The 70,406-nt window shown below is 45.2% G+C and overlaps 5 protein-coding genes and 1 long non-coding RNA gene across 6 annotated transcripts; 2 read left to right on the top strand and 4 right to left on the bottom strand.

The window, feature by feature from the left end:
* Nucleotides 1-10,489: 10,489 nt before the first annotated feature.
* On the bottom strand, nucleotides 10,490-10,804 carry LOC124660057. Its single transcript, XM_047197853.1, has one exon. It carries the CDS (start codon nucleotides 10,745-10,747, stop codon nucleotides 10,490-10,492), a length of 258 nt encoding a protein of 85 aa, XP_047053809.1. The 5' UTR covers nucleotides 10,748-10,804.
* Nucleotides 10,805-23,368: 12,564 nt separating this feature from the next.
* Nucleotides 23,369-26,636, top strand: LOC124661074 (FBD-associated F-box protein At5g56370-like). Its single transcript, XM_047198936.1, has 3 exons — nucleotides 23,369-24,403; nucleotides 25,914-26,057; nucleotides 26,191-26,636. Exons 1-3 carry the CDS (start codon nucleotides 23,369-23,371, stop codon nucleotides 26,581-26,583), a joined length of 1,572 nt encoding a protein of 523 aa, XP_047054892.1. The 3' UTR covers nucleotides 26,584-26,636.
* Nucleotides 26,637-29,585: 2,949 nt separating this feature from the next.
* LOC124661073 (DEAD-box ATP-dependent RNA helicase 30-like) lies at nucleotides 29,586-33,734 on the bottom strand. Its single transcript, XM_047198935.1, has 10 exons — nucleotides 33,555-33,734; nucleotides 33,046-33,467; nucleotides 32,760-32,939; nucleotides 32,514-32,675; nucleotides 32,276-32,430; nucleotides 32,091-32,183; nucleotides 31,895-31,980; nucleotides 31,562-31,788; nucleotides 29,998-30,231; nucleotides 29,586-29,897 (listed from the first exon to the last, which is right to left on the bottom strand). The coding sequence occupies exons 1-10, from the start codon at nucleotides 33,611-33,613 to the stop codon at nucleotides 29,812-29,814; spliced, it is 1,704 nt and encodes a 567-aa protein (XP_047054891.1). The 5' UTR covers nucleotides 33,614-33,734; the 3' UTR covers nucleotides 29,586-29,811.
* A 15,726-nt stretch (nucleotides 33,735-49,460) lies between these two features.
* On the bottom strand, nucleotides 49,461-51,651 carry LOC124667738. Its single transcript, XR_006991388.1, has 3 exons — nucleotides 51,398-51,651; nucleotides 50,465-50,600; nucleotides 49,461-49,648 (listed from the first exon to the last, which is right to left on the bottom strand). It is a non-coding gene; the product is annotated as an uncharacterized LOC124667738 (long non-coding RNA).
* Nucleotides 51,652-54,042: 2,391 nt separating this feature from the next.
* On the top strand, nucleotides 54,043-61,221 carry LOC124665671 (dolichyl-diphosphooligosaccharide--protein glycosyltransferase subunit 2). The gene is made up of 19 exons (XM_047203063.1): nucleotides 54,043-54,283; nucleotides 54,469-54,664; nucleotides 54,748-54,837; nucleotides 54,950-55,006; nucleotides 55,111-55,180; nucleotides 55,480-55,544; nucleotides 55,973-56,027; nucleotides 56,409-56,536; nucleotides 56,621-56,736; nucleotides 56,820-56,889; nucleotides 57,320-57,418; nucleotides 57,537-57,626; nucleotides 57,715-57,863; nucleotides 58,536-58,647; nucleotides 58,729-58,812; nucleotides 60,181-60,261; nucleotides 60,334-60,558; nucleotides 60,672-60,794; nucleotides 60,870-61,221. Exons 1-19 carry the CDS (start codon nucleotides 54,135-54,137, stop codon nucleotides 60,984-60,986), a joined length of 2,076 nt encoding a protein of 691 aa, XP_047059019.1. The 5' UTR covers nucleotides 54,043-54,134; the 3' UTR covers nucleotides 60,987-61,221.
* A 282-nt stretch (nucleotides 61,222-61,503) lies between these two features.
* On the bottom strand, nucleotides 61,504-66,471 carry LOC124665670 (ABC transporter B family member 26, chloroplastic-like). The gene is made up of 18 exons (XM_047203062.1): nucleotides 66,093-66,471; nucleotides 65,854-65,978; nucleotides 65,288-65,330; nucleotides 65,137-65,181; nucleotides 64,886-65,008; nucleotides 64,699-64,802; nucleotides 64,302-64,356; nucleotides 64,138-64,208; nucleotides 63,949-64,051; nucleotides 63,573-63,783; nucleotides 63,390-63,463; nucleotides 63,181-63,237; nucleotides 62,999-63,073; nucleotides 62,807-62,881; nucleotides 62,439-62,720; nucleotides 62,277-62,341; nucleotides 62,145-62,205; nucleotides 61,504-61,954 (listed from the first exon to the last, which is right to left on the bottom strand). Exons 1-18 carry the CDS (start codon nucleotides 66,465-66,467, stop codon nucleotides 61,874-61,876), a joined length of 2,025 nt encoding a protein of 674 aa, XP_047059018.1. The 5' UTR covers nucleotides 66,468-66,471; the 3' UTR covers nucleotides 61,504-61,873.
* Between the last annotated feature and the right edge of the window lie 3,935 nt (nucleotides 66,472-70,406).

The following is a 70,406-nucleotide window of genomic DNA, read 5'->3' as shown; positions in this document are numbered from 1 at the left end:
ACTCGCCTTGCTTCAACTGGATCGTCGGGTATTGTTTTCCTTAGGATGTATGATATGTACGCCTGCATCCATGGAACTTGCACCATCAGTAGATCCTGTTCCTCTTCTTCTTCCAATGTTGCTTTCGCAGCCCCCGAGGGTTTCCCATCCTTCTCCTTCTTTGTTGATTTCTTCGGCTTTGTGGATCTCTCTGTTATCTCCTCCCAGAACACGCCCGGAGGAATCGCGAGACATTGCGACCCGATATTTGCAAGAACATCGGCTTCGTCATTGCTTAGCCTGCTGATGTGATTTACCTCGCATCCGTCAAACAGTTTCTCCAGCTCGTTGTACATTTCCTTATATGCCACCATGCTGTCATTGACTGCATCACATTGGTTCATGACTTGTTGGGCCACCAATTGTGAGTCGCCAAATATTTTTAGTCGAGTTGCACCGCAAGCCTTTGCCATCTTCATCCCGTGTATAAGAGCTTCGTATTCTGCCTCATTGTTAGATGCGTTTGGGTACGTCATCCGTAAGACATACTTTAATTTGTCGCCTTCAGGTGATATGAGTATCACGCCTGCTCTGGCTCCCTCTAACCTCTTGGATCCGTCGAAGTTCATAGTCCAGGTTCTCGATAGATCCGGGGGTCCTGTGTTTTGCAGCTCCATCCACTCTGCGATGAAGTCTGGCAGAATTTGCGACTTTATTGCTTTTCTTTTTTCATACGTGATGTCCCGAGGAGAAAGTTCTATTCCCCAAAGGGAGATATGGCCTGTAGCTTCTGGATTGTTTAGTATATTGGATAAAGGCGCCTCGTTGACCACTATTATCGGATGCGCCGAAAAATAGTGCCGCAATTTTTCTTGCGGTAGTGAATACTCCGTATGTTAGCTTCTGGTAGTGTGGGTACCTCTGTTTTGAAGGCGATAGTACTTCACTAATGAAATATACTGGCCTCTGCACTCCATGGAGTTTTCCTTCTTCTTCTCTTTCGACAACTAGCGCCGTGTTGACCACCTGGGGTGTAGCTGCAATGTATAGCAGGAGGTGTTCCTTCTCTTTTGGCGCCACCAAGATTGGTGGTGTCGAAATTGCGCATTTGAGATCCTCGAAAGCTCTATCTGCCTCTTCGTTCCACTTGAACTTCTCTCCTTGTTTGATTAAGGCGTAGAACGGTAACGCCTTTTCTCCCAGTCTGGCGACGAATCTGCTCAAAGCTGCGACTCGCCCAGTTAACTGCTGTATTTCTTTCAACTTTGTTGGCTTCCTCATTGTTACGATAGCTTGTATTTTTTCAGGATTAGCCTCAATCCCTCTTGCTGAGACCAGGAACCCGAGAAGTTCTCCTGTAGGGACGCCGAAAGAACACTTCGTCGGATTCAACTTGAGACAAACTTGTCGAGGTTGTCGAATGTTTCCTTCAAGTCCTCGATTAACGTTGCCCCCTTTTTTTATGTTATGACGACGTCGTCGATGTACACTTGTACGTTTTTCCCGATCTGTGTTGCTAAGCACTTCTGCATCATCCGCTGATATGTTGCTCCCGCATTTTTCAAACCAAAGGGCATTGTTCTATAACAAAACACGCCATAAGGTGTAATGAACGCTGTTTTGACCTTGTCCTCTTCTTTCAATCTGATCTGGTTATAACCAGAGTAAGCATCCAGGAAAGAAAGACGTTCACATCCTGCCGTGGAGTCGATAATTTGATCGATCCTCGGGAGGGGAAAGTGATCCTTTGGACAATGTTTGTTGAGACACGTAAAGTCGACGCACATGCGAAGGACTTTAGTGTTTTTCTTCGGGACCAATACTGGGTTTGCGACCCACGTGGCCTCTGTATGCAGCTCCTTGATGAAACCAGCTTCTCTCAGTCGATCAATCTCCGACAGCATAGCTTTGCGGTTTGGCTCCGAAAAACGCCGCAAAGGTTGTTTTATTGGTCTCGCTAGTGGATCCAAGTTTAGGTGGTGCTCGGCAAGTTCCCTGGGTACTCCTGGCATGTCAGCTGGACACCATGCGAAGATTTTCCAGTGCTCACGGAGGAACTCGACGAGCGCGCTTTCCTATGCGAGGTCCATGTTTGTTGCGATGGACGTCGTTTTCTTCGGATCTGTCGGGTGAATCTGTACTTCCTTGGAATCTTTTGCGGTGTTGAAGGTTGATTCCTTGTTAGGCCTTCCTACATCTGGAAACACATCATAATCAGTTGTAAGCCTTGACGCCATGTACTCTGCCTGCATCCCGAAAGTTTCTGATAGTCGATGAAAATCCTTGTCGCATTTATCGGCTAGCGCGAAACTGCCTTTGACTGTGATTGGTCCCTTAGGTCCAGGTAACCTCCAAAGCAGATATGTGTAATGCGGTACCGCCATAAACCTGGCATACGCTGGTCGTCCCAACAAAGCGTGATACTGCGACGGGAAATCCACAACTTCGAATTCCAACCTTTCTATTCTGTAGTTTTCTCGGGTCCCAAACTGAACGTCGAGATTGATCCTCCCCAGTGGGTAACTTGGCTTCTCTGGTGTGATGCCATGGAAACGTGTGTCGGTTGGTTTCAAATTTGCTAGGGAGATGTTCATCTTCCTTAGCGTATCTGTGTACATAAGGTTTAAGCTGTTGCCGCCATCTATAAACGCTCGAGATACGTCGAATCCTGCAATTACTGCTGGTAAGATAAGTGCTGATTGCCCTGGTCGAGGAACTTGCTTCGGATGATCCGCTATTGTGAAGCCAATGTCTTGCCCTGACCAATTTAAGTACTCAACCGTTGGTGGAGGCATCTTCTCTGCCATAAACATTTGCCACGAGATTACCTTCTGAGCCCTATTGGACGGCCTAGCTTTCTGAATCATCGAGACCGCGCCATTGGAGTTAGGATCAACATATGGAGGTGGTTGTGGTGCTGCCGCTATTCTGAGCTGATGTCGATTTTCGTCCGTGATCGCGGGAGGAGGTGGTAAGTGGATCTCACTCCACGGGCCCCTGGGGGTTTCTATTTGTTACTTGAGCATTGGCTATCCCTGCAACCCGCAACATTGCTTGAAAATTGCGGCAGTCTTTCTGCAGATGTCCTGACTGCCTTTTCCCATTGCTATCGAGATAAAAATGCATCTGGCACGACCCGTTCATCATATCTTCGGGAGTTACAAAAGGTCTTTGAAACCTTGACCCGCTATTTTGCCTGTTATTTCGAGAGTCATCTCTATTGTCGCCTTGATGTGCATTACTCCTTTGATAATCATCTCTATTGTTTCCTCCATTGTTTCCCCGAAACCCAGTCGATATTTGGCCAGGGGCATCGTAACTCGAGAATTGTCGAGGAAATCGGCGCCTATTTTGAAAATTTCGACTGCGGTCCTCCTCACGGTGACCTGTGTCGTTTATTATGTACTGCATCTTCGCCATCTGCCCATCTGTTTGCTATTTCCATTAATGCTGATATTGTCCTTGGGTTTGTTCTTCCCAAGTCCTCCACAAAATCTCCTCGTCGAACTCCTGCTACAAACGCATCTATCGCTCTCTCGTCAGATATATTTTCTGCCGAGTTTTTGATGATGTTCCACCTCTGAATGTACTTCCTCATTGATTCATCATGCTTTTCTCTACATGACCTCAACTCCTCTAGTGTCGCAGGTTTTTTGCAGGTTCATCGGAAGTTCTTGACAAACACATCCTCAAAACTGTCCCAGCTGTCGATGGAGCCTGGGGGAAGCTTCTTTATCCACGATCTTGCGGCTCCGCTCAGGTGTATTTGAATGCTCTGCATGGCTGTTGCTCTGGTTCCACCTATCAATTTTACCGTCTCGAGGTAATCAACTAGCCAATCCTCGGGATCTTGCAGGCCATCAAATTTCATGAAACTATCGGGTAGCTTGAATCCTGATGGGACTCGAGTTTTTCGGACCCGTCGCGTGAAACACGGGAGTCCACACATATCCTCTTCAGCAAGGTCTAATGAATGCCGATGTTCTCTTCTATCTTGTCGCGCTCTATCTACCCTGGCCTGAGTCGCCGTATCTCTGACTCCACTTGCTCTTGGTGGATCTTGCACTGTGCTGCGATGGGTCTCGGACTATTTTGTCTTGCAGTTCCTTCAGGAGGTGTGGCTGCGAACGCTGCTCCCATGGCTCCACACCCTGCCATGGCCATGTTATACAACGCTTCTCTTGGATCCCCGGGAGGTGGCCTGGACGCTAAGATGAAAGCTTGTGTTGCCATGTATCCTTCTTCTGGTGTTTTCGGAATGATATTCCCCCTTGTGTCGATTGACATAAAAGACATATCGAGGTTTTGAATTAAAGTCTCTCTTTCAGCCTCAGGTATATTTTGCAGCCGAGATCTTGCTCTCCTTCGAGCTTCTCTGTGGCTATCTCCCGAAGTTCCTGATTGTCGACTTAACTCCGCTCTTCGCCTGCTTGATGCGGAAGCTGCCTCCTTTCTTCTATTCAGAGCAGCTGTCTGTTTTTCCAATTCTCTTCCAGCTCGAGCGAGCCTATATTGGTAAGCCTGCAATTCTTCAGTCGTAGCAGTTGTTGCCATTGGTTCTGAACCATCCATAGCTCTTGCGGCTCTATCCCATGCTTCTTGTGGGAGTTGAACCCTAATACGTGGTGTAGGCCCGACATATTTATTGCCCAAACCTCGCCTTAGGTCAGAGGCGTCGACATATGGATTTCCCAATTCGTCGAAAGCCTCTATGTCTCCTCCTGATCGCGACTTGCTTCTCCAATGGCGTAAATCTGATGATATTTTGGATTCTGAACCTTGCTGGGTTTGGTGACACCATCATAGAGATTGGTGAAGACCTTTCCAATAGTGATGGATTTGTCGATGAAGTTGAAGCTGTCGGTGTCACTCGAGTCATCACTTATATAGGAGTCCGCGGATGACTCGAAGGATATGTCGCTGAAGATCTTGGCGAGTTTTTCGCTTCCCTTGGTGCTGATGAAGCGTGGCGACGAAATCTCCTCGTCGCCTGACTCGATGGATGATGTTGAGCTTGAAAAATCAGGATCAACCGTCGATAATCCCGACGAGATTGGAACTTCGAGACGATATGCTCCTTCTTTCTCGACGCGGAAGTGAAATTTTCCGAACGTCATCTCCATGGGCTCCTCCAGATACGCATATGCATCCAAACGGGAGGGCGGGTGAGGAACAAAATCAACGAGACCAGTTTCGATCTGTTTACCTCTGTCCATGATGTTGCTTGCTACCGACGAAGTCGACGATCTTGAACGTGCCATCGAGATCAGCTCCTTGTCGCCTCTAAATCCCACAGACGGCGCCAATTGACAAGGGATTAACTTGTCAATGCCTACGAGTTGTAGACTAGGGTTTCGTTGGATGTAGAGGGCAAGTAGATCTCGAAGGTTTCAGCCGAAAAGTACTCGACGATGTAAAAACTAGGGTTTGTGAGACAATGATTCGATGCTTTCTTTGTCCCTCGACTCCCCCTTATATAGGAGGTGGAGCCGAGGGATTCGTGATACACAAGTTTACAGAGTCCGGGAGGGTTTCTAACCGATCCCCGTAAGATTACAAACAATGACTCATATTACAACTCTAGCTTTTCTTAATAGTATCTTGGGCTTCCGAATCTTCTTATCCTTCGGGTCGTGGGCCTTCAGTAAACCCCGGGTACCATCTTCGGCAGGCCCATTGGGGATGCCTATGTCAACTGTCTATTATCTAAGTCACCAGTCCAGTCCAGTCTGCATCTGAACAAATACTCAAAGTGTAGATGAGAATTTCTGAAATGTCAAGCCAACCTTGTGTGTGCCATGAATACCGTAATATCCGTTTAACTGTTGTCCAGTGAGTAGTAGCAGGATCATTGAGAAACTGACATGTCTTATTAACTGAAAATATAAATCATGTCTAGTCAATGTCAAGTACTGAATAGCACCTACAATATTTCTGTAGCGAGTACTATCCTCAGAACCAAGAGATGAACATCATGCAGCGAAATATTATCATTAACAGAAAGTGGTGTAGGACACGATGTGCAGTCACTCATACCAACTCGAGATAACAAATATGTGGCATAATTCTCTTGATTCGAGTGTCTGTGAACCTCAATACCTAAGAAAAAAATGAAGGTCTCCAAGATCTTTGAGAGCAAACTCATTGCTCAGGTTGTGAAGTGGGGCTGAGACAGCTCTATCTGAAGAACTCGTCACAATAATGTCATCAACATAAATAAGAATGAACATAGTGCTACATGACTGATTATAAAGGAACAAAGATGTGTCTGCCTTGGAAGGAACAAAACCAAGAGTGTGCAGTTTTGAGTTGAGATGAGAGTACCATGCTTGAGGAACCAGTTTCAGTCCATACAAAGCTTTATCAAGTTTGCAAATATAATTTAGATCAGCGGAAGACTAAAAAACCAGGAGTTTGTTTCATATAGCACCATCCACGAGGGACATCTAGCTTTTGTAAACTCTATCCTTTAGATACTGAGATGGACAAAACAAGTTGGATAGTGTCAGAATTTTGAAGTCAAGCTCTTGGAGCCTTTATTTTTAAAAATGTTACAAACTCATGACATGCCCTTGTGTGTATATAGTATATATCCTTCTAATGCTCAAAAATGTAACCTTTGTAATCTACTCGATAGCCAAAGATTGTATTGGTCTTTTTTTTTGTCCAACTTGTATTCTTCTATGTGACATGATTTTGTGTCTTGATCTTCCCAACACCGAACGTGAATAATTTCTAGCCAATCTATCAAGACATTGATCAAGCACGTATGATCTGTCTAGGTGGATATTCAAGGGAGACATTCACTAATGATGTTAGAATGGATTCTATAAGTAATAAGTAGTTGAAAATAAACCATTGTGTTATTTTGCAGGTGTTATGTATAAAATATTTATTGGTATTTTTTTATTAGTACACTTGAACAATCCACGGCCTAAAGTACTTCCATTGTGTGGGATTAATACGCCGGAGAGCGATTTCAGATGTTTCAGATATATTAGGCACGTATTTACTTCAACTGGTTTAATTCAATAGTTTATGCATACACGGCATGAACCACTGTGATCCTAAAATCAAGGTACTATGTGCAGCCAAAAACCGTAATTTACAGCATGCAATCACCTTTAGCCACGCACATAAGCTGAGTTGTTTTGAGCATTAATAGGGTGTATTGAGTGAGACATTTTTGTCAAACTAAAGGAGTAACATGGTGCATATTGGTGTTGCTGAATAGGCCATATGGACGAACATACTCCAATGGAGAGAGTGACATCCACTTAACATTTACTATAGTTTGATTGTCAATGATGACCAATCTCACTTTAATATAGGTACAAAACAAGTCAACACAATGGATTTTAAAAACAATATATTCCACTAATTTTACTTTTACACAGATGATTCGTTGAGGCTTGATCATTCAAATTATTTGTCATTAATTGTATGGTAGATTTTTTTAGAGTACCACACTCATGGACACGCTTTGTGAGTTGTGAAACCATTTATTTAGATGACTTAGTCATCCTAATGAGGATCTATTGACTTGAGATTTCAGAAAAAAAACAATAACTTAAAGGAATTCATATACACACTCACTTAGCCATAAGAGAACAGAATGTTAATTATATGCTAACGGAAACATTTAGTAAATGAGAATAAATCGGTGGATATTGTATATATGTTATTTCATTGAACTTTATACCTCTACCTAACCAATCTAAATCCTTTCATCCATATGTAAAAATTACATGTGATTTGTCTATAGAGAAGAATGAATACATATATGAATGCATGTGGACTTAGCACCCATAAATATCTCATAAGAAGAGTGAGTGATCAAGGTGAAAGTTGGCCGCATTTTTGTTTACATTATAGTTCCTTATATTGGGTTGACAAGATATTTTGGGAAGGAAGGAGTATAAGAATCTTCGTGCCCGCCGTTTTGATCATAGTTTGAAACGGGCATAAGAAATTCAAAAACAATCAAAACAATGAAGAACCTGCACGTGGTGTCATATTATGTGACATAGTTGCAAGGCATAATATCGAAATTATAATATTGCAAATATCTCAAATAAACTTTCTCAGAAATGAGCTATCATGTTCAAGGTTTCGTGGCTTTCAGGCCGAACAACCAATGTCATGGCTAGAATCATGGCATAGTTTGTGATAATGTGCCTATATTATGCACACATGTGCATCCTGTGATGGAGAACAATGTTGCAGGAGGAAGCATTCCTTTTCATCGCACCAAAAAGCTATTTTCCATTTTCCGAGTCCCAAAAATTGGGTGTTTTGTGAAGCAACCACCAAATGAAAGTTTTACAATGGTACCACCCCATTTTTAGAAAATACTAGACCACCCCACATGCACAAATTTCCCAACCGGTTTATCTTAAACATTTTCGTCCACCCCTCGTGAAAAAGACAAATTCCTACCAAATCGGTAGGAAGTTCGTCAGATTTGAAGTACATGTACATGATCGAATGCTCATGATTTTTTGGAAAAATCATTTTTAGTTTCAAAATATGATATGGATGTCATATTTGGATTCCTCTCATTTTTCCGATCGATTTAGACATATTATTTGTCAAACTCGATTTACAGATTTAAAGATATTAATTATTCCATGTTAAATAGACAAGGACAAAAAATAAAATCATTTTATTATTATTTGAATTCAATATTAATATTATTTATTAATTATTGTTTCCATAAGTATTTGTTTGGAATTCAAAAAAAAGAGGTGCGACATCAAGACATAGGGGTTAATAAGATTGATACGGTAGTATTATCAACAAGGTGTCATTATTTTCATGGAAGCTCGCCCGGAAAGAATAGAGAAGTTAATCGTGTTGGGGCTAGAGTAGTGTGAGGATGGGTGACTGACCAGAAAGTTTACGAGTGCAATGTGACCTACGATTAAGTGTACTTAGAGTTAAAAATGTTCCATGTGAGAGACAAAAAAAATTAACCAGAATGGTCAAAGGGTAGTTAGTTATATGCCGACGGCACGCTTTGCCATTGGCACAAGTTGTTGCGCCAACGGTAAATAGGTCTGTGCCGACACCATATTATGCTGACGACGAGGTGCCAACGGTAGCCATTGGCACAGGTCTGTGCCGATAGCACCCCCAGCTATGCTAACGGCTGGCGGCATCTTGTCTATTTCCCATAGTGATGTGTTGCCATCCCCGATAGGTTCAAAGTCCGTATGGAACGAAGCCTTATCATCACTGATAAAGGTGCACAAATGGTTTTTTTTAAAGGGGGGTAAAAGATTTGCCTCCATGCATTAAATAAGTAGGAGAGTCTTGACAAGACAAAATAAAAATAAAAACATAAGTTCCTAAGAGATTACTCTCTTGATATTACAAAACGCAAATGCTTCGCACCCGCGACGCTCCAAAGTTTAGCCTCATCTTTAATGATTTGAAGTAAGATGGTTGGGGGCGTGGTTGTTGAAAACTCTTGCATTACGCTCCTTCCATGTTGTCCAAGTGACAAGCATGGTTATGGAAGATATGGCTTTCCGGTTCTCCGTTGCGTTGCACAACATTATCTTCCACCACTTCCGAAGGGACGCATCACCCGCCCACTCATGAGTGTGAACGGAGGGGATCCCAAGCCAACTCTTAACCATATCCCAAAGCCTCTTGGTATAGCGGCATTGAGAGAAGAGATGTGCCGCCGTCTCTTGAGTTTGCATGCAAAGCGGGCAAAGCCCACAATTGTCCCAACCCCTTCTCTCAAGACGATCCGCCGTCCAAATTCTATTGCGGATGGCCAACCAAGCGAAGAATTTGACCTTTGGAGGGACCCAAACCTTCCACACCATCTTATTTATATTTGTTAATGTGGCTTCCAAGAATTGCGCCTTGTAAGCGGAGGTCATCGTGTACTCCCCATTCGAAGTGAGATTCCAAGTGATGGAGTCTTGTGCGTCCTCAATAAGTTGAAAGGCATTTAATTGTACCCAAAGCCGGATGTACTCATGAATGTGATGGACGGTCAAGTCGGTGTCCATTTTTATTTTAGCAATCCAAGCGTTATTGGTGAGTGCATGCTTGACTTTTCATTTCTTTCTCGTGGAGGCCTCATATATGAGCGGGGTAATATATTTGGGCTTGTTTCCGTTGAGCCACGGGAAATCCCAAAAAGGAGCAATCTCCCCATTACCAATGGAGGTTGTGGTGGATGAGTGTTTTCAACTGTAAGATATAAGTGCATATATAAGTGCATATATGTACAAATTGTATTCCGGTCCGAGTGTACTACACGCGTGCAGTCGTCTCGTTTGCATACCATCGATCCGATTAATAGTAGGAAGAAAGCTTTATTCCAGTTCCAGGTAACCATCAGCTTATTTAAGCGCTGCATATGCATGCACGCTAGGCTACTAGCGCCAAGCATGCACCCATATACGCAACGCTATACATGTATAGTACATGCTGACATGCATAGATGCGCACAGGCATCGTCTGCTCCGTGTAACGTAACATATATAGCTTAGTCGGCCCTGACGACGAAGTTCTCCTTACGCTCGTGGAACTCGCCGGTGCGGGTGTTGAGGTCTTCCTCGAGCTTGCTCTCGCGCACGTTCAAGTGGCCGGAGCCGCGGCCGTGGTGCCCGTGCCGGCCGGCCTTGTCAACCTCCTGCACCAAAGTCTTCTTCTCGATGTGCTGCTGCATGCCGCCGCCGCGGCCCGGGTTGGCCACCGACCTCATCTCCTCCGAGCAGTAGTCCACCTCCTGGAAGTGCGCCATTGCGATCGAAGATGTGATAGTCTTTGCGTATGTGTTTGTGTGTCGTATGATGGTAGTGTGTTGTTGTGGCTTGAGTTGCAGGATGGGATGATGCGTGTGTGTGCTTTTTATAGCATGGCTCCGTGCATGAGTGGGGTAGGGAATGTCCTCGTGAAAGACACGTCTACACACTGCTTTCTGCCTTCTTCACTCGCCTTTTTTGGCATTCGTCTGAAAATTTCTTGGACAGGATCGATTCCATTTCGCCGGGTTGATGCCATTTAAAAGTTTCAGAGAAATGGAAAAGACCGGCTCACAGTCATACGTATGGTGCTAACTTGTTCAGCTTGCAATGAGGATGTGTTTCAGGAAGAAGAGCCAATTTGAGAGTACCTTACCCCCTGCCTGGCTACCTGACCTAATGTTGGTTTCTGATCATTGATCAAATACAAAGCTTACCATCAATGGCAAGCATCGATCCATCATAACCCACTTAACATTTGTCATCTCTCACATAGCTATGATTGCTCTGACTCATATACAGTTTTGTAAATCCAAATCAAGTTTGTTAGCAACCTGATGATAAACAAGCAGAAGCAGAGTTGCCACGAGAGGGGATATTCCGCAACTAGTTGCCACATGCAATCGTCTCAATGCTGAAGTTGTCCTGTAGGTCACCTTCGAGAGAGATCACCAGTCAGGTAAGAATAAACTTGTCTTTTGCTAGTGGGGAATATATACCTGCATTGTCACTAACTCTTAGGATGGAGACAGCAAGAGGTTTCTACGACGTACAGCCAACTGCTAACGGGGGAAATCTATGGTTTTGTACAGTATAGAAACACAAACAGAGGGATCTGGCAATTAAACGATCACATGTCCGCCAGCTTCCAGGTCGTTGGAGCCGGTGCCTCACCTGGTTCTTCACCGGAACGGGCACAGCAGACGGTCTGCTGTCTGTGTTCTCCGCCGAGCTCGCCGACAGGAACTACTTCATCACCGGCTGGTTTTGTTGCGGGGTAGGCTGCTACACCACCCACGCCTCCCCCCACAGTCACGCCGTTGGCGATGCCTACGCGGTGCAGTGGCTGGCATACGGTTGCCGAGGATGGCGCGCCGTCAACTGATAAGGATTCTTTGGCATAAGCTATGCACGGTATGTCATACCACACATCTAGACGATGAGAAGGCGTATGTCAAAGTTGATGGTCAGCTCCTCTCTCATCTAGTTGGCGAGGCATCTGGATGATGAGGACGGGTTAGTTCTTTATATGAACTGAAAGCCTTGGCCCGGAAATCTAAAGCCTCCACTTCAAAAAAGAGTTAAAAGCCACGGGAAAAAAAAGCAGAAGTGTGTAAATCCTTAATTGTTTCTCAACAGATGTCATGTTTTTGAATAGTAGAGTTTTCGTGACTTGGCTAAACATTTACACATTGTTGATTGTGCTCGTAATGATAAGTTAAATTTTGTGGTTATTTTGGAAAATGGTAGACGAGATTTCTTGATGAATCTTCTTAACCGTCTTTCTGATGGTATAGACTTTACCTTGTTCTCACGTCCGCCACGTGACAGATCTGGGGCTTACTGCTTGGCGTCACTGGCGATACTACGAGAAAACTATTAACCTCATGCCTTATCGAGCATCTATACCATCTTAAAGTTGGTTTAATTGGCATCAGCGAATGCTACAGAACCGAGGTTATGGATGTATTGGTTAGTTAGAATGGAGAGTATCATATTAAACTCTATATCTGTAACAAGGCAGATAATTTCACATGAAATATTATCACCGTGTATGAAGCAGCACAATAAGAATACAAAGTTGCATTTCTACGTGAGTTGGTTAATCTGACAAAGGACAACTCATATCCTATTCTAATAGGTGGGGATTTCAATTTGCTTAGATTTCAATATGATAAAAATAAATGTAGATTTGACAATCATTGCGGAAGTGCACTTTTAATCTTCAGTGCATATGCTCCTGCCACTAGAAAAAATATTTTAAAATATCAAAAAAGAATCTGAACAAAAAATTCCACACGTATACGTCGACATTATATGGCGTATGCCAAGTTTCGAGGATAGCCGATAATTTTTGTGTCCTGTGTAAAATAGAGAAGGAAATTCGTTTGAAGAGCTTACTTTTTAGCATCAAATTTTGTCTTTTTCCACATGACTCAAAATATATCGGTTGGTGTGAAACAACTTTGCGAACACATAGAAAATCAAGATATACGCGCGATATTTTTGTTGGGATTTTTACATTTTATAATACGATTAAAGTTCATTTAGAAAAACCAGTAGCATACATACCCAGGTGCAGAAATGTCATGTCCCAATCGTTAGCCTTTCTTATTTAATGTTGTTATTAATAGTTTTGATTTAGGAGAACTTTCAATGATTGGGCAGCAGTTCACATGGGCGAACAGCCTTCCTGAAAAGTAGACCGTGTACTCATGGACACCAAATGGGAATCAAAATTTTCCTTGATAATAGTACGTGCTCTAGAACGAATTGAGGCGTTGTTGGACCCTGTCTCTACCCTTTTAACCGTAGGTACGTCTAGACCATAGTGTAAACGTCAATTCAGGTTTGAACTTGGATGGATACATCAAGGGCTTTGCCAATGTGGTTTAAAAGGTTTGGGCACGTCATATGATGGGGCAGCTCAAAAAAGAAAAGCTTTGACTCTCATCTATCATTGATGAGTTGCATGCCTTGGCATAAGGGCATCTCCAGCAGCGCGACGCATTTTAATGTCCGCGAGCGTCCGTTTCCGTCGCGCTGCGGACGCTAAAATGACCGTTTTTGTCCGCGCGTCCGTTTGCGTCTGGGGGCTGCTCCAGCGGGGCGACGCATTTTCTTTTTCTTTTTTTTCCTTTTCTCCATTTAAACATAGTTCCAAATATTACATATTGAAACATGATTTTACACAAACTAACACATAGTTTGGAACATGGTACACAAACTAACACATAGTTTGAACCATGGTGGACACAAATAAAACATTGCAAAATGAGGAAACCAGTTGTGTTGATTTTCGTATGTTCGCTGCCAAGAAAGAACATTCGAGGGCACACTCAGTCACTCAAACTGGAAAATTCAGCGGGAGATGGTGCCCTTGTTGGTTCTACCGAGGACGAACATCCAGAAACCTCCACTACTGGCTTCATGTGGCCCGTAGCCAGATTCGTTGCAAAGAAAGAACACTCTAAGTTCTAGCTATCGGTATCCGAGCCGGATTCGCCGGTGTGGTAGTGCATGCGGCACGCCGTGTCGTCGAACACCTTGACGATCATCTCGCTATCACCCACGTAGAGGAAGGTGAGCTGGCAGCCGCGCTCGAGCTCGAGGTCGCGGGCGAACTTGTCCCACCCCTTGTGCAGGTACATCATGCCCTGCCCGTCGAACAAGACCTCCACGGTCCAGCGGAAGAAGTTGCAGCTGGCCTCCCGTAGCTGCAACTACGGTGGCTCGACGCCGTCGACGAACTTGGCGAACTTCTCCGGGAGCCGCTTGATGCCGAGTGGGTCGTCGTCGATGCGGAGGAGGAACTCGAAGCAACGCTCCTCCTGCGAGGATGAGGAGGGCGCAGGCGACGGCGAGCGTGCGGCCGTAGCTGCTCCACCACGGCGGCCCCTGCCCCGGCCACGGGGGCGCCCAGGGCCGCGGCCTCGACCGCCTCGCCGGCCACCAGGACCGGCCATGGACTTCCTCGGGGGCTTGGCTGCGTCGCAGGAACACCTAGGCGGCGCTATGGTCGAGCTTTGTGGCGGCTAGGGTTTCTTTGGAGGAGTGGATGAGGAAGAAGAATGCGCGCCCCCTTTATATAGGCCGGTGGCATGCGGTGGCCGCGGGACGCGTGGCGTCGCCATTAACGTGGTTGGCGGAGGTGGGCGGCCGCTCGGCAGCCGAGGCATCGCCATTAACGTGGCGCAGACTGCTGAAGCGACGCAACGACGCCAGTCGTTGGCGCGTTTGAGAAGACGCATCGACGCAGGGTCGCTGCCAGGCAGGCCCGACGAAACGTCCGCCAGACGCGAGCGGACACTTTCCGCGTCCGCCGAGCGTCCGCAAGAGACGCATCCGAGGCACATATTTTGGCCAGGTTTGCGTCTCCGCGGACGGCCCGGTCACTTTGCGTCGCCCCGCTGGAGGTGGTGCCAGACGCATTTCCGATCACGGCGGACGAAAACGGTCGCTGAGCGACTGTTTGCGCCGCGCCGCTGGAGATGCCCTAAGTACGCATGCTGTCTAAGCAATAAATTGAACAAAAAATCAATCCAACGCTCCTGCGAGAAGAGAACTTAAATGGTATCAACGGTGAAAGGCCCAATTTATTTTGTAAGAAGATTCGAATACAAGATATTTATATAGTGTCGCAAATGACAGACATCGAAAAACTTATTCATTCTATTATACAAGATGAGGGCACGATTGAACATGAGAAACTCAAATCATACATCACTAAACATTATAAAAAAAATTGTTTGGAGAACCAAAAGAACGCAACTTCTCGATGGATGGGTCCCAAACAGATGAATCTCTCAGGTTTTCGATGAGGAAAATGTCCTTCTTACTGCGTCTTATACAGAGGTAGAAGTAAAAAAAATCAATTTTCAAAGGAAAAACGACAAGGCCCCAGGACTAGATGGCTTCCCGGCTGAGTTCTATCATAACTTCCCGGATGTCATTAAAACAAACCTTCTAGAACAATTCATCGTTCTTCATGCTGGAAAACATGAATTATTTCGCCTAAATTTTTTCAGATAATTTTATTGCCGAAAATTAATGCAACAAAAATGATCTAGCAATCCAGGCCTATCGGTATTCTTAATGTTAGCTGATATGGGGGACCCAACCTGATCCTCTCGGAGTTTGCCCGATCTTTCACAGCGAGACAACCGGTAGATATAATCTCCCAATCACGCGCGGAACGCAACCTGGAGAAGAGGAACGAATCCAGCAAGCAACGTGATGAAGATCACCACGCCTCAAACCCTAGCTTGATGATCCTTGATGAACACAAGAACCCTCGCAACAATCTTTATTATAAACTGATAATCGGCATCGCCGAACCCCGGAGGGATGCAACACGAGAACACACGCAATAGTTTTATCCTAAACTTGTCTAACCATAAAACCTAGCCACACCCACCCTTATATGAGGGGGTGGCCGGCCAGCCCCTAGTGGGCCTCTCTACCTTGCTTTGGACAGGCTCAAACAAAACTGACTCAATTCAATAAAAACTCTAATTGGCCCACATATGACCATAGATATAAAATATGATAAATAGGATAACTAGCTAGGTGAAGTCGCCTCCTTTCTTCTCCACATGAGCTTGGACTTCGGCGCCAAAACCTTCTTCTTGTGAGGTTTTGATGGACCCCTGTGTCGCTGAACATGACCCTGCACAAGATGTGTAATGCCTGGTCCACATAAATACCTCACACGTCCATCCTTGCCTCGATGCATCCGCGGTGCCGCGGAAAACTGGACTGCAGTACTCCTAGCACGGTAGTGGCGCTTCCCATTGTCTCCACTGACGCGCTCGCCTCCCATTCCTCCCACGCGCATCTGCGCCATATGCACTGAAACACTATCAGTCTGTATACTGGCATCAACACAAACTGGAACTGTAGCACATGCTGCAACATCATCATCAACAATAGGATTAGCTTCATCCGGCTTGTCACCAACAAGAACTAGCTTGTCATCTATAGGCATAGCTGAAACATCACCAACATCAATGCTCGAAACATTATGCACCTCATGTTGCACTTTAGGCGTGTGCAACTTCTCCTTACGCACCACTAACTCCACATCGGACTTGCTATGATCATCACCCATAGGGTCCAAAGTCCGCTATTTTCCACCATGCATAAAAGAATATGTATTTGCTCTCCCAGCATGTGTCACATTACGATCATACTGCCAAGGACGCCCAAGTAGCAGACCACACACCTCCAATGGCAACACATCGCACTCTATCTCATCAACATAATCATCAATTGTAAATGGAACACGCACCTTATGAGTAATCTTCAGCGTACCACAGCTATAAAACCACTCAAGACGCTTAGGTTTAGGAAGACGCCATGTAGACAACCCAATGCTGCCACCATCGCCTTGCTAATTCCATTAGTACAGCTACCACCATCAATCATCAACTCGCAAGCCTTGCCCTTTATAATGCACTGAGTCTGAAACAAACTCCACCCTTGAACATTGTCGACTGTTTTGCAAGCATCATCTTGTACCTTCTTGAGTTGCATATTCAGCTCACTCAATGGTACATCCTCCTCCATAGTCACAATAGTGCCCATGGTATCAGAGTCAGGTTCCTTCTCCTCTGAAGATATCACCTCACCCTTAGTGACTGTCGGTAGTGGACCAACCTCCTGAATATGAACTATGCACTTACCCACTTCCTCTATTGCATGCACAACTCTGGACGGCTGCTCACTTATCTTCATATACGGTAACACGAAACCATCACGAAGAAAAGTTTTGAAGTCCTCCCAAGTACAAGCAAATTCTCCTCTTTCAACTGCATCACACCAACAATTGTCTAACTCCTCGTCCACGCGTCGGTGAGCAAGAACATATGCATCATACCCACTGAACTTCTCATTGTATATGCGACATCGATTGAAACCCAGTTCCATGTTCTTCTCCCAATCTTCATACTCCTCAAATGTCGCCAAATGGTGTAGATACCAACCAAGCGTGGATGCATGACGTTGTATTCCCAGCCTAATGTCAAGATAATCATTGAAAACAACACTTGACTTCTTTCCACGCGAACACCGTATGCCAAAAACATCCCCTGGAAACGAATTCGTCGCGGAAGACTGCTGAGCTGCCGGTCTGGGAGCTGGTTGCGCCGGCCTGGGAACCGGATGGTCAGGCCGGGGAGCCGGTTGGACCGGGCCTGAGACCGACTGGTCCGACCTAGCAGCCGGTTGGACCGGGCCTGGAGCCGGGTGGTCCGGCCTAGCAGTCGGTTTGACCGGGCCTGAGACGGGCGGATGTGCGGACATATAGTACCTTGCCCCGGTTGGCACCAGTGTGCGGGCCGGTTTTGGCCGGGCCGGCCGATGGTAGGGCCGGTCTAACCGGGACTGGGACCGGGCGGGCCGGTTGTAGGGCCGGTTGACCGGGCCTGGCACCGGATGATGTTCGAAACTGCATCTTCTTCCCGATTCCAAACCTCGAAATTCACGATTTTGACAGCAAAAACAACCCGAGACGGTGGAAAAAACTGCGCCCCAACAGTACCAAACTTCCTCCACCTCAACCTTCTTCAACCTTGGGCCAATCTCCTCCGATGCAAACCGATCCGATGAGATCGATCAACAAAACCTCGTCGTGAGCAACCATAAATTTGATACCACATGATAAGGGAAATCCCAGCAGATCCTCCTAGGTATTTGCCCGATCTTTCACAGCGAGACAACCGGTAGATATAATCTCCCAATCACGCGCGGAACGCAACCTGGAGAAGAGGAACGAATCCAGCAAACAACGTGATGAAGATCACCACGCCTCAAACCCTAGCTTGATAATCCTTGATGAACACAACCCTCGCAACAATCTTTATTATAAACTGATAATCGGCATCGCCGAACCCCGGAGGGATGCAACACGTGAATACACGCAATAGTTTTATCCTAAACTTGTCTAACCCTAAAACCTAGCCACACCCACCCTTATATGAGGGGGTGGCTGGCTAGCCCCTAGTGGGCCTCTCTACCTTGGTTTGGACAGCCCCAAACCAAACTGACTCAATTCAATAAAAACCCTAATTGGCTCACATAAGACCATAGATATAAAATATGATAAATAAGATAACTAGCTAGGTGAAGTTCTGAAATTGGGCTTCACCTTGGCCTTCATGCCCGTATCATTAGCTTTAAAATATTCATAAAAACTACAACAATTAGGCTCAGTTTAGTGGCCAACCATGTTGTTCGTCCCGGACAAACTACCTTTTTGAAAGGAAGAAGCATTCTTGATGGGGTAGTAGTCCTTCATGAGACAGTCCATGAACTATATAAAAATAAGTTGAATGGGATGGTTTTACAAATCGAATGAAAAAATGGTTATGACAAAGTCAGTCGTATTTCCTTTAACATACTCTAAAAATGAGATGTATTTCTAAAAAGTGGTGCACTTTAATCCATAATTCCGTGTTCGAAGTTAGTGCAATAATCAAAGTCAATAATGACCCGTTGGCAGATACTTTCAAATGAAAAAAAAGTCTAAGACAAGGTGGCCCATTATCGACCATCATATTTAATATAGTGGTTGATATACCAAAATGATAGCCAAGGAGTAATTCCACATCTAGCTGATGGTGGATTGTCTATGCTTCAATAGGTTGATGATACAATCCTCTTTATGGAGCATGAACTTGAAAACGAAAATAATTTGAAATTAATTTTATCAGCTTTTAAACAAACTTTCAGGATTAAAAATAAGTTTCCAAAAGAGTGAATTATTTTGTTTTGGTCGGGCCTAGGATGAGGCCACCTTAGATGATAGGATATTTGGCGGTGGGTAAGGCTAATTTCCTATTATCTATTTGGTAATTTTGATACACTATCGGGGACTCGCTAACGTTGAATGAAAACAACTCGAGGAGAGACTACAAAAGAGATTATGCAGTTGGAAAGGAGAGACTACAAGTACGGTGTTGATGATGACGTCCTTCTCCCCGTTCCAGTGGGCAGCAGAAGTAGTAGATCCTCCTCGGAATCCCGGCAGCACGACGACGTAGTGGCGGTGGTGGTGGAGAAATCCTGCAGGGCTTCGTCGTAGCCGTGCAAGAGGGAGGAGGAGGAAGGGCGGCTTGGGTTTGGGGAGAGGGGGCTTGGGCTGCGACTTGTGCAACCCTGTGGGCTCCCCTTGCCCTCCTTTTATAGGTGGAAAAGGCCCTTGGATCGTTCAAGATCTGCCCCCAAAGTTTCGGAGAGTTTCGGTAGGTTTCGAACCCTTCCGATCTTTCTAGAACCTTCTAGAAGCTCCGGTCAAACCACCGAACTTTTTCCGAACCCCAGAAAATGACTTCCTATATATGAATCGTATTCTCCGAACCATTCCAAACCTCCTCGTGATATCCTGGATCCCATCCGAGACTCTGAACAACATTCAAGCTCCATAATATACATATCTACTTAAACGACATCAACCCTTAAGTGTTTCACCCTACGGTTCGCGAATGATGCAGACATGATCGAGACATCTCTTTGACCAATAACCAATAGCGGGACCTGGAGATCCATAATGGCTCGTACATATTCAACGATGACTTCGTGATCGAGAGAACCATGTGCATTCATTACCGATTCCCTTTGTCGCGCGATATTTCACTTATCGAGATTCGATCATCGGTATCACTATACCTAGTTCAATCTCGTTCCTGATAAGTGCTCTTTACTCGTACCGTGATATGATATCTCTTGTGACCCCGTCACATTCTTGCAAGGTAATTAGATATCATTTTACCGAGAGGGCCCAAAGAATATCTATTTGTCATTTGGATGGACAAATCCTACTCTTGATCCATGACCATCAACTCCCACTTTCAGAGTATCCAATGCCACCTTTATAACCACCTAGTTATGAAGTGGTGTTTGTTGTCATCAAAGTATTCCTCCGGTGTTAGTGATTAACATGATCTCATGGTCGAAGGATTTAGGTTACAATGCATTTGATAGCTACAACAAAATGAACTTCAATGACTTGATCTTATTGCTACGCTTACTATGGGTATGTGTGTCCATCATATCATTCTCCTAATGATACGATCTTTTTATTAACAACATCCAATATTCATGATCAGAAAATCTTGATCATCAATTAATCAACAAGCTAGTTAAACGATAAGCTTACTAGGGACTTCGGTTTGTTTACAAAACACACATGCATTAACGTTTCCAGTTAATGCAATTATAGCATGAGATATAAACATCTATCGTAAACATTAAGATATAATAACAACCACTTTATTATTGCCTCTCGATCATATCTCCAACAACACAATCATGTATTTGCAGAGTTTTCAAACGGATGTAACCATCGTTGAATAATCTGAGGAAACAAACTTGTAGCAAACATTTGTAGCATCCGGCGTGCTTTCCCAAAAAATAAACTCATACGAGTTTGTTCTGTTTTTAAACAGCTTATGCAACATCTAATAAAATTGGTGGAACAAAAACTTGTGGCAAACCCCCCAAGTAAACATTGCAATATATCTTGTGTGATTTTGCTACAAAACTCTCACACGCATTTAGAAATTATTGAAAATACGCAACATCGAGAAATCACCAAAAAAAAAAAACTTGGCTACACCATTATTCAGGACGCACCAGATCTAGCCAATTTGGCTTCGTTGGCCACGAATTTGGATTCCATGGAGGATAAAGGGTTGTTGGGTGAGAAGGCTCCAATCACTTTTGGGGAGGGGAGAGGACCCACAGTGGAGGAGGAGCTACGCCAGGGGAGGAGCAGGATCGAGCCAATGGAGAAGTAGGGAGGGGAGGTACATCGAGGTGGTTTGAGCCACACTTAGGTTGCACGAAAAATTCTCATTTAGTGGAACGTGTCTATGACTCACGGTTAAACAATAATGGTCTATGCATCTTCGAGACCTTGTTTATATCTAAAATGCCATCTATATTAAAATGGAGAGTGAAAGTGTAATGTGTACTCTGTGCGACCAAAGTAAATAAGAGGAAGAAATATGTGAACAAGGTAAAATGAAAATTCTCAATTGTTAGTTCTCGTACCTATAATGTTTTGTGTTCTGTATGTCATGTTCCGCATGAGAGACTATTCACCCCATATTTATTATGCTCCCTCTGTTATAAAATAACTTCCTCAACTTTTTTAAATACGAATTTACGTACAAACTAAAAATATGTCTAGATATAATCATATCTACACAAATTTATGCAACATATTTTATGATGAATGGAGTATATAAGATCAACAAAAAAGAAATTCAATGATACACACAACTAATTAATTTGAAAGAAAAATATGACAACCAATTGTCCGTTCGAAAGAGAACATGAACATGAATCAATGATTTTCAACTGAAACCCCTTCATTTGAAAACATCAAGACAACACAATGAGGCTCCAAAGTGACGTTTACTAACACGAACCACACGCAAGCTCTTTGTTGTCGCATACAACAATCGAAAGGCATATTAAGGACTCCCACACATGTGTTGCAGCTATGTAAACATATTTTTTTGCTAATATACTATAAGTATTTGTAAAGTATAAGAGCATCTCCAGTCGTGTTCCCCAAACCGTCCCCCAAAGGTATTTGGGGCGCGCCGAACAAAAAAACGTTCTCAGCCGCGCGCTCCAAAGGCTCTTTTTGTCCAGCGCGGCCTAATACGGTGTCCGGCGTCCCGAGCCCGTCCCCACTACACAGGGGACGCTCCGGGCAGGCCGGACACAACGAAATGAGAGGCGAGGAGGCGTGGGCCCGACGCGTCAGCGGCTCGGATGCTCAACCGCCGCCTACATAGAGACGGTGCAGTTGCCGGGAAGCGGAACCGTCGCATTGGCAACCGCGTCGACCGACGCGCCAACCGCCGGAATGGAGCGCGGACTCCTCGGAAGAGCAACCGCCGCTCTCTTCGACTTCTGCGCCGCCGTTCATCCGCGCTCAATAAGACCCGTACGTATGCGCTTTCGGATCTTCAACCGGCCGCCATTCATCCAAGCTTCCATCCGACACCTCCAGCGACGATGAGCTACATCTCCCAGCTTTCATCCGACACCTCCAGCGAGGGCAAGTCTGCTGGATGGCGCCATTGGTGGGACAGAACCCGAACGCCCAGCTGCAGCGACGATTCCCCGCCGCCAGTTGACAGCGAGGAGGAATGGTTGGGCATGGAGGAGGACGCGGAGGAGGAAGGGTCAGAGGAGGAGGCGGCGGCGGCCCGTGCGAAGGCGAAGGCGGACGCGAAAGCGAAGGCCAAGGCCAAGGCCATGGCCAAGACGCAGCCGGCGAGCACCAGCGACGACGAGGAGGACACTAGTTCCCCCGACGCGTTGGTCGACACCGCCTCTTCGGAAGAGGTGACGAGCAGGAAGCGCCACCGTGATGACGACGACGAGGTGGGGCCATCATCGAAGAAGAAGAAGTTTAAAATAATTTATATGTAATTTAATTATGTTTTTTCGAAGTTTTATATGTAATTTGTTTATGTTGAACCGATTTGAATATTAGTAAAGAGTTTTCTTCTATCCATTTAAATTATTTTTAATGTTTGAGAGCGGCGTTTGGGGGACGCGAGCGGGAGCGACGTCCCCCAAACGCGGCATGAACAAAACACGTCCCCAAACACTCGATTCGACGCGGTTTGGAGACAGTTTGGGGGACGCGACTGAAGATGCTCTAAACTTATTTTTAAAACATATAAAGACGATGCTTTCGTATTTGCGAGAGCTTTCTGCAATTTTTCTAGCAGGTCACTGGCCATTGGACTGTGGTCCGGTGAAGTGTGAACAGACTCAACCAAACACACACACACACACGCACCAGTTTTGCCCCCGTTCTCGCCCAAAACCCTCTCCCCTCCTCCTCCGCGTGTTGCGCGGCGGCCACGACCGCCATGTCCTGGCCCAGTTGTCCCAGCACTCACCCCGTCGGGGAGGACACGGCGGGGCCTCCGGCGACCCGGCACGGGCTGGCTCCGGAGACTCTTAGCCCCGACGACAGCGAGCTGCTCGAAATCCTGTACGCCTCCCTCCCGGAGCCGCCTGTCTCCACATTCCCCTCCCTCTGCTGCGCCGCCGGCGAAAACAGGGCCGACCGCGTCAGCCGCCTCCCCGACGACCTCCTCCGCCGTGTGGTCTACCTCCTACCCGCCAAGGACGGCGCGCGCACCACCGTGCTCTCCTCGCGCTGGCGCGGCCTCTGGCGCTCCGCGCCGCTCGTCCTCGTCGACACCCACCTCCTCCCCGCGGGCGATGCCGGGGCTCGGCCCGCCCGCGCCGGCGCCTCCTCGCGCGCCGTCACCAAGGCCGTCTCCGCCGCCCTCGAGGCACATCCTGGGCCCTTCCCCTTCGTCAGCCTCACCTGCAGTTTCATCGCCGGCTCCGACCGCCCCGTTCTCGCGCGCTGGTTCCACCTCCTTGCCACCAAGGGCGTCGAGGTGCTCGTCTTCTTCAACCGCCCCTGGCCCCTTCCCGGCCTGCGCCTCCCTCCATCGCTCTTCAGCTGCGCATCCCTCCGCCGGCTCTGGATCGGCGCCTGGGTGTTCCCGGACACTGCCACCCTCCTGCGCGGCGCCGCCTTCCCCAACCTCCGGGAGCTCGTCCTCGGCTGCTCCGTCATAGAGGACAAAGACCTCAACTTCGTGCTCGCCGTCAGCCCCTTGCTGGAGATCCTCGCCATATCCGGAATGCAGACCCTGCTGCACGCTCGTCTCGCTAACCCCAGCCTACGGTGCGCGCAGTTCTGCTTGTCCATCCTGGGGGAGGTCGCTGTGGTGGACGCCCCAAACCTGGAGCGTCTCTTCTTCTGCCATAATAATACTAAGAGCGTGAGCATGATAGTCAAGATTGGCCATGTCCCTAAGCTGCGTTTCCTGGGATACCTGGAGCCAGGAGTGCAAACTCTGCAGATCGGCGACACCATCATCAAGGTACGTGCGGTTCCATACCAACTCATTGCTCATTTCCATTTCTTCCCTTCATGATACTATGGATGGAACAAGATACAACACATAACTGGAAATTTCAAGAGGCAAACGCATAATTGCAGTTTCACACAACTGTTCGAAATTCACATTTAGGGGTGTAGTGGCTATAGGTGCCTGTTAAGAAGCTTCGGGATATTCATTAACTGATGACGCGAAAAAGATAAATACAACCAGCTGTAAGACGAATTTTGAAACAGGGGTACGCATTTAGCTATGTAGGAAAACATATGAGAAATTGCAACATCATAAACCATGAGGCAAACATATGAAATTCATGTCATTTGAATCTCTTGCTAGGAAAAATAAAACAATTTCGTTATTTAGAATGCAACACTTTCTTTTATTGGAACACATATAAGAGCAACCACTGGTTATCATTTCTTCATGATTAAAACATAATAAGTTATGCAGCTGCTATCATGCTTAATGTAGTGAAGTTCAACGGAACTACAACCTTATTTATCTAAATAGCTCATTCCTGTTTTTCATACATGACTAATGAAGAGAGAATCTGCTACACATTGCGGAGCTGAAGTACTTGAGGAGCCCAGGTCACTTAGCATCTAACATTTGAGGCTTTGGGTTCAAGTCCCCACTCTCTGTGAAAAAAAAAACCAGTTCCTACTTCATATTCTCTTGTTCCCAAAACCTACTGGCACCTTAAGCTTGGCTCCTTATGGCTAATATGATGATGCATCCAGCTGTTGTGTACAATGCATATATTTTTTAGTAGAACTATGGGGGGAAAGCCAAACCTGAAAGGTAAATTAATATGATACACACTAAATTCTGCCTCAACTACCTCCAGTGTGACCAATGGAACATTGGCGCGACCAACCTATGTTCCCTGCTCCTTTGTTCTGAAGATTGGATGAACATGTACTGTCTCTCTTCTTTACATTTGACAGAAAGTAATTATTTTTCATACCAATGAACTTTGGAAAGGCCCTTGAAATGTAATCGTGCAAATGAACTGCTATAACAATTGCAGTTGAAAATATTAATAGTTCATATCCTTATCCATTTAGGATTTCAGTGCCAAAACTGGAAAATCTTATTCTGTTAAATTGGATCTATTCCTGCTGAACTCAGCTTGCTGACACAGAAATGTATGTCGCTGACAATTTTGACAAGCTCAGGGAACCATTCCCTACATGTCATGTCCGATGCTTGAGGGCAGTCTTAAACCAAGTTTAGATAATCCAGTAGTAGATAGGGGACGGAGCAGCTCGTACCTATGAGTACCTTTACATTGTAACCAGTGGATCATCTTAAATGGATTATCTAAAATAACTCCAACACATAAAAGGTCTAGTACTCTGAGACGATCATCGTGTAATCACTGAAGTTAAGCATTTAGGGGTGGCTGCAAATACAGTTAACCGAATTTGTGAAAACTGCATTCCAGTCATGGCTGTGGGTGATTGATTTGTGCTGTTTCGGTGCATCGCAGGCTGGAACAAAGGTGAGCACAAGCACTACTGTCTCTAGCGTCCAGATGCTGGCCTTGCAACTGCAATTTGGGGTCCGCAGCGAAGTCAAGATGCTTCCCAGCTTCCTCAGATGCTTTCCTCGAGTCGAGACGTTGATTGTCGAGGTAACACTCCCCTCTCCCTGCCTTCAATCCTTCATGCGGCATTCAGATCACTACATCGCTTCAGATTGCTGCTGTGTAACCACCACAATGTGCAGCTGAAATTTTCTTTTGCTGACTTAAATTGCAGTCTGAGGAAACTCTTGAACCGACTAACAAACTCGGTGTCAAGTTCTGGAAGGACGCAGGTCCTATTGAGTGTGTCCGGTCGCACCTCAAGACTTTGTATTTCCGTGAGCTACACGGGACTCGTAACGAGTTTAAATTCCTGACGTTCATTGCGGAAAACGCACGGAAGCTGGAGGGGATGTACATTGTGGTGAAAAATTACTTAAGTCGCAGCGCCAGGGAGGCGACGGCTGCCAAACTGACGGATCTTAGGTGTGCTAATTGGGCCAGCAGGGACTACAAACTGTTATACAGGACCAGTACATTTGCTGGAGGAGGTACCCTTTGGAGCCTCGAACTGGGTACATGTCTATCGTTTGATGACCCTTTCTACTGCCACCTTGGAAGTTTCAGACTCTGACATGCCTTCATGTTTCAACACTCAAGATTCTGCTGCAAGTGTTTAGAGAGAGAGAGAGAGGGAGAGTCCTAACTCTAGCTAACATCAGTAGTTCTATTTGCTGAAGTCAGAGCATCTCCAACAGGCGCTGTAAAATCTGGCGCTGTAAACGCGCGATTCGGCGCGCTGTATACTGTTAGCGCGCGTGTTAGCGAATTTGCCCGCGGCAGAGGCGCTATTTTCCAGCGCGCGTTGCTGTGCGAAAAACGCACCTCCGGCAGAGGCGCTATTTTGCAGCGCGCGCGCGGTATAAAGTGCTAAATCCGACCGTTTTTTGAAAATTTAAATCGAACAAACTATGAAAATTTGATCGAAAATACGAATATATTATAAAAGTTCGACGATACAATGCGACATATATTAAAAGTTCTACTCGGAGGAGTCCCAGTTGAAGTCCGAGCTGCTCGGAGTCGTCTCCGACACCGGCGTTGTCGTCCACTCGAAGGAGGAGGAGGAGGAGACGACGACCGTCGACGGCCCTGCGCCGTTCTTCCTCTCCTCCGCCTTCCTCGCCGCCTTCGCGGCCCTCGCCGCCCTCCTCTTCGCGATCTCGGCGCGGCGCTTCTCGCGGGAAGCTTTTTTTGCCGCCTTCGCCGCCGCCTTCTCCTCCTCCTTCTTCTCTTTCTCCGCGTAGAAGGCCGCCGTGGCGGCGACGTCCTCCGGGAAGCGGCGCGCCCATTCGACGCGGAACGCCTCGTCGCGCTCGGCGATGACCAGGCGCTGCTCCAGCTCCCGCTGTCGGCGCTGCTCCTCCCGCGTGATCATCGGCGGCGGCGGCGCGAGCATCTCCGCCTGCTCGCGCGTGAACACGTCGTGGAAGTTCATCGCGCGGCGGCTGCGGCCCAGCCGCCACGCGACGGCGTCGTAGGCGCGCGCCGCCTCGTGCGCTGTGTCGAAGGTGCCGAGGCGGATCCGCTCGTCGCCGGAGCGGATCTCCGCGTCGAATCGGCCGCTCGGCCGCGCGCGGACGCCGCGGTAGCCGGAGGACGAGCGGCGGCGCGGCGGCATCTTCGCGTCGACGAGGAACGGCCGGAGGTGGAGCGGCGCGGGAGGGAGAGCGGCGGGGAGAGAGAGGGCGCGGGAGGAAGACGCGTGGGAGGAGTGGCAGTTGGCCGCTTCGCGCGTGTCGTCTATATAGCGCGCGCGGCAACGCACGCGGCAGATTTCCCGCGCGGGATAGCGCGAAAGCGCGCGGGCGGTAAAATTTTTAGCGCGCGCGCCGTTTTCCCGCGTCCGCTGGAGCAGCGCGGCAGCGTCCGCGCGCGCCAAAACGGCGGTTTTTTTGCCGCGCGGTACCTTTAGCGCGTCTGTTGGAGTTGCTCTCAGACACTATTTTGGTTTCGGTGATAGTACATCACAACATTCTGAAAAGCATGCGGAGTCAATTTAGTTGGTAGTAACAGGGAATCAGACATTTCCTGAGCTAGTATTTTCCTCACTCCGTTGCCAACTTTCTCCTCAATGTTCCTTGATGCGAGCAAGTTACAATGCTAGTTGCAGGAGCATATCTTACTTGGTTCTTAACCGGTGCACACCAAGTTTCTTGTAGCACGGGGCATTTAAAGAAAGTTCAAACTATTGCAGCATACTTGCAGGCTTTATGTTTATGTATGGATGAGTGTGAAGTGAGAGCTCGAAGGCGCACTTCGGCAGGTTATGCGTTCTATCGCTGTCAGTTTGGGGCGTTTTTTTTTCTTCTCCATTTCAGGTTTGTACGCTGGGCTGTTGTTAACATGATGTTTTGCTTGATTTTTTTGTTTGTTTCTTACGCCTGTCAGATTACATTAGTACACACTACCTCTGTCTATGAAAGGATGTTGGAAGTTTGTTTAAATTTCGATGTATCTAGATACTCTTTAGTGTATAGATACATTCGAATTTTGACAAATCTTCGACGTCTTTTTTGGATGGAGGGACTACTATATTTGTCTATTCAGGTAAATATAACCAGAAAGTGCCCCATCACTACAGAATATAGGCATAGTGATCGTCGGAGATCTCTGTTTATCGCCTTCTAGCCGTATGTCTAATAGATCAATGTGATGTACTCGACCTAGAACGGAAGATCTCTGTTTATCGCCTTCAGCCAATATATCCCCAGTGAAGTGCAATGGTTCAGATTGCAGACTGCTGTCCTGGAAATCGACATCCTGCATTTGCTCAGGGGTGGCGTGGTCTCAGTATGTTGGCGACGCATCAATCATAGGTACCGACTACCAACATATAACTGATATTGTTTCCTTCAGCTGTATCGAATCGAAATCCGGAATGAGCAGACCGAAGTAATGTTTTGAGTACAGCAGAAGTAGATCTACGGTTAGTGCTGCTGCGATGTGGACAATTCGAGAACTTCAGAATGGCATGATCCGGTATGCAGGTGATACGGGGAAACATCAAGTGTGGCTCTTTGCCCTGCCCTGGAAAAACATCATCTAATTCTTTCTAGTGTTTGTGCCGCAGCTATGCTGGAGACGAGGAAGAGAAAAACCAGACAGTTTGGCATGAAGATCATGTACTCGCATTTTCTTTTGGAGAAAACGTAGTGATACTTTTGTGGGAAATCAAGTAGCACAGTTTGATCTTGTCTCAAAAAAGGAAAAGAAAAACTATATTAGTTACAAGAGAGAGTCCTGTTAACATAGCTCAGTACCAACACGTTCTCAGTCCTCTGAGACTTCAAATGCGTCAAAACCATTCTCGGGAACTTACAATCTGAACTAGCTTTAAGCAAATGCTCAAAACAAAACCACACTTCTTAAGCAACATCCTACCAACATATCGAACTAGCAAGCCATGAGCTCCACTACATCAGATGCTAACGAAACATGACAGCACTAGGCAATCACTTCGCCTACTGAGATTTTTTGTTCTCTTTCAGAATTCATCATTCGTGCCAACACTATTCATCGTGCAATCAAGAAAACAAAAATACCATATAACAGTAAGGCAACCAAAACAATTCCTAAAGGTAAAATTGACTTGAATACATATGATAGTTGCTCACAGATGTCTATAATTTCTATAACAGAAGCCCGTAGCCCTGGTACAAAACAGAATAGAGTTTGTTCGATCTAGCAGCAGTGGGATTTCAAAGAAATTCCCGCAAAAAATACCTATCAGTATACAGATAAAACTTCATTGATTGTCTTCAGCAAAATCAGAATGGTAATCTTCATTCTTTCATTTGCATCAATATCTTCTCCTTACTGGGATGTTATTTGATCCAGAACGGTTACCACCAAACCCGCCACGCCCCCTTGACCGGAAATTGTTTCCTGAATACAGAACAAACACAGATTAACAATGGTGAAGCCAAAATAACAACCTAACATCCGCGATCTTCTTTTGTTAAACATGGGTGACTGGTATATATACCTCCTCCCATAGAACCGGCAGACTTGGACATAGATTCTAGAGCTGGATTTACAACCTGGCCAGCTTCACGCAAGATCTTGACAAGATTCCTCGAATATTTTGCATTTGAGTGTGTGAAGAACGTAAAAGCCATTCCAGTTGCACCAGCACGGCCAGTTCGGCCTATCCTGTGAATATAATCCTCGATAGTGGTTGGGAAATCAAAATTGATCACACACTTTATATCCTTCACGTCTGCAAAATTAACAGGACAATGATCAGTACTTAATCAAGATAAATGTGTTTTCCTGATTCCTGAATAGCACAGCAGACCACACTGGGGCATCAACATTGTCGATCTCCACAGAAGGTGTCACATGGCTTAGACAAGATCCAAAGAACACTGCACATGACTGCACTTTCAACTTCTACATCTAACACACGTCGAAGGGGCTGCAGAACTGAACTGGGTACCAATCACTGCTGGATGTGGAATTGATGGTGCTTAAACTCTCAGGCCCTTTCGGTGCTGTCAATGTGCACCTGAGCACGAATTTATCCCTTCAACTTATGAGAGTCAAAATATATCCATGTGAAGCAGAACAAAATCTGTCATTCATTCCAATCCCATCCAACACAGGCCGCAATGCTTAAGGTGCTTCATCAGAGGTCAGTATGAGGATTTCACTGGTGACACTACAAACCATCTTTGGACCAATTGGCAGTGATACCGATATATAAGGCACTTACGTAATAGCAGAATAATAAGATAGGGAAAGAGGGAAATCCGTAAAACTAAAGAATTACTAAACAAAATTGTCTAACATTAAAGCAGAAGTACAACTTAACAAGTGTGAACATATTCTATTGTTTCAACCAATAATTATAGACTAGCATTTTGTACATGATTAACATTAATTAAAAATCTAAAAAGAACATTGCATAGCAAATTAGATGCGACTATGACAGTTAAATGCAGGGGAAATTAGATGGGCATTAAGATGCACCATGCATCGTAAATTCTCAAGGATGAACCAAGGAAAACATGGCATTGTTGCACTTGTTCATGGTATGATGCAAGGATGATATTTTACCAAACTAATTACTGGTTAGCAATGCTCCCAAAATAAGAGGGCAACAAAGCAAGTGTAAGACTTAGTTGCAGGATAAATTAACAAGTTAACAACCATTAAGATGCACCTTGCACTTATTGCTCAAGGAAAAATGAAGATGCAAAACGAATCTAAAAAAACTATTGATGGGATCAAGAAAAGATACCCCCTTGCTCCCTCTTATCCAAAACTATGAATCCCCCTTAAAAGACAAAGAAAAACTGCAGGTCTCTAAATCGTTCACGACTAAGAAAGGAGATAGTGGTCCCTGGTAACACTGCCAATTGCTTACGCTCAAGGGAGGTAAACGGAGGGAAAGATGGGTCTACCTCTGACATGATAGCACCTTGCATACACCACCAACCCACAAGTTCAGTTCACTCAACCAAAAACAGCTGAACAGCCCTCCGACATATCATGCTTGAGCACTTGGAACTATAAACTAATCCTAATATTCAAGCAAGTCACCATACCAAGCCCACGTGCTGCTACATCTGTGGCAGCCATTATAGGACTCTTCCCACTCTTAAACTCGGCTAGAACATAGTCCCTTTCAGATTGAGCTTTATCACCATGTATAGATAACGCTGGCCATCCATCCATTCTAAGTTGTCGAGTAACCTTATCACATTCCTTTTTCGTTTGAAAAAATATCAAGATTCGGCTCCCATCCATTAGATCGGATAAAAGCTTACTCAGCCTGTGAGGAAGAAGTATAGATGAATTCACATAATGCAGTTTTGTAATAATTGCTAATAAACTAAATTTTGACTAACTGTGTTCGACAGAAGGTGAGTAGTACATACCTGGGATACTTTTCATGATCTGAAATAACTTCAACAATTTGTTGTATGGAATGATTAGCTTTAAGTTCAGCTGTTCCTATCATTACCTGCATAGCATAGCAATATAAGCAAAATATGGAAGGACAAACAAAATTAACGTAATTACAGAACCACAAAATGAATGAACAATAATGGCAATAGCAGAAATCATGTGCACCTTGTAAGGGTTTGAAAGAAATTGTCTAGCCAAGGATTCAACTTCCCTTGGCCACGTGGCACTCCAGTACAAAGTTTGCCTGTCCGGACGGATCTATTGACAACAAAAGCATGTAGCACCATAAGAAAACATGGAAATAATAATGAATTATCATATTCGATAAAAAAAGTTGTAAAAGAACATACTTGTGCCAATATTTTCCGAATCTGAGGCTCGAAGCCCATATCTAGCATACGGTCTGCCTCATCCAGTACAAGGTACGTAACCCTACGTAGGTTTGTGTGACCAGCTTCCAGCATATCAATCAGCCGCCCAGGTGTAGCAATGGCGATTTCCACTCCTAGGAGTACACACCATATATACAATTAGAGTTGGCTTTGGTAACACAATTCTCAAAAAGGAATGAATAAAAGTACTAAATACCTCTCCTAAGATCACGTATTTGTGGTCCCTTAGGTGCTCCACCGTAGATACATGTGCTTCTAGTTCTGGAGTATGACCCAAATTTTGTAGCTTCTGCCTGTATTTGGACAGCCAGTTCTCTTGTCGGAGCAAGGATCAAGACAATTGGGCCATCACCTTGTTCTAAATAATTTGCAATAAAAAATCATTAGGATGATTCCCGCGCATTAAGAGTTTAGCATAGGCAATACAGCAACAGGAACGAACCTAGCCGAGGCTGCGCACCAACATGAACCAACCCAGGTAGTATGTAAGATAATGTTTTCCCAGAGCCAGTTTCTGCGATGCCAATCACGTCCCTGCCCTTCAAAGCCATGGGCCAGCCCTGAGCTTGAATAGGCGTTGGCTCCACAAATCCAGACTTGGCTATCGCTTGCATGCAGTAATCTGTTCAAACAGATAGGGTAAGAGCTTATAATTACAGTCCAAAGCATGCTGCAAAACGTGGAGACGGCTAGACTAGAGTATGATGATTCGACTTAACGCCACAAACCTGGGAAGTTGGCTTCGTGGAAGAAGCGGATAGGCTTGGGCACCTCCCGTCCCTCCACGGTGATATCCCGTAGCTGGCGGTACTGCGCCACGTCCGTCTCCGACATGGCCTGCACCTCGGGGCACTCGACGTAGAAGCTCTTCTCGAACGGTATAAGGCCCCGGAAATCCGGCTTCTGCAGGGAGATCGAGTCTAGCCCGTCCCTCCCGTTGCCGCCTCCTCTACCGCCGCCGCCGTGGAAGCCACCGCCGCCGCCTCTCCCGCCGCCGTAGCCCATGCCTCCGCCGTAGCCGCCGCCCTGGCCATAGCGCGGGAAGTTGCCCCCGACGGAAGCGGCGGCTATGGGCGTGTACGGGGCGGCGTAGGGGTTCGCGGCGCCCACGGGGACCTGCGGGGCGATCACGGGAGCCGCGGCCAGGTCGCTGCAGGGAGGAATCGACGGAACGAGCTCGTGTCAGATCGGATCGGACCGCGGAAGCGAGCTAGGGTTAGGTTGAGGGGGACTTTACCTGCGCCTGTCGCGGTAGGAGGAGGGGTCGGCGTAGCGGTTGTCGGCGTAGGGGTTCATGGCGGCGGCGGCGGGCGGGTGGGGGTTGGCCGGAGATCGAATCGGGGTGGATTGGATTGGACGCCGCTGCCTCGCGAGGGTGGATTTGGAGAGCAGATCTGTCGGGGGCGAGGCGGCGGGTGGAGGCGTGCGGGGGCGGTGGGTTTGCTTTTGATGATGGTGCGTGTGGGGACGGGACGGGACGGGCTAGGTTTCCGTGACCGACGTATCGCAGGCTGCCGACTGCTGGTCCGAGCGCAAGTCCCTCACGCAACTCACCCCGCGCGCGGGCCGGGCCGGGCTGGGTGGGCCTGTGCGAGACTCTCGGCCTGCCTCTGTAAATATCTTGTGCTCTGCGTATCTGAACCCATCCACCATCCCATCCACGGACGGTGTGTTTGTAGTCCGCATCATATCTCTACCTACTAATAAAGAAAGTAAGGTTTCTCCCCATTTTTTTCGTCCGTTTTAGAACTGCCCTTACTTTCCAGTTGTATTTACATGCATTGCCACCGGTTATGTTAAAAAATGGTTTAGCTCCGTCTGTCGCATAAATGCTGGCTCGCAGGTGGACGCCTTGTGTCTAGCAGCCCAAATATTTCGCTAAAGAAGGCTAAAAGGCCTTGCATGTACGATTCCGCCATTGCGGTGTCTCGCTCGTTGGGTGTAGTCCGGCCTAGCCCATGAGCCCTTGAGCCGTGAGCCAACTTATGTGATGGGGTGCTAGCTTCATGATAGTTGGAAGGCAGACCAAATTAGAGTAAGCGCCTAGAAAAATTAGTCCCACCTCGGTTAATTAGACTGAGTCCCGCTGACTTATATACCTATTTTCTGGAATAGCAACAATCCACCGTGGAAAAACAACAAGCAACAACACACAATATGGGCCAACGACAAAGAGAGCCATGCCTCCCTATACGTAGGGGTGAGAGCAAATGAAAAGAAGAATTTCATGGCCTGACACGATGGAAAAGTTGCAGATCTGACTTTGAGGAAGAGGAAGAAAAAAATCCCATCGAATCGCTCGGATGAACTCGCCGCGGAAGCTCATAATGTGAATGGAAGATCAGGCCGATAGTGTACGGCGGCCAAATTTAACAGAACTTGAACTGTCACATATGACAAGGAAGAGATTTCAGAAGAAGAATTGCAACGGCAGGTGTTGGACCAGGAGCATACCAATTTGGTTTGTATGGTACTTATGGAATTTACTTATACTTTTTAGTGCATAGATACGTTTGAATATAAATAAATCTTCAACATCCTTTTATAGATGGAGGGTACTATTTTCTACAGAATTTGTTAGTGGTTAGTAATTCTTATGTTGGGCTATATATCATTTCATTTTTTCCAATATATTTTATATTGCAATTCTAGGTGTGATCGATGATTTACTTCTAAAATTTGGGATGGAGCATGCGCCAAATTTAATCTACGTAGAGGTCACATACAAAGTCATTACAAGTCAGCGATGTTACAAGTCGGTGCAGCGAGGGCCTTACAAGCTCATCTTCTTAGGATTAATCATGTTCTTCATGAAAATGAGAAAACATGACCACCTTTGTTCATGGTGGCACGGAGGAACGTGTTTGATTCGCTAGGGGGGTTGAGTTTTAGCTTATTCCGGTGCAACGCACGGGCACTTTTGCTAGTCTCACCTCGTACAAGCTGGTTCGAGAATTTTTGGTGTGTTTATTAGTTTTTACGGTTGGGAGAAGCTAAACTACTTATGGTTGTTAGTATCGTGATATAGATCCTAACACCTTACAATACTAAGACATATGGTACCATTGCGGTGGTAACGTTATCGAAATGCTAAGACATGTGGTACCATGTTGATTAGTTCTTACAAGACTGAAACGATATCCTAATTAGGTGGTAACGTTGTCGAAATGCGATATCATGTCTTGAATCGGTAGTATCCCGATACATCTACGACATGTGATACCACGCATCAGTTAAAACTAATCAAAGAATTAGTTAACCTGTTAACATTAGCAAGACTTAGAAGCAAGTAATCGCTTCATTGGTTTACTATTGCACACTAACCATACTATTTGTCGCTTCTGCCTCCCTCATGTGGTGTTAGCCTGCATACTCCAAGTTTAGAATATGATATACTGCTCCATTACGAGAACAATGTGATATGGCACTATATTTTTCTAGAAATATATGCTAGGTAACTATTTTAATTAACACAAAAATTGATTATACTTTGAAAAATAGAAATCTCATAGTATTCTTATGCGAATCAGAAGGAGTGGACTCCCCCGCCACCCGGTTAGGAATTAATGTCGATGCGGTTGTTTCCAAGATAGACAAAAGTGGAAAGTATAGTATGTTGTGGGTCAGATGGTTCTTTCTTGGGAGCTTCTATATTGACTGTCCAAGGAATCTTTGATCCCACGATCCTAGAAGCAATCGCTTATGGAGAGGCTCTCGCTCTAGCGGAGGATCTGCACATATAAGATATGGTGGTGGCCTCCCACTACCTTGCAGTCATCAATAACCTAGAGAGACCGTTTGTTGGAAGCAACAACATGGCTCTGCAAGAAATGAAGTCGAAGACGGCCTTGTTTTGTAGTGTTTCTTTTTAGAATGAGAGTAGAAGTTCTAATTTTGTAGCTCACTAGAACATGAAGGCGCGCGTTGCTGCGCCCGTCCATCGAAAAGTAACTAACTGATCATTTGAAAAGATCTCAGCTATAAAAATATTTATTCAGTCTAAATTAGAGATACGTTAACTGGTCATTTTAAAAGATCTCAGCTATAAAAATATTTATTCAATCTAAATTAGAGATACATTAGATGACACATCGTAACAAATAATGAATCACAAATATCCTATAACAAGCACACTAACTCGGTGACTTGGTACACGGAGTTAATGTTTAGTATGGTCTGACACAACCTAAGGCCGTAACTTCTATCATAATCTCATAAATTTACCATAGATCTTGTATTATAATGGCTTGAAACAATCTATAATTCTAACCAAGGTAGAGGATTGTCCATCTAGCAGATTTCATTTACAATCAAACACTCAGGGGGAGTACATGTGAACTCGAAACAATGTCCAATTTTTTATAACAATGTGTCCTTATTTTGACACAATAAAATGCAAATGTAGTGCTATCTGGAAAAGAAAAAAAAGGTAACACAACACCATTTAAAGACTTCGAGAGACGGTCTTTTTGCAGCCGTCTCGGTGGTCACTGTGGCGGATAGGTGTACATCATGGTAGCGCACCATGATAAAATGAAATGCAACACATCCACGAATTTCGCTCCAAACCAAAGCGACTTGCTTTGGTGCATTTTTTGGACTGGGGCTTTGCTTTATTTTGGTGAAAGAAAGGCCATATTATGTTCTGATGCCTTCCTGTAGCCACGTCACAACAGCAGGACCCTGTTTCCTGCCACCTCATGACAATGAGGTAGTATGAAATAAAAAAAAATCATGATAGATGACAGTAACTATAGGAACTAAGAAATACACGTACCCGCACAATAAAGTTCACATATTGAAGAAAACATTCAGAGGCTTTACCATATAAGTATACAAATCCCCAGAGCACCTTGGAAACCCAACAACAGAAGTGAGAAACAATATTAAGCCCAGAAGAAGTTTTCTAAGATACAACTGAGACATCCATATTAAATTGCATATTATCGACTAATATATCTCACGGGTGAAATAGATCAAAATGTTCCCCACAAGCATAGGCAAAATGAACTATCAACTCAAATGTTTCAGTGGGCTGGACAAGGCAAAGATTTCTTATGTAAAAGATAAAAAAAAGGTATGATCAGATTTGAACCGATATAAAACTACATTCTAAAGAATTTAGATGTTGCAGTTTCTATAATATGTCTGTCAAAGCACATTTGATATATGTCACATATAATTAGAAAGTCAGATGAAACAGTTTAGAGATCAGATAATCATACATGTCTACCAACGGAGAGCTAACAAAGAAATGGTACACATTAGGGGTAAACCATACCGCAATACAATTTGTCTCTGAATACACTGCATTTTTGTTACAGCAAACAACATATATATTTATAATTATAATCTGATGCCAAGGCCATCGCCCCCATACATCAGGCATGAAGAACATGGGCGATAGTACCAAGATTTTGTATCCTATAAAGCACATACCCAGAATCATTACCTTAGATATACCTCTAATTTTGGGACCAGTGGTAGCCGAGGCCTCTGTATGAATTGCAAGATCTAGAATTGAGCTGGAGCCGGTAAAAATTATACCATGCAGCAATCCTACCAAATACTAACTGACAACAAAATCCCACCTGGTCAATTAAATCAAGGACAAGTGCTCCAGCCCATTGAATTCATGTGCGAATGTTGATCTACCGAAGGTGATGTGATCAAACATGTTCTCAAAGATCATAGAGTTAACCAGCAAGCTCTTGAACGTGAGAATAAGAAATAAAAAAAATCTGTTAAAAATAAGATTGCCTATGTCATAGGGAATATTTTAGTCAAAATTAAGAAAATTACCTGTAATTAGCTTACCAGGATCGCTTGCATACTGGGGGATGCGGAACGGTAGAACGATGTGGCTCATCTATACGGGAAGAGTGGGTGCGGACAGATCAGATACATAGCGGCCACTGGGTGAAGCGCTGATGAGGAATTGAAGAACTCTTAGGGAGAATCTTTCTCCCCGTCACCGTGGCCACCACCGCCATGATCCTTGGGAAATAAAAAGAACAGGATGGAGATAAAAGAGAGAAGGAGAAACCAAAATACTTGCAAGCTAGGAGAGGGAACTTAGGCATCAAGAACGAAATCCCCTAAAAAAGGCATCAAGAACGAAAGAGATGCAAGATATCGAAAATGAGACACCATTTGGTGTATGGGGATGCAGAGTAGGAAAAGTTTATACCTTGATCGATAGTCAGTCCAAAAGCATGAGAAGATTTAAAGGTCTCCCTCTTTATCTGACGGAACATAATGAAGCTTAGTCTCTTTGGATGACCACATTCACCGATGAGCAACAATGGGAGGTCTCATCGACACTTAAAGGCCAGCACCACAAGAATAACCTTCTGTTTTCCCCGTAGCTTGACCACATGTTGCTTGTAATTCTCCATCAGGTTATTATACCCTTGCAGAGTTACATAAGGATTTACATCAACCCTTAAGCAAGATGTGAATGATTCTCTGTGTACCTAGGAACCAGAGGGCAATCTGGGTGGTCAGGGGTTGCGAGCAACTTTAGACAAAGGGATAGGATGAGGTAATTATCTTACTGATCTAGAAGTCATTACCAAATAACACAAGCAGGAAATCTACATTTTTTTTACTAAAGAACCCAAATAAAAGGGAAAGAATGGTCCACAAATTAAATATAGAATGTTAAAACCTAACAATTGGAGCTAGAAATCCAAGAGATCAATGTGCAAAAATTGAAAATTTGTATCTCCAAGAATATGTAGAAACTTGCAAAAAGGAAATTTTCTAACTGTCTCCATACACACACGGTACATGAGTACATAAGAAACCTATGGCCTATGGATGTTGTTTCCTACGAATTAAAGTAAGATGGTACGAACTACACTTATCTTGGAAAATATAACAAGGTATTATAAGAGTGTAGGATGAACAGCTCGAAAAAAACATAAGAGTTCAAATAGAGTAATGCTAAACACCATTACAACTCATGAACTGATGAAAAATGGTATTACCAAAGTGGAAAAAGATGACTCCACCTTTCTAGGCTGCTCAGGAGGTGCAAAGATTGTGTATGTTTCTTCCGCATAGCATCCAACTTCTTCAGCTTGCCATTCTTTCTGGAAAAGAACAAGTAGCAAGGCATATGGCACTTTTCTGTAGTAGTACTAATACCCTCTAACAGAAATGTGATGGCCATGTAAATAAAATGATAAGAAAGGTTAACAGCAGATGAGTAATAAGAGCTAAATCTGCATAAACGAGAGTACATGTACATCAACCATCGTCAAAAATGAAGGTCAAACACTCTGTGTCAGCAGTTACTAAATAAAAATCCCAAACAACTGAGAGGGCCAATCCCTGAAACAAATAACAGTAAGTTAGTTTGAAGACAAAGGGTCTGTTTGTTTGGACAGCAGTTTTTTGAGAAGTAGTGAATTTAGTCGATGAGTATAGCAGTTATGGGAAAGCAGCTGTGAGAAGCTGAGATTTGATGTTTGGCAGAAGTGCTGTTAATGGCTGTTGTAGCTGTTATGAAGGATGAAATCTCTGAAATACCCCTAAATGCTGAACAAGATATATAAATACTGATTTGACGCGAATCAACTAATTGTGACTGTTTTCCGAGATTTGTTCATACTCTATACCTAATAATAAAGGAGCTAAGGTTTCTGCCAAAATTTTCGTCCAACTTTTTTTTGGACCGTTTTACCCTCCCACCGATTTTCATATTACTGTGTATTGCCATCGTACCGGTTCGTTTCAGTCTTATTCCGCCGTCCGCCGTCTGCTGAATCTGGTCTCCTCCCGACCTATCCCCTTGCCGTGCCAGCTCCCGAGCGATCCCCTTCCCATGAGGCCTTGAACACTTTCCCCTCAAGCAACCAATCCGATGTGGAGCTGCGAGGTGCTCCCGGCAGTGGCGCGCATGGCGGCTCTTACCACGAATACGGGGGTATATAGGTTGGCAAAGCTCCGTTGACCAAGCTCGCCGCATCCTGGGGCTCGACCTCCTCCACGGCGGCGGCTCCGCGATGAGGATGGGCGACCCGAAAGCAGAGTACAAGTTGCGTGGAGAAGATCTATGATCATATCTTATACCTCCCCGCGCCATCTGGTTCAAATCGAAGTCTCCGCGATTTCACCCAGTACTAATTAACCTGCAATACAAAAGGCGAACCATGACTACCGGCACACACTCGCGGTCGTCTCCACGGCTGCCGTCATCCGTATCTTGCTCGCGGAGATCCACTGCTGCATCCGCTCCGTGCCGTCGTACTTGGTCACCGTGGACTGCAATGGCGCCGGTTAGGTGCGGACAGGGCAGAGTTGCTTCTTTGCACTCGGATTTCACCTGCAGCACCGGATGTCAGGCTCTGCGCTGCGTTGCCGTACTATAGCAAGAACCACAATCACGGACAGCTTCCATCCTTTTTTTCTTGGACCAGTGTATTAGACTCGTTTTCTTCAGATGTAACCATCGAATTCAGTAGCTGTGATGTTTCCTTGTCATGGGATGTTTACGTTTTGTGAACTAACCTAACACGGCAACACCACCAAAGTATACTAGCTACTGGCTAACGATCGAGTGTTCGCAGCAGGCCAAACAAATCACTTCTATGGTTTTGCTTTTTTACCTCTGGTGTTCAAACGAATGGTATAGATTCCCCGCAAAAAAAAAAAAAAAAAAAAAAAAACCCGAATGGTATAGATGATACTTGGTCGCACTTTAGGTAATCCATTTTGGTAGCAACAGTACTTAATTTTAACTGTTCAGAATGTCATAGATTATGGAGCAGAGTAATTTTTATTGGGTATTATGACAAAATTTGTGTGTTATTGCTCTTCCAATAGGAACATTGATAGTTGTGGATGGTTTAATTTGTCCCAGCAAGTTCGTTTAATTTAACCGAGATATATACAAATTCTGCTGCAGGGAAGTAGTGTCCACCTATAGCACCCGAAGTCCACGGAAATCACGCGATGGGAGAAAAAAGATTGCTAGAGCGCCAACGTGTTGTACATGCCCTAAATAGGAGATAACATGACCATTATCATCGATATTTGATTATGTGTATAACAGAGAAGTGTAATCTGTAGTGTTTTAGTTTTAATCTAACCCGATGCAACGCACGGGCAATTTTGCTATAACTAATCTATATCTATACCTAATAATAAAGGAGCTAAGGTTTCTGCCAAAATTTTCGTCAACGTTTTTTTTTTTGGACCGTTTTGCCCTCCCACCAAATCGTATAATACACCAAAGTGCCACGTTACCGGTTCGTTTAGTTTTTCCTTTTTCCTCCTCCGAGCTCGGTCGGGACAGATGGAGGTGCGTCCCCACGCCCTCCTCCTCCAACCTTAGGTGCTCCTCTGCCTCTGGCCGGAGATCGAGGCGCGTCCCCCGCTCGCTCCTCCTCCAGCTGCAGGTGCAACTCGTCCCGCCGGGGAGGGCCGCGGGTTGAAGGCCGGGGGAGCAGGGGTGCCGCAACCGCCTGCTCGGGCACGCCACTCCGCAAACTCCTCCTCCAGCTGCAGGTGGGAGGAAACCAGATGGGGAGGTGTTGAAGGGGATCCTGGCCGGCCACGATGGTGATGGGATCTTGGTCGGCTACGCTGGGGATGGGAGGAGTCCGGTAGAAGAGGAATACGGGGAGGGGAGTGCCGGACTGCCGGTAGCAGAGGTGTGCAGGGGTGACCGGCTCCGAAAATTATGTGTGTGCAAAATCAATCCCTCGATGACCAAGAAACGTACGCCACGGTTTCATCTTCCTGACACTGTCCAATTAGTGAATGAAACAGGTGATTCATCAATGGGTGTTGGTTTGATTGGAAAATGATACAACCAGCCTTTGTGTTTATGCGTGCACAGATCTGTTGTGCTGCTGATGCACCCATAGGCCGAGAGATGATACTCCGTACTAACTAGCAGCAGAACGATGCATATTTGTACTGGTTAACACTACTGATATTGATAAAGAAATATTTCAGCTATGTTTGTATGTAGGCAAAATGACAACATGAAGATACACCCATGGTTCGATATATTTTTCAGTCCGTTTTGGATGAAGCAGCTGGTTTCAGGGAGTCATACGGCGCTGCTTGCACCCGTGTTTTTCATTCTCTCCTCTGACGTAGACCTGCAGTCCAACTTGAAGCTTTGACCTGCCCTTAATAAGTGCTAAATATTTGAGCAGTTCATGTGCGTAAGTGGTACTAAGGTCAGAGCAACAACTTGATTCAGTCTCATCTTTGCAACTTCATAGTAATAGAACACTGATACTCCTCTAAGTAGAAGGTTCTTGAAGGCAGTGAATTGTAGGTAAAGGATTTATTTACAACACTACATGATACCTGCAATATTAATAGGAAATAACGCGAGAGCAAGATCTGATTCAACAGACGTATCCTATCGTTTCTTTTCCCCCATCGCTTCGTACAGCCACGGTGTTTCATTCACGATCGGTATAAATGGGTCTTAGATGCACTGTATACCTGCAATTCATTCAGTTTGTACATATCGAGTCAAGATGGGCCTGTAGATGCTCTGCTGGGCTAGCCAGCTCCGCACCAGTACAATCGTATCCAATTGAACTAGCGCCAATGGGTACGTAAAAAGTGGCTTAATTAGTCCCACCTCGCTTTGTTACACAGAATCTCACCGATTTATATACGCAGGTTTTTTGGATGTCAACAAGCTGATGAAGGACAGCGAGACGGAGTGATCAAAGATGCTCACATGAAAGGAAACAAGTCGATCGTGCCATCACGGGAGCTGAAAGGACCTCTGCACAGCTTGCAACTCTGCTCATGGGAGGCAGAGGGACCGATTAAAGGAGTGAATTGAACGAAGGAAAGGATCTCCAGAATTTGGGGAAAGCAGAATAAAAGAGGAAATTGCACGCTGGTGGCATAAGGACTGAATGGATCAGACTAATTTGGGAGAGAGATCCCGGCGCGAGCAATGGAGCCCTGGCAGGTTGCTACCTGGGCCAAGAGAAGGTTGTGGGTCAGTCTGGTTATGGGCATGAGCTACAAATACATAGACAGATTCTCTAAAAAGAAAAGCCAAATCAGATTTTTTTTCGGCGTATTTGATCTAATGAAGTCTTTTTTAAAGAGAATCTGATGGAGTCTATAATGAATCATGTCACTACAGCTCGGACTTTTTTTGTTAGGCCGATACTTCTGGCAGCATAAAACAGGTGGTTATACATATTTGTCAGATCAAAAATGCTGACGGTGTGCAGGGAACCAACTACCTCATATGTACAAACTAAAAACTTTTACTGTTCTAATATATATGGATATTTCATTCCATTGTGGTTGAACAAGATTGTGAGACAATTTACTTTTATTTTGAAGCCCGTTCTATTACCCTTATGAAAAGAAAGGGCATTGTGTATGCGATTAATTTTATTTTGCGGATATGTGAGCTATTTTTTTAGAGATTGGTCTACGTCTCTAGGATCCATCCGCATATGCTAGGTACTGTATGTGTGTTCTAGAAATCCAATAAAGCAAATGCTTTGTTGATTCAGTATGACAGTTTTAATGATTCAATGAAGTTTGCCTATATCTCCAGATCTCTGCTCAAGAACTGTGAAGCTTATCAATCTGAAGTATGGTTATGATTTTGCAATATAGGTTTATGTCAAGCTTACAGGTTTTGCTATAACTAAGTGATTTTGCTAGGTATTTCAATATCTAGAAGCATGTATCAATGTGATTTCTGTATTTTTAATCTGATGCAACCTGTGATATAATTTATTCATGAAAACTATTTTACTGCGATTTACGCAACGGCTTATCAGAATTCTATTTAAATTTGAGGAAAAAAATCACTAAGCAAAATTCCAGTTGTTGCGACGGTGGCGATAGCACAAGAGATGATGGGGTTTGCTCAAGCCATGCAACCTTGCTCAGCAACTGAGCGGCCAGACGACCGCAAAGATGAAAGCTTATTTGGCCTAGCGCCGAACAAATGGATGGTGAAGAGTAGGTGTTGCCTACTGCCGTCAAGCAGGCCCGATAATAATCTTCTCCTTCGAGTGACATGTACAGAAGCAACTTGCGCACCATTCTTGGCGACTTGCTCCATAGGTTATGTTGCCATAGGGATACACCTCCATTGAGATCTTAGTAGGGTGACTAGAGAGGGTACATTAGAGGGGGACGTATGGTGAGAGTGGTCGGTGGCCTAGCTATGGCGGTAGGCAAAGAAGGGAGTGGTAGCGGGAGCGCGCCTAATCGTGGAGCATGACATGTAAGCATTAAATACATGCCATCGTAAATATGCTTCTCTCCCCCGGTGCAACGCACGGGCACTTTTGCTAGTAAATATAAAACATCACATATATTCAAAGAGTGTCCGTGACATTTATATTACAAGACATGTTTCATCAACTAAAAATGGATAAGATGATGCATACATCAACTCAAAATGGAGAAGATGATGCAGACATGGACAGGTCGAGCTTGGAGGAGGACCGAGATGGCGCAAAAATACCTAAAATTATTTCTAAACTAAATTTGTTTTTAACAAACTAACCATTACGAACTTTGTATACTGAAATATTCTTTTATGCATAGCAAACATATTTGTATTTTGCCTTCACGAGGTCGTGACCAATCAAACGTCCTGATATGCCCATCCTTGGGAAAGGTTCAGAAATCGTGCTGTAAAGCAAATTGACAGTTCATCAGTTAACCATGAACACCTCGTCAGTTAGCTGCTTGGGTCCTGACACATCCGCACATCCTACAGAAGTGCACAAGTTATATCAAAGTATGAATTCATGGAGAAGATCTGGCTGCATGTGACTTGTGGAGATCCAAGACAGGGACAGAAGATCTCAGATCGGAAGATCTAGCGGCCGGCGGCTTACGGAGATCCAATACAACAATGGGAAATCAGGCACAGCCGCACAGGGGATCCCGACCACGAATGACGCTGCTGGACGGAGATGATGGGGACGAGCTCCTCCTCTCGGTTGTGAGGACGGGGACGAGCTCCTGCTTCCGACGACCGGCGATGCTCACAGGGACGACAGTCGGTAGGCCTGGCTCGTGGCGGCGTCCAGAGAACTGCGACTGGGACGAGCTTGTCCTACCAGTGGTGCGGACGAGGACGAGGTCCTCCTGCCGGAGATGTGCTCGATCCAGCGGGCAGCCGACGGCGACCAGATCGGGAAGACGGGAATGAAGAGGAGTAGTGCTGGGACGGTGGCGGTTGCTGGCGACCACGGAGGCCGTGAACGGCGACGGCGGCGAGCTGCAGGAGGCCGGGAATGGAGAGGTGGAGGAGTGCTGAGACGGCGGCGGCTGTTGTTGGCGACGACGACGGCCGGGGACGGCGACGACGGCGAGCTTCAGAAGGACGAGAACGGAGAGGACGACGAGTGCTGGGATGGAGGCGGCGGTTGCTGGCGGCCAAGGCGGCCATGAACGACAGCGGCGGCCGAGAAGGGGAAACCTAACTCTACCTGCCATGGAAACGGGATAGGAGGAGGGGGGAAATGAGCACGGGTGTCGGGCCGGGTTGGCTTTGGGAGGGCAGGCCGCAGTTATATGGGATGGCAGTTCTTGCGTAAATAATATGAAGTGTTGGGACAGTCGGGTCATTTACCATTCGGGAAGCGGGGAAAGCTCGGGAAGCAGGTCCTGACCAGCTTCGGCGCTCGTAGTGTATTTCGCTGCCGCGCTTCAGAGAAGTGCTTTTGTAATTCTTGCTGTTTGTTTGACCTATCCGCTTTTTGATCCCAAAAGCTTCAAAAGCAGAAGTAGAAGCTTAAACAAACAGGGCCAAAACCTGCAATGGAACCATTAAGACTAAGATAGGAAAAACAAAATCTTTAAAAAAAGCGTATGTAGAGTTGAACAAACGTACTTCTTTTTATGGGCAAAATGGGACTGTACATAGCAATTGGTTCATTAATCCTTGCCCTCTTACTTTGGGGCCCAGAACTACTTGAGCCGCAAAAAAACGTGGTTGGACGACATCGTTCAATTGGGTTCGTGCTCGAGAATGCTTTGTCATTTTTTTCTACAGGCATATCCTGTGATATATGCAGGGTTACACTGAGAAGAAAAGCTAGGTCGGGTGCTTAGAAGGATGTCTTTAGACGGAAATATTTGATAAATTTTGGAAATTATGCAGTAGAACACAGCATGAAGCTAGTTCAAATGGTGAAATGAACAACAAATAATTTCTAAAGAATGCATCAGCAAATTTACCTGTCCAGCAACCATTGTGAAATAATAATGAAGGTCACACTGGTCAGACGAATCCGTGAATAATAATCTGGAAAATACAACGACGACAATCCCTGGAAGAAGAAAGCAAGCAAGAATATGTCATGTAGGCACGTAATTTTCGCTATACTGTAACCATGTATGAAGAACATTATGATTGCAGGAAAGCAGAAAAGCCGTACCTAAGCAACCAGCATGTCGGATGACTAATGAGATGTCCAATGTGAGATGGGTGTAGTGAGGAAAGACGTTCGCTGTGTCCACATATTTATATGGGAGAGAAGGGAGAAGTGAAAGTAACGCTCGGATTAATCGTCATAATCAAAGGACGGAGCATCATTACAGGATTGAAGAATGGGTCGAAATTACCAGCGTCATCAATCCATGAGTACGGCGGTACCAGCGTCATCAATCCATGGTTACGGCGGTAGGAGATACAATTAACCCGTGTGGAAGGAGAATCGATCTTCCGATCCGGATGGGCCTGGTGCCTTTTTGCCGATTCCGTTGAACGAAGCCCACTGAGCGGCCTGAACGGGAGTCAAGGTTGGCCGTCCTCGAAGGCGGAGGAGAAACATATTTGCTGAACGCTTTAATCTAGAAATCCGCCTAAAATCAGACCGAAAATACTGACATTTGTGTCTGAAATAAAAGCGCAAGATCGTCACCATCGTACGTGCTTTGCAGTTCATCCTGATCTGGTAGCAGGCGGCGCGGGCGGAGGAAGAACAGAGGCACGCGTCGAAGGCGGACGAAGAACAGAGGTGCAGGCGGAGGACGATTTCGGGACGGAGGAGAAGAGGAGTCCCAGTCGTAGGGGAAAGAGGATTTTTTTCCCTACAACCGGTATAATTGAAGCCCAAATGCATAGGCCATAAACCGTTTTGGGGCCCAAGTTTTGTGCTAGTACGTAACTTAATTTCGGGAGTAGCAGCCCTAGAACGAAAATGGGCCAATAGAAAGACATGAAAGCCTTTTTAACGGGAAGGCACACAGGTTCGCGAACGAGCAGCCCGTTCGGATTGGTAATGACCATCTTGTCCGTCAGATGTGCCGATTGGACGGCCAGGAATCTCAAATCGCTGTGAGGAGGCCATACTGGTTCCATTATACCGTTAACTAATAAGTTGGCTCGTAGTGGTGTCTCTGGTAGCATTGATCCGTAAGATGTGGCTCCTTCAACCACTTGAGGGTTTTTTTTTTTGAAAGCAATATATATATATCAAGCTAGCAAGCCGCCTCATTAAAAACCTTCCAGTCCCCTTCGGTACCCTGGTAAGGAAAAGAGTGCGTCAAAAACTTGCAGCCACCAGTTACACACTATTACAATCAGCCCGAAGGCTGTGAACTAACCAAGGCGGTGACTCAGCATCCCAAGTGTTTGGCTCACCATTGATAGCAGCAAATTTAGCACAACAATGAGCCACTTGGTTAGCTTCGCGACCCTCATACATAAAATGAAAAGAAGAAAAGGCGCTCTTCATCTCACTAATCTCATCTAAAATAGGTCTAATCATAGATCTCTGACTATTCCTTTCTCCCCAATGCTTCAACAAAACTTGACAGTCTGTGCTCAGCACCACTCTATCAAAACCCTTCTGAATTGCATAAGCACATGCGTCCCGGAAAGCTAAAGCTTCAACGATCGGGGCATCCAAAACCCCATCATACACCCTGGCTATCGCTCCACGGAAGGACACATTGTCCCCGGCAAGCTGCTCCCGTGGCTGCCCTGCCATCTTCCTCCCGTATCGCCCCATCCGGGTTCGGCTTCACAAAACCCCGGATCGGTCTACTCCATTGACTAGCCCGCCGAGCTTCCTTAGTCGGAGTTTTCTTTGGCATCTCCAAAAGACTCAATGTCTCGGATATAAACTCCATTGATTTTGTCGGGTTATACCCCACCTCTCCATGAGTAATATTATTCCTGGAAGTCCAGATATTATACATCACTGTTATAATCTTTGCTCGCTCATCCTGGGTATACCTTGGATCACATAAGATATCCTTCGTCCAAGTCAGAGGGTTTGTGTATCTCTTTGAACATTGTTGAGCAATGAAAGGCCGCCGAATTTTCCATAAAAAATAGTCGATGTTACATCTTGAGAGCATAATATATGCATCACATTGCCCGAAATTTACATCATGAAAATGTCTGTGCATAACATATGGTGTATTTTACATCATGGTTGCCTCAGCAGGTCAGGTAAAAACAGTCGACGTTACATCCTAAAAGCATAAGATATATATACCACATTGTCAGAAATTTACATTAAAATTAGCGTATATGTAACACATATGATGTATTTTACATCATCGTTGTTGCAACACGTGATGTAAAATAGATCATCTAGCACCACAAATTCTTCTTATTCGGCACATCAAACTTTGAATTCAACAACTAAAACTTTAAATTTAACAACTTAAACTTAAATTTCAAGATTAGATAAATGATGTCCACTTACATGTGTATATTTAAAAAAAAAATCTATGGGAGGCTAAGAATCTTGGAGTTTCCGGTTGAAGCTTAGTCAAAACGATTCGAGTACTACAAGTACCAAATCAAGGTCACACATGGCTAAGGTCAAAAATAAAAATAGAAAGGGCACGCACCACTACTAGAAATAAGCTTACCGCTGGCGCACCATAAAGACCTACCGCCGGCGCCTTCGCATTCGCCGGCGATCACCTCGCCGGTGGTAAGTGGTTACCGCCGGCACCTTCCGTTTCGCCAGCGGTAACGTGATGTTATCCCCGGCACTTTATTGTATTCGCCGGCGGTATTCTTTACCCCTGGCGCCTAGCCTATTCGCCAGCACTACCTTGAACTACCCCTGGCACACAGGCCAATTCGCCAGCGGTAAGTTTGTATAGGATTAAAAAAAAACAGCAGGTCCACACAGTCAACGTAAAGGCCAAGTTGTCACTTTATTTTATTTAAACAAAACACGTATTATATTACAACGCACAATCAGTGGAATGCCCAACTGAGCAAAAGGAGAGACTATCTCTACATCTGCACAAGCTTCTTCCAAAGTTTCCCTAGAGGCTCCCTCTGCTGCAGACTCTCCGACCTCCAAATAACCAGCAAGAAGAGTCCTGTTGATGCAACTTTGATTAGAATGATTAACCAGCACCAATTCACATGCTCTTTGTTAGTTTTTTGCAAGAACATGGCAGAAAGGAATTGGAAACATAAGACTAGTGAAAATTGCATCAAAAAGAGCATTCTTGAGCTTAAACAACGGAAAATGGAAACAGTTGGCATTTGAGTCAAGCAAATTATTACAGTATCTAGGTTCTAACTCCAAAATGCATATGCACGAATATCTTAACGAAGCTATACTACATCAAAGGCTCATTTTGCATATACGGGAACCTAAGGCTCATTTTGCATATACGGGAAACCGATTCAGAACCAAGCGACTAGAGTAGTTAGAAGCTAGAGCACTTGTCCGATCCAGGATCCAAAATGCAGTAGTAGTAATAAAACAAGAAACAAAATGGAGACTTGCTGATTTGCCGACATTCGCATAAGCCTCGCTGCAGCACAGCTCAAGTAGAAGCATACACGCACATGTAACAAGCCAAGAGAAGATCGATTCAGCTTCTCAGCTATCAGTGGCTTAATTTGGGCATTAAAATGCCGCAAGTAACTGCAGTGAGAATAGAGTAGTGCAGACGGAACCAGTTTGTGCAAATTGCGCACTTGCTCTGTTGCTCACCACATCAATCATCGAAATCCACTAAAGCAAGATATTACTAAGTTGCGTAGAATCATCAAATGACACGGGCTAACTAGAGACTCTGCTCGGGGCTAGCTAGTTGGTAAGGTTTCTAAGTTGTGTAGAATCATCACTAGAACAGGGGTAACTAGTTACTCCCAGCTCAGGGCTAGCTAGTTGGGGGACTCACAGTGGAACAGGTGCTTGGCGAGGGTATCGTTGGGCATGAACTCGGCGACAAGCAGCCGCTCGTCGCCGTTGTAGCAGTAGCCAATAAGGTTGGCCAGCCTCCAGTGCCGCAGCTTCCCCACCCCCCTCGCCTCCTCCTGCAAACCAAATCAACAACTTTGCACAAAACATTTATAACAACAGCAAGTAAAGTAGTTTAACAGCACCATAATAGATTCTCTATATAAGAAAAAGGTCTAGAAGTATCTTTCATCTTGTGTTTGCAACATTAAGATCGCCTATAATTTATTCAAAAGCATGTTCATAAATATTAAGAAAGCAGTAGTCCAGGACAAAAGCACAATGCATTCCAAGAATAGTCTACACGAAAAAACATGATTAGGTGGTGAATGCTAATATTCTTACCCCACACTAAGACCAGTAGGGCCAATAGTTTGTAATTGAGAAATACTCCTTCTTTCTAAATATTAAATCAAGACAACGTCTAGTCCTAAATTATCTTACACAAAAAAGTACTCATTAGGAGTGCTTTTTAATCCATTAATATCTCAGTTTTGCTAGACTGCAGTACTGCTAGTGTAGCTAGTTTCAGATTTGGGCAAAGTGAATCAGACTATGGCTAGCTGAACTCTACTTGTGTACCATCGGGTATACTGAATCAGGCAATTACCAAGTGCTACAAACTGGAATAAAATACGCAGTGGAGGCCACTGATTTAGAAGCAGAGAACGATTGCCGTTGATTCAAGGGGTTCGTGTAGGAGCTGCCGTGAGGGTACATGTGCTGCGGTGTGGAGGGATTGGCGGAGGAGCTCGAGGGGAGCCGGGGTACATGTGCTGCTGTGGCGAGGTCGCCGGCGGCCGGGCTGGGGCCGTCTCCTTGCGGAGGGCCGGATCCGGGCGGAGGGGAGCGGGAGGAGGGTGGGCGGGGTTACCTCCATGGTGGTGACGGTGTCGAGGTCGAGGTCGGCGCCGGCGGTGGCGAGGCGGCCGATGTGGCTGGCCTCCTGGTAGAAGCGGAAGCGGGTCGAGTCAACGCAGGTCGCGGACGGACGGATCGGGAGGGAGGGAGAGAGTGCGGTGGCTTACCCAGGGGGAAAAGGAGATCAGATCGGGAGGGAGGGAGAGAGGTCGTGGGTCATGGCGAGGAGGAAGAGAGGGGGAGGAGCGGCAGCGTCTACGACCGAAGGAGAGGGAGTGACTCGGTCGGTTGGATGGACTCGTGATCTCCTTTTCCCCTGGGTCATGGTCTCTTTTACCCCCGGCGAAAATGAATCACAGACGCGCCGGTCGTAATTTTGGCCCAAGTGACTTACGTACAGGATCCCACTTATCCCCGTCGCATGCGAATAAATTTTGCCTGCGGTAATTAGATTAGCACCGGCATCTCCTAGACCAAAACGCCGGCGGTAAGGGGAGGCCCATCCGGGTGCTCTCGGTCCAACTTACCCCCGGCGGTTTCAGTCCTAACTCGCCGGCGGTAATGGGCATATCCCTGGCGACTCCAAACGAGCTTGCCGGCGGTAAATTACCACCGGCTATTTCGAAGCGGACTTGCCGGCGGTAATAAGTCTGGCTATAAGCTTATTCCTAGTAGTGCACGGGCCAAGTTGGCGTGTGACTGGTGGCTTTTAAAAAAATCGATGGGAGGCTAAGAATCTTGCCGTTTCCGGTTGGAGCTTAGTCTCCAAAACGATCAGAGTACTACAAGTACCAAATCAAGGGCACGCACGGGCCAAGTTGGCGTGCGACTGGTGGCCCCATGGCCATGACCACCCTATGTGTGTGTTCGCCCTCATTGCATCCCTTTCGAACTCTGTCCTCGCCGCTCCGATCAGACGCTTGCTCCTCGCCTCTCCTTCCATCGCCCTTCCTCATCTGCTTCCACTGCTACCCCCACCTTCACCTCGAATAGACTGATTGAACACACGAGAGGCTATGGTTTGCTGCTTGCGGGGAGCGGTCGGTGCGCACACGACGTAGCATCCACCTCGTCGCGGGAACCGCCGCCTCACCATCAAGCGTGCCTTCGATGCCGTCATCTTCCTGCCATAGAAGAACACTCAAGTGCGCCTTCGTCGCCGCTGTATTCCAGCAGAGGCACGGAATCGGCCAGGATGGGCGGGAGGGGTGGCACTCGTCACGTTAGAGGTATCCATGGCCTCGATGGTGACAGGTGGCGATGGATTGCTAGCGATGAAAGGCCGCAATCCGCAACGCGGGAGGAAAAAGTTTCAGATGTGACACTTTGTGTGTGACCAAATGAGATATACATCATCACCACATTGGTGATGCATATTTGAATCACTTGGCCCCAAAATATACATCAAGATATAAAAAAAATTATATCACTAAGTAGGTCAAGGTCATTTGTTGAGAGACATTTTCCAAATCTGTTAGAGATGCTCTAAATGTGTCACGGAGATTCTTTTTGGAAAATTATATAGTTCACCATTCACCCAGAGTATGACTTGCTAGCGTAAAATGATGAGTGCATTTTGACTCTTGGATGCATATGCTTCCTTTTTTTGAAATGCATCTTTGATATATTTTGAAATGCTAAAAAATCCAAACGAAAAATTTACGTGTACATCTTCATATGCTACGCGCGCACAAAGTCTTTCCATGAAAAATCGACGTGACATTTGGGCTATGTGAAAACACCAAAAATTTGGTGATAAAAAAAGTTTTTGTGAGACATGTTTTGTATTTTTTTTACATCGACTAGAAAATAATTATTTTTTATGAAACTATATGACCACACATAGATTGTCAAGAGATGTGCAGGTGAAATATTTTGTTGGATTTTTTTGGACAACTAGAAATATGATTTTTTTATCGGGGGAGCATATGCACCCAAGAGCCAAATTGAATTTTCGCTCATCACATACTCTATCTATCAATTATTATGTATACATGATTACTTAATTATTTTCATTTTCATGAGAGCTTTGCACAACTAGTAGTTTTATTAGGTTTGTACTACTTTATCTTATCTTTGGTGCTTGCATATAGTTCTCGACATTTATGAATAAAGCACGGTGAAAGGAGCCAAGATGAGGAAATATGGAGAAGTTACAAGCATGAGACTTAGCCATATGAAAGACGAATAAAGTGATGTTTTCCATAATAAGAGAACAAATATCCAAGACCATGTTATTGTATCACACGTCTATACGAATCCAACGAGCCAAAGCACGGTCCAAACAAAATTTGTATGAGAAAATGACGTCCAAAATAGTGTTGCATAATAAAGATATATTATTGATGTGAAAATAGGCATACATCGTATATATAAATCCGTAACAACATTTGAGCATTCAACTAGTACTTGATAAATAATACAAATATATTAGCTTGAAAAATATACTACTACAAGAATACAAGAGTACAAGAAAGAAGAAAGACTTATACGAGCAGCAAGGGCTGGAAATGGTCGATGTAAAACTGAAAAACCGATATACGTAAAAGCTTACTGGAACCACCACGAATCTCAAAGCAGCTCACACTCTTCCGAGGTCGAGGCGGCTTGACCCTTGTGAACGAGAGGAAAATATTTGTAGTCGTCCCCTTCCCTCGACCTCCGGCAGATCTGGCCACTCCCACCCGCCCAGTCTCCTAAACCCTTCCTCCTCTCCCCCACTCCGGCCGGCGCCGTCCGCCGCATCAGCCATGGCCTGGGGGCTCCCACCCTTGGCCGTCCTCCTCGTACTCGCCGTGATCGTAGCCCCACTATCCTCCGCCGTTCGCCCAGTCTCCGACGCGCACAGATCCACAGCCGCCGAGCTCTTCACCGCCTTCCCCGACGGATCCCTCGGCGAGTAAGTTCCTTACTCCACTAGAAAGCGTCACCATCTCTACTGATCTCCAGGGTTCGTCCCCCGGGGGCGCAATTACGGACCTACTCTGGTCCAGATCGATCCGAGAGGGAACCGCCTGCCTGAAATCTCGAGTCCTACTTGCGTCTTCTTCTAAGTGTTTGTTGTTGTCTCTGCGCGCCGTGCAGTTTGGAGACGACGTACGAGGCGGTCAGCACGTTCAAGATACTGGGGGTGCAGAAGGACAAGAGCCTCGACGGCAAAGCCTGCAAGCTCGCCTCCGACACGCTGTCTTCCTCCTCCTCCTCATCCGCGAAGGATCTGTTCCACGCGGCCCGGATCAGCGGCGTCCTCGGATGCAGCATTGGCGCCGGCGTTTACGATGTGGGTTTTAGCTCTCGAGATCTTGCCGTTGCTATTGGGATTTGCTTGTTTGATGGTGTTCTGGGGTTCGTTCTTTGTGACAGGATGTTGCGTCGAGGCTCAAGGCAGTGATCAAGGACTCCAATTCACTCCTTGAATTCTACTATTCCGTGGGAGGGCTGCTCAGCCTCAAGGTTACCCCTATAATCCACTCGCTTGCCGATACTTGTTGGTTGCCTTCAGCACTAATGATAGGTGCTCATCTGAATTTATTTAGCGGTTGACAAAGTGGTGTTGTTTTTGCAGGAGCAAGGACACAGCGTTGTTTTGTCTGACGCAGACAGCATATTTCATGCAATTAAGGTGACAACAGTACATTACGCTATGCAATTTTTTCTGTGTATCTTTTGCAATCTACATCTTGTTCTGCCGTTCGAACTAGTTGCTGATCTATATTTGTATCGTAGGCACTTAGCCAAAGTGATGGTAGATGGCGTTATGACACCAACAGTGCTGAATCTAGCACATTTGCTGCCGGTAACATTTTTTGCCATATTGCACTACTACACTACTATAGAGTATATTAGTTGAAAATTGCCGCTTTAAATAAATTTTATGTTTAACTGCACTTGCATGTGGGATGAACTGGTTGCTAGTTACAAAATTTTGCCTTGCTGTCTACCTGAGGACACTCTTATTACTGCAGTTATATACTTAGTATTCATTTTCAGTGTCCAAGTCTTTTTGAAGCTTGTTTCGATTCACCTGGATGATTTTACTGCAAATCAAATGCCTAGCTTCAGGCGCTGATGTTTAGCAATAATGTACTGCAACAGGTATCGCACTAGAAGCATTGGCAGGAGTTGTTTCACTATCCGATGCTGAGGTTGATCCATCCATGGTACGTATATGTTCTGTGCTCGTGCTTGATTAACTTTGTTAATTTGCTGTGTGATTATCTTCCTTGAATATAAGTGATAAAGAAGTAAGGGTAACTATATATGGTGCATGCCATGTCACAAAGCCTTGTAATTCCCAACTGAATGCAAGTGAAAACCTTATACATGATCCTATTATCTTCCTCTATGAGTAATATAAGGACGCAGGGGTAACATATACATTTAAAAACTACTATATTTTGTGGAGTCTTGAAAGCAGGAAGGGCTTGAATTCAATACAAATAGAAACATACCTAACAAATTATTAATCTCTCAACTTATGGCATTCTAAATTACGCACAACAATCTCCATTCATCTGATTTACAAATGCATATTGTTTGAAGTTTGTTATTACCATGTATCTTAATTTTTTTATTATCATGCCATCAGATCGGAGTCGTTAAAAATGACATCGTGAAGCTATTTGGCACAATCAAAAGCTATGGTATGTTCTCTAGCCTTCTTCTTTGTGCTCGCTGGAGATGAGCATTTGGTTCACTGTTTTTTTTTAAATGAGCTTATAGACCTGAGATTTTGAGTATTATCGACTTAAACTTGTCAAGAGTTCTCCAGGAGTCAAGATGCCTGGTTGATATCTTGTAGGAACTTAGGTACCAAATTGCTAAGCCTATGGCATACTTAATGGCAGGTTTAGATAGTTACTACTACTGTCAATTTCTCTCTCCAGATCGTGAAGTTTTTATTTAGGCAGTACTGAAACTATTTACTTGGTCTACTGTGATACTTCTCCATTACGAAGGAGCCACTTCCAAGTGAAAATACTCCTCTTACTGCAGATAGTATCTTATGGTATGTGTTTTCTCAGATGATGGAACCTTCTACTTTGATGAGAAGAATGTTGATGCTTCCGAATACAAGGGCCCCATAACAACTTCTGCTTCAGTAGTACGGGGTTTCACTTCATTCGCAAATGCTGTTTCTGGGAAATTGAATGTGAGTTTTCCCCATTTCAGTTTGGTGCTTGTTCATTAAATTTGTGTTAAGCACCTTCCATAACCAACAACACTCAACCTACAGATCCCCGGTGAGAAAATACTGGGCTTGGCGAAGTTCTTTCTTGGTATAGGGCTCCCAGGTAGTGCAAAGGATTGCTTTAATCAGATCAAGTCCCTGTCACTCCTGGAGAACAATAGGCAAGTTACCCTTTTTCTTGCCATTTTTGAAGAGTTTGCAACCCACATTATTTTGATGCTTATTTATTTTCTGCAATTTACAGGGTCTTTGTTCCTTTGATCCTTTCACTTCCTTCCAAAGTACTGTCCTTGACCTCCAAAGATCAGCTGAAGGTGATCATCACGTGCCAGTCTCTTTGATTTTGCCTGATGTATTAATGTGGCTTTGGTTCTGCATTAAATTATTCTGTGTTGTAGTGCAAAATGGTATTAGACACATTATATGACACTGGTGACTGAGGAACTCCCCATGTCTCTTGCAAGCACTGTTGTATTCATTAAACTTTGAAGTCTTGAATTTACCTTGTTTCTAAACAAGCATTCTATGATTTCTAACCTTTATGCATCCTGCTGGTACTTCTGTAGTTGCAATTTAATAGTAAGTTAATAACAATAATGTTTTGCTAAAGAGTATGTTATGAGTGTGAACGAAAAAAGTAACACTTGGCTGCAATATTGTCACTTGTTGCTTTTGAGTTCAGAAGTTTTTAGCTCGGTGCAAGTTAACTCCAACTTGTGTCCCCTTGATATGTATCATTTTCAGGTTGAAGTCACTACAGTGTTTGGATCTGCTGCACCTCCTCTCAGAGTAAATCTTGTGCAAGTATTGGGATCTGACTCCAAGGTTATCACCACTGACAAGGTACAGGTTTAGATTAGTGTTTACCTCTTGGAACTTCTTTTTTATTATATTAGTTTATCATTCTTTTGTCTCTGTTTGAGCTGCCATTCCCTAACATTTTTTTTCCTTATGGTATCAGGAACTTCAGTTTGACGTTGACAACAATGTTCATTACTTGGACATTGATCCATTGAAAATAGATGTTGGGAAGTACTCGCTAGTTTTTGAGGTAATAGTATTTGCCATTCTTTAATGTTTTGCCCTTTCTTAGTGATAGTATTTGCCATTCTTAATGTTTTGCCCTTTCGATTTTCAAGATTTCTCTCCAGGATCCAGAACATGAAACTGTTTACACTACTGGAGGGAGAAACACCGAAACTGTCATTGTCACGGGACTGATCAAAGTTGACAAGGCAGAAATCGGAATAGCTGAGAACGATGCTGGGACTTCTGAGTCTGTTGAAAAGTAAACTTTTCAAGACATTTAATTCCGTGCTATTTTCCAGAATTTGGTATTTTACAGCAACTTATAAAAGATAACTTAGTTCTGACACCAACCGCCAAAGTCAATCATGATCACTTTGAAAGAGTTCATTCTCATCTGGAATAGCACTTCTTCACCTTTTAGTATTTAATTTTCTTCACACCTGACGTCTGTTTGAAGCATATCCTCCATTATGTAATTCACGATCCTCTCCGTGTTGTGTTGGTGGATCATATATATATAGCCAGCTACCATGGGGGAGGTAGATAGCTACGCACCCACATCTGGCCATTGGATCATCCTGTAGAATATTTTCTACCGTAGATCGAATGAATGGTGTTAAACTTGCTGTTCCCTGAACCGACTGTGTTTCTTTCTTGGGACAGTGAAAAAGATGGCTTATTTTTTATCTGGATGGATGAACGATGCATTTTTTTAAATCCGGTATGGTTGGAAAGATGCCTTGTTTTTTATCTGGATGGGGGAAGTGTTAACAGACGGCTAACGGGGTTAGACGTGCCTAGCTATACCCCCAGTTAGAAAATCTGTGTTAATATCTATTAAGTTGTCTGAAGATTGGCATGGGGTTTTAGCTGCTAATTGTGGCAAAATAGCTTATTTTGCATGTCTCACTTTCAATCCACTTCTTTACAGGTTAGATCTACTGAAAGATACACAAATCTCTCTCTCTGCGAACCATCTGCAGAAGTTACGTTTATCTTTTCAACTAGCTACACCACTTGGGCGCACATTTAAACCTCACCAGGTGCAATAAAACCCAAGTTTCTCTTTCAGTGTTGCAGTATTTGTTCCTTTTCCTGACTTCGTTTAGCAAATTTGTTGTCAGGTGTTCTTGAAGTTGAAGCATGAAAGTGGAGTTGAACACTTATTTGTGGTGCCGGGTTCTGCAAGGCAATTCAAAATCGTTCTAGTTGAGTATACATACTCCCCAGTTTGTTGTACTCAAGTGCTTGCTCTTCATTCATTTGGCAATGTGTCAGTTAGTTTTTAGGCCCTAAATTATATCATCCAGAGAACGTGGTTCAGTTCTTGAGACGGAAGGTACTAGGGGGGTGTTTGTTTGGGCTTTTTTTTAGCTTTCCAGTAGAAAAAGCCACCCAAACCAACCAAACGCTGCAGTTGCGCTGTAGGCTTTGCCAAAGCCATCTAGCAAAATAGGCATACACGCAAAAGCACATCCGGAGGTGCTTTGGGTGGCTTCCCGCAGCTTTGCCACTTAAACTCGAAGCAGTATAAAGCATTGCCCCCATTGTTTAGCTTATTTACAGGCATTTGCCATCGCGACCATGCGTGCAGACCTGGCCTTTCCCGACCCGTCCCGTACTTTCCATGTGCGTCAACAGCAATCGGTCGATCAATACACGCACTAGGCTACACCGGACCATACATCTGTACGCATGTACTCCGAACTATGAGGGTAGTTTAGAGAATTCTCAGTATATAGCTAGACAGCCAGCCATGTTGCCAAATGATGAAACTCGAAACAGTTGCTTTACCTGCACAACAGCTTTTTCTGGACAGCAGCTTTCCCTGCACAGCCAGCCAGCTACAGCCCAAACAAACAGACACTAGGTATGCCAATAATGCAGGACTGTAATGTCATACCCCTTGAATCCCTTGGGGTTGGAAGCCATAGGAGTCTACACCAAAGCGTGTTTGATTACATCATAGGAAAAGCATAGGAATTCATGAACCATAAGAGTTTCTGAAGAGTTTTGACTCCATGGAAATTTTCAATTGGAAATGAGTACAGAATGGCTCATAGAAAAAAAATCATATGGTTATCAAACGACATTTGTAGGAACTTTAGGATGGAACACTGTTGGCATCTTTATAGAACATTTGTACAGAATGGCTCATAGAAAAAAAATCATATGGTTATCAAACGACATTTGTAAGAACTTTAGGATGGAACACTGTTGGTATCTTTATGACAAATTGAGGTTTGAAGAAAAAGGTCATACAGGTTGCAAAACATTTGAAATAAACCTATTAAACATCGTTCAAAAATTAGTATATAATGATGATTATGGTGGATGCATCTTCCAGTTGTGCTTGAATTTGAATTTGGGCGTTCCTCACATAAAAGCATGGTGGCATGGTTACACACCGGTAATGTGGCCAAATGTGGAGATGAAGTACCACAAGCTGACTTGACATATCTTACGTTGCATGTTTCTGCTGCCTTCAGCTTTCAAGGGTTCCAAAAGAATTTATACATTCTAGACATTGTTTTATTAATAATATTTCTTATGTGCTTGTTCAATCCACATTGTAGGATTTTCTTGGTTTGGTGGAGAAATTTTACTACCTTTCTGGTAGATATGACCTTGAGCTTTCAGTTGGTGATGCTTCAATGGTATGTTGCCACATTTATATTTCTACAGTCCTGTTTCGTTTAGCCTTGCTGATTTTTCTTTGTCTGCTTCAGGAGAATTCATTCCTACGAGCCCTTGGCCATCTGGAGTTGGACTTGCCAGAGCCCTCAGAAAAGGCCCCACGTCCTCCTGCACAAGCTGTTGATCCGTTGGCAAAGTTTGCGCCACAGAAGGAGATATCACACATTTTCCGTGTACCAGAGAAGAGGCCGCCTAAGGAAGTCTCACTAGCATTCACTGGTCTCACACTTTTGCCTTTTATTGGGTTCTTGATTGGGGTGAGTCAACAATTCCTACTCCAGTGTATATCTTTGTCTGCTATCACAAAGTTGTTTGGAAAATACTTCCAACATATTGATGCTGATAATGTGCTTCTGACTTTTACTTGCAGCTTATGCGTCTGGGAGTCAACTTGAAGAACTTCCCATCCCTGCCAGGACCAGCTGCATTCGCATCACTTTTCCATGCTGGAATTGGAGCAGTTCTGCTGCTCTATGTTCTCTTCTGGGTTAAGGTCAGTGTCCTCCTTGTAGTAAACATAATTGCACAAGCAAAACATCTGCTCATGTTCATTCTTCTGTTGTAACAGCTGGATCTTTTCACAACTCTGAAGTACCTTGGCTTCCTCTCAGTCTTCCTTGTGTTTGTTGGCCATAGGGCCCTATCTTACCTTTCATCGACATCGACGAAACAAAAGACTGCTTGAGGGGAAGATGCAAACAGAAGTTTTGGATCCTCAAATTTCGAGCAGTTGCGGTTGCTTGGATCCTGTCCTGAACAGAAGTTTTTCTTGAGCAACTTGAGTGTCTAGGGACAACTGAACCGGGTTCCATTTTGTAGTGAATTCTAAGAATCTTGGAACTAGAAAAGTTAGTAGGACCTCACCTTCATGTATGATGCACTGATGTTTACTAAATAGACTTGATTTTTCAAAGATAGAATTAATAAGATCATGTCCTTGTGAAAAGAAGTGCCTTGTGCCCTTGCTGCAGCCAAGTGTGGTGGCTGCATTCTGTGACAACACACGAAAGAGCCATACAACGAAGTGAACCTTAGCGCTCTGAAAGCATTCATGACAATGCACGTCTGGCCTAACGTAGCAGTTGTGTCAGTGAAATCTATCCTTCCGAAAGATCATATACCCAACGGAGCAGTTGCATCAAATATTATATAATATATACCTTATGGAATCTTGAAACAAAAGGACCATTTGAATATAGAAGTTCTATCAAAACTGGAGTATATTTCATCCCAGAAAATTGTTGCATTTTTTCTTATACAACAGTTGGTTACAGGGTTTCGATGATCTGAACTCCAGAATGCCTATATTTATATAGTTACAGGTTGCATCTGATAATGTGTGACTAAATGAATCATGTACGAACTACTCAATTTCCTGAATCCTCCATGTACTGCCATCGCTGGACTTCGACTGCCCTTTGATCCTTTGGCGACGGTAACCGTTTCAATACAGTTTGGTTAGTTGGCATTTGTGAATCATTAGAATCTGGAACTGATCCATGGTCAGTTGTAAGAATACACCAATGACAGAGGCTCCACCTGGAAAACCCCAGTGTAGACTGAACCATCTTCCTATGGGAGAGCATCATTTTGTCGCCGAGCTAATCTTGAATACAAACCATCTTGCTTGATAAGCTCACTATGTGGTCCGTCCTGTACAACCATACAGAAGAGTGATCTAAAAACCACAGAAGTGCCTGGAAATACTAATCAAAAGTTCACTATTTCTGTGAGTAACGGCTGTAGGTACAATCTGTTCAGCTGCGGACAAGCCTGACATCGCGAATCTCACAATTCACAATATGTGTTTGCAGTCATGACACGACAAAAATCAAAAGCTTACCTCCACAATATCACCATTATCCATCACAATAATCCTATCAGCGGCTTGAATCGTGGATAACCTATAGAAAATGGCGTCAGCTTAATTCTTATTCCTAATATAAGAGGAAACTTAGTCTTAAGCAAACATTACCTGTGAGCTATGATTATAACGGTTCTTCCAGCCTTAGGGTCGGTGCTTACTTCAGTGATAACACTCTAGAGCAACGCAGAAAAAAAACTTAACATGCTATTCATAGGCACATTATACTTATCTACTGTGTACAATTTATTCTTTTCTTAACAAATACTCTACCTTCACATAATGTTCGCTCTCAGCATCAAGTGCACTAGTGGCTTCGTCAAGTACTAAGATGGCTGGATCTCTCAGAAGGGCCCTTGCAATAGCAACACGTTGCTTTTGGCCTCCACTAAGAAGAGCATCGTCAACAGTGGTGTTATAGCCATCAGGAAGAGCCATTATGAAATCGTGAGCATAAGCCTGTTTAGCAGCCCACTCCACTTCTTCCTGGCCAACTTCTCTAGGGCAGCCATACCTAATATTTGCACTAACATCCATTCGAAATAGCTTAGGCTCCTGCATATAGCAAGTATATGCTATTGTTAAATACAAAACAGTTCCATGTGGTACAACAATCTGTCTTGGGTTAAATGGATCTGAACCTGTCCCACAAAACCAATTCTCTCCCTAAACCATCTGGTATCCAGCTTGCTAAGTGGAACACCATCTACTAGTATCTGCACCAGTTACAAACATAACTTCAGACCAGTAAATAACTTTGCTTTTGAAGTGCAGCAATGCTTAACTCCTGGAAGGAGGGACAGAAACAATAGAAAGAGGCAGAAATAACTTACTTGCCCATTTGTAGGTTCATATAGCTGAAGTAGAAGGTTAACTATAGTACTCTTGCCACTTCCACTAAGACCAACCTTTGAAGGTGTAAACCATGCATGAGCAGTAGGATTATATGTCAAAGGTTGCATTCGCAATACTTGTAGAATTCAGATCTATGAAAGCATCATTCTATATATCTTACAATGGCAACTACTTCATTTGGATTGAGTGTTAGATTCAGCCTTTTCAAAATTGGTACCTGAAAATTAAGAGCCACGAGGTAGATTGGTACACAAATACCCAAACATATATAATAATCACGGAACACACAAATTGATGAACCCTACTATACATGTGTGCTTGTGTGTGCTCATCAAAGAAAAAACATCTAAAGGGGATGGTGATACATACTGAAGGTCTTGACGGATATGAAAATGCTACATCTTCATACTGAATTCGCCCTTCTAACTTCTGTAACCTGAGGCCTGCGATCGTGAAAAAATTTAGACTACTTTAACAATGACAGTCTGACAATTAAAGTATCAAAGAACAGAGACTCTAAAGTAGACATCAGCATGCACTCTACGGCCTTGCCTTTAGAAGTAAGGTGCTTGCTAGGCAGGAGATCCATCAAGCGGAAGACTTTTTCACTTGCACCGACAGATTGCATCAAGGAAGACCAGTTATCTCCAATCCACCAGGTAGACAAAATTAGCCACTCGGCGTACAGCGTGAATTTTGTCAGTTGCTCAGCACTTAACTTCCCGGACATGATATATATTCCTCCAATCAAAACTGCAACGACCTACGCAAAGCTTATTTGGAAGAATTCTTCATCAGTAGTGCAATGAGAACTGAAAAGTCCATACCTAGATCCTATGTTTCTAGTAATAATATTGCTCCCTCCGACAAAACCTGCGACAAGTAATATGGGTCGGATGGAATATTAAAACACAGTAGCATCAAATACCTGAGTAGCATGGTATAGATAATTCAAGCTCAAGCTCCAGCCCCCATAAGCCATTGTCTGCCGAAAGCTTACATCATACAGCTTATCCAACCACTTTGCATACCTATATATAAGTACAACAGGGTTTATGACATGTGCATAGTGTTAAATATATGCTTTATAAGAGAAACACGAGAGCAGAGTGATTACCTTTTGATCTCTTGCTTTTCGGTCCCATAGACCCGTACTGTCCTAACCAATGTTATCGCTTCTTGAGCAACCTGATTTAGATTAATATAATACAAAATGAGGGAAATCACTGATATATGAATTTGCCTTGTCAAATAGCTTCCAACTAGAGGCCATAAACTTACATTATTGGCACTTGCAGTGAACTCTTGTGCAAATTTAGCTGCCTTTTTCTGATACCTATCAAACGAAGGTATCATAATGATTTCTTTCACATGGACCAAAGATTCAAAGCAAAAAAATAAGGAAACCTGGAGGAGGTAGTATATACTCCCTCCGTTCACTATTATAAGATGTTTTAGATATTTCAATGTGGACTAGATACGGACCGAAATGAGTGAACCTACACACTAAAACGCATCTAGATACATGCATTTTTGAAAAAACTAAACAATCTTATGATAGTGCATGGAGGGAGTAGCATTTACTTGATATTGCTGCAAGCTAACAATATAATAGGGAAAAGAGCAAGCAAGACCAAAAGGAGAAATAAACCACCGAGAAGTGAGAACAAGCTTTTACCGTCCATGAACTACCATAATCATTGACAATGTCCCACAAGTAAGCATAGTGCACAGTCCAAGAGGCCATGATAAGATTAGAAGATAAATTAGCGCGCCTATACCCTGAGACAAAGTCACGTATGATAAATGAGTTTTTCAAGATAGTGGTCATCATTGTAGACTCGAATACTAAACAACCTTTTCACCTGAAGCAAGTTGCGCGAAATCAAATTAAGATCATTGCCAATAACTCGAGACACTTGCTGGCAGTCGGAACCAAGCCTACTTGTCAAATCACCCACAGTTTCCTCGTCGAAAAAAGCAATATCCTAGCACAATATAGAATGCAGTTATGAAACTTTGTAGCAATTCCAACCGAAACTAAATAAGACAAAATAGTATGGGCCCTATTCAATTTTCTTGAGGAAACCATATGTTTTTCCTTCTCTGTTTTTACCTGAGATAGGATGGAATCAAAGAGCATTTCTCTCATTCGTTTGACCTAAGAAAAAAAGTTGAGATATTGATTGTAAGACACCGATCGATCCAAAGGGCAACATGAAAGGAAATAGACTTGTTAAATTACATAAAATCTAACATGGTTTTACCAATATCATGTTCGCAATACCGAAACAGCAGCTTCGCACACCACTGCAAAAGGGGGACACGAGCTAAATAAGCAACCTAAAAAAAACTCAAAAAACCATGCTGAAGGCGAACAATTCTAGTCCTGTGCAGATTATCTCACGAAATTCCTTGTCTTCATGTGTGCACACTTGTCCATGCATGTGCATGTGCAGTTGTCGACAATGTATATTTGCAGAAATTGAAGCTTGCATTTCACAGCGATCGTACCGATCATATCATAGCATTTGCAATGTACCATGTAGAAATTTAAGTTTATGTTTGGCAGCTATGCTACCAATTCTATACTTCATCATACTGTGAACACCTCAGGTTCCAAGCTCATCACAGTCCAGAACTTCTCCCATATCCTAGATTGTCAACACATTTCAAGTTTTTTGCAGACTGAACTAGACCACCCAATGCCTAAGTGAGGGTAATCATTCAGGCCAGCTGTTTCAGCCCAGTGCGATCAAAACAGATAGTGGCATAGCTTGTCTTGTGATCCTAAGCACGATATGAGCTGGGTCTGAAGAAACAATTAACTGACCTGAACACTCCAGAAATCAAGCACAGAACAACCAGCAGCTTGGCATTCGTGTAGAAGACGGCCCCTCCGTTCTGCGCGGAGAAGATGGACGCCGCGAGCAGATGGGGTATGGCGATCTCCGAGAGCTGCAGCCACGACCACACAGACAGAGCATCAGCGGCTCAGGGCCACACCCACCAAACAAAACTTATCCAAACCACGGAGTTGGACTAGACTAACGGAGACATCATGGGCATTACCGCGGCGCAGACGAGGGAGGCGAAGCCGAGGAAGACGACCCAGCGGTCGTTGGCTACGAGGGCCCACATCCGGTGGAGGGCGGAGGCGGCCGTGGCCCCGCTGGCCTCGGCGCGCCCGTCCGCGCCCTCCTCCTCCTCCTCGAGGCGCCACCACCTGCCCCCCGGCAGCACGTTCCGCAGCCGCCCGATGAACTCGCGGCGCCTGCCCAGGCCGCCGAACTCGCCGCCGACCGCCGCCGCGGCGCGGATCCTCGCCGGCCGGATCCGGCGCGCGGGCGCCCGCAGGCACGGCGGCCTGGGCGCGAGGCTCAGCGACAGCCGCGCCGGCGCGGAGCCGAGGGCCGCCGTGAGGAGCAGCGCTGCCGGGGGCGGCATTCTCGCTCCCCTCGCTCGCGTGCGCGCGCGCGCGATCCGATTCGGAGCTCGATTCCGCGCTTGCCAAGGAGAATTTGGACGGGGAAGAAGAGGAGAAAAGCGAGCGAGGTGCGACCTCGCCGGAGTTTGGGGCTGGTTGGGTTTCCGTGCAAACGCAGCGCTGCTCGCCGGCTATTTTGCGTCCCTTGTCTCCTTTTTTTGAAAAAACAAATCTTATTTTCCTCCCACTTCTCGTCGCGTGCTCTTTGTTAAACCATTTTGCTCCGACTCTTTTCCGTTCGCCGGGGAATTGCGTGTACGCTTGGCCGCCAGTGCTGTGGCCGTGGAATTTCCGAGTCATTTTCGAAAATTGCTGGTTCAGTTTTCTCGAAATTTTCTGGCCGAGAATAATCATGAGGAGATTGGGCTCGGGTTACGCGGGGAAGGAGCCATGCGAACGGGAGAGAGTGTGCACTGTGCAGCAGTTCTCGACGTCCTTCTTTCCTGCCGCTGGTGGCCGTGAACCACGTGGCGCTACAGCGTGAGTTTTGGCTCCTTTCCTCTCAAATTCCCTTTTTGTCTATACAAGCTCTGAGAAACTCGTGCGCTTTGCAAAATCGTTTTGTGAGTACATGTGCGGCACAATAGCGTCTCTTTTTTCTTTTGCCAAATATCCAGTGATCTATTCATAATGCTCAACAACAGCACTGTAAGAAATGAAAAAATAATAAAATTACAAACATGTTCTTATCAAATACAAATGGTGGTTTATCCATGCAACTGGAAAATGGAGCTCTTGGATTCCCATCGTGGACTTCCTTCTTCGTGGACGAGCACGTCGCACTGTGTATGTAAGCAAGCAGTAGACTTGGTGCGAGAGGCACGTGAGCAGGGCGAGATGGCTTGGCTTGGAAATTACGTCAGGGTCTGCGTTTGGCCACGATAAGCTACCTCGGTCTCATCGACGCAAACGCAGCCGGTGACTTCTGCGTTCAAACTTTTCAAAGTAGGAGTAGTATATTTCGTTCCAATAGGTTAAAGTAGATGTCTAAGATTTATCTAAATTTAGATGTATCTAAGCACTAAATAACGTCTAGATATATTCAAATTAGATAATTCTCAGATGTCTATTTATACACAGGGGTAGTATGTAGTAACTACAATACGCATGCCATAGTATCACACACAAGAGCAACTGGACACTACAATTTACAAACGGGTTGTGCTTCCATAGGCCCCAAAATATTAAAGCAGTGTAAACCACTGAAGAGGTATCTTCCCGAGTGAAACATAAGAACGGCTTAGATTAAACGATACCTCTTAGGGATTAGGGGTAGGATGGCTGAGATTAAACGATACCAACATACCTCTTCGAGAGTTTACACTGTTTTGAGATTTGCAGGTCTATGGAAGCACAAGCCTAAACAAAATTGAGTATTTAGCTTGTTAGTTGGCAATGTAAGAGCATCTCCAGTCGCGTCCCCCAAACCGTCCCCCAAAGCGATTTGGGGCGCGCCGGACAAAAAAAGCGTTCCAGCCGCGTCCCCCAAAGCCCTTTTTTGTCCGGCGCGCCCCGATACGGTGTCCGGCGCCCCGAGCCCGTCCCCGTCCCACGGGGACGCACCGGGGACGCCGGACACAACGAAAGCGAGGCGGGCTCCCACATGTCGGCGACTATTTGCATAAACCGTTGGTTCGCGCCTCTTTCTCGTCGCTCCTTCCTTCCCGCGCCTCCCGCCCCGCCGCCGCCGCCGGATTTCCCGGCCGTTTGGGCGTCCGATCCGTGCCGCGAGTCGGCACCGTTGTCGCGGTCGGGGCTCCCGCCGGTCGTGCCGCCGCCGCCGCGTCGCCGGCGCCTCCCGAACGCGCCGTCAAATCCGCCCCACCTCCGCGCACAGAAGGTGCTCGACGACTTGCCGGGTAGGCGCGATTGGTCGCCTGTTTGTTGCGTCGTCCGCCTCGGCGCAATTTTAACCATTGATTTTGCTTTAGCCATGGACGGCGACGATGAGATGGTTGCCCTGCTGGCCGGAGGACGAGCAAGCGTTCGACGACGACCTGCGGGAGCATTTGCCGATCATCGCGTCCCTCCAGGACATGCTTGACGCCGAGGCGGAGAAGAGGAAGAGGCCGCGCCGCGGAGGATCAAGGCCGGGAAGAAGGAAGTCGAAGCCCCGGCAGAGGATGGAGGGGCATGCCATGCTGCACAACGACTACTTCGCCGACGGGGCAACACATGCCGACAATTTGAGCTGGTCTCACGACCAAATGTGGGAGGTGATGCAGGCTTGTGTGATCATGCACAACATGATCATCGAGGATGACCGCAAGAATCATGTTAGGTCACATGTTGGTCCCTATGAGTGTCAAGGACCTCTCGCGGAGGTTGATCATGAGGTGCCTGCAGATTTTGCTGATTTTGTGGTCATGCACGCGAGATCCGTGACGACAATGTGCATGAGCAACTTCAAGCCGATCTCGTTGAGCATTTGTGGAGGATCAAAGGAAATACCGTGGCACCTTGATGTATCATCTAGCCCTTTTTATTATATTTGATTACTTGTTTTATTGTTTGTTGTAATTTAATTTGAAAACAATCCTCGAAAACATTTTTTTTCATATGCTACATTTGATATAAATGGTTTATGTGTTAAAAAAATTATTTTAAATGTTTGGGGGCGGCGTTTGGGGGACGCGGATGGGGAGCGACGTCCCCCAAACGCGGCACGAACAAAACACGTCCCCCAAACGCTCAATCCGGCGCGCTTTGGGGGACGGTTTGGGGGACGCGACTGGAGATGCTCTAATACTCCTTCCGTCTGATGAAACTTGTTTAACTTTATCAAAATTTGGATATATCTAGACACTAAGTAGTAACTGGATACATTCAAATTTAGATAAAGTTAAAACAAGCTTGTGAGATGGAGGAAATACCATTTTTAAAATCACTATATGATTTATGTGTTTGCATCATTCCATGAAATGTTTGTTGGTTTGGGTCGAGCATTCTGCTTGATTATTTGCATGGAATGTCAAATCTACGATAATCTCAGCGTATTCCTTCAATGTTTTTTCTAGAGGCTTCAATGATTGTTCTACACGCCCTATATATCTTCTTGGACAGAAAGATAGTCATTGTATAAAAATTAGAATTAATTGCTCATTTTAGCGAGGGCGGAGTTTTGGCTCCCGAGTCCACCTGAGCCTGATATCTAGACCGTGTCTCGCGCGTGCAGATTGATGAAACAACAAGGAATTGTGCGGATACGGGCGCGGAAGGAGGACCCACAGCAGTAACGCTGGTGTGACAGAGCAAAACCGGGATTTGGAGACGGGGACGATCTAGACCAGCGGTACAGGTCAGTGGCGGATTTGTAGACCACGCGTCAAGATGATTTGATGGCTGGGGCGCCAGAAGGTAGAAAATCCAGGACACCGTGCATGGAAATCTAGATGAAAGAAAAGTGTGTTGGTGCCGGATGAACTTACACTGAAAAATGGGTATTTCTAGTGCCTGACGCCAGGTCCGATTCCTTTGCACACGATCTTGGTGAGTACAATTTTCCCACACTTTGGATTCAGATGAGAGGGAGTGGGCTATTAGAGCATCAAAGCATCCCCAAACCGATTTGGGACACGTCGGACAAAAAAACGCTTCCAGCCGCGTCCCCCAAAGCCGATTTTTGTCCGGTGCGGTCCGATACGGTGTCCGGCGTCCCGAGCCCGTCCCCGTCCCACAGGGGACGCACTGGGCACGCCGGACAGAACGAAAAGCGAGGCGAAGCGACGCGGGCCCGACGCGTCAGCGGCACGGGGAAAATTCATCTCCCACTCCCGCCCCTCCCGCCACATCGCGCCTATCCCGCCGCGCATTTCTGGCCTACCAACACATGTCCCGCCGCCGATTCATTTCTCCTATCCCTCCGATTTATTTCTCCCTCCCGCCGTCCACCCGCCGCC

Source organism: Lolium rigidum, chromosome 6 (genome assembly GCF_022539505.1).
Source record: "Lolium rigidum isolate FL_2022 chromosome 6, APGP_CSIRO_Lrig_0.1, whole genome shotgun sequence".
NCBI classification, from domain to species: domain Eukaryota; kingdom Viridiplantae; phylum Streptophyta; class Magnoliopsida; order Poales; family Poaceae; genus Lolium; species Lolium rigidum.
The sequence above is the reverse complement of the archived record's forward strand: the minus strand, read 5'-3'. Positions and strand labels throughout refer to the sequence as shown.

Excerpts from the sequence above, each read along its gene's own strand:
- LOC124660057 (XM_047197853.1), bottom strand. The coding sequence starts at position 10,747 with ATGGCGCACTTCCAGGAGGTGGACTACTGCTCGGAGGAGATGAGGTCG.
- LOC124661074 (XM_047198936.1), top strand. The coding sequence starts at position 23,369 with ATGTCCTGGCCCAGTTGTCCCAGCACTCACCCCGTCGGGGAGGACACG. Across the intron at positions 24,404-25,913 it reads TCGGCGACACCATCATCAAG|GCTGGAACAAAGGTGAGCAC; the intron begins GTACGTGCGGTT and ends GGTGCATCGCAG. Across the intron at positions 26,058-26,190 it reads TCGAGACGTTGATTGTCGAG|GAAACTCTTGAACCGACTAA; the intron begins GTAACACTCCCC and ends TTGCAGTCTGAG.
- LOC124661073 (XM_047198935.1), bottom strand. The coding sequence starts at position 33,613 with ATGAACCCCTACGCCGACAACCGCTACGCCGACCCCTCCTCCTACCGC. Across the intron at positions 33,468-33,554 it reads TCCTACCGCGACAGGCGCAG|CGACCTGGCCGCGGCTCCCG; the intron begins GTAAAGTCCCCC and ends TCCTCCCTGCAG. Across the intron at positions 29,898-29,997 it reads TGCCGGTTCTATGGGAGGAG|GAAACAATTTCCGGTCAAGG; the intron begins GTATATATACCA and ends TTCTGTATTCAG.
- LOC124665671 (XM_047203063.1), top strand. The coding sequence starts at position 54,135 with ATGGCCTGGGGGCTCCCACCCTTGGCCGTCCTCCTCGTACTCGCCGTG. Across the intron at positions 56,537-56,620 it reads CTGTTTCTGGGAAATTGAAT|ATCCCCGGTGAGAAAATACT; the intron begins GTGAGTTTTCCC and ends CTCAACCTACAG. Across the intron at positions 58,813-60,180 it reads GGCAATTCAAAATCGTTCTA|GATTTTCTTGGTTTGGTGGA; the intron begins GTTGAGTATACA and ends TCCACATTGTAG.
- LOC124665670 (XM_047203062.1), bottom strand. The coding sequence starts at position 66,467 with ATGCCGCCCCCGGCAGCGCTGCTCCTCACGGCGGCCCTCGGCTCCGCG. Across the intron at positions 63,074-63,180 it reads CAAATGAAGTAGTTGCCATT|GTTGGTCTTAGTGGAAGTGG; the intron begins GTAAGATATATA and ends ACACCTTCAAAG. Across the intron at positions 62,206-62,276 it reads GTTATAATCATAGCTCACAG|GTTATCCACGATTCAAGCCG; the intron begins GTAATGTTTGCT and ends CATTTTCTATAG.